At 38.5% G+C, this 72,089-nt stretch overlaps 1 protein-coding gene across 3 annotated transcripts; it reads left to right on the forward strand.

Moving 5' to 3' along the window:
• Positions 1 to 41,698: 41,698 nt before the first annotated feature.
• On the forward strand, positions 41,699 to 57,988 carry ARL14EP (ARF like GTPase 14 effector protein). Of its 3 annotated transcripts, XM_081240069.1 has the most exons (5): positions 47,460 to 47,913; positions 48,727 to 48,788; positions 54,047 to 54,522; positions 56,229 to 56,356; positions 57,746 to 57,988. In XM_081240069.1, the coding sequence occupies exons 3-5, from the start codon at positions 54,097 to 54,099 to the stop codon at positions 57,972 to 57,974; spliced, it is 783 nt and encodes a 260-aa protein (XP_081096195.1). In that variant the 5' UTR covers positions 47,460 to 47,913; positions 48,727 to 48,788; positions 54,047 to 54,096; the 3' UTR covers positions 57,975 to 57,988. The 3 variants fall into 3 exon arrangements, with proteins under 3 accessions (XP_081096193.1, XP_081096195.1, XP_081096194.1); XM_081240067.1 differs by lacking the exons at positions 47,460 to 47,913; positions 48,727 to 48,788 and adding an exon at positions 41,699 to 42,140; XM_081240068.1 differs by lacking the exon at positions 48,727 to 48,788.
• The last annotated feature ends 14,101 nt before the right edge of the window (positions 57,989 to 72,089 follow it).

The raw sequence follows: 72,089 nt of genomic DNA on the forward strand, positions 1-72,089 counted from the left end.
CAATTATCTTTTAAAAAGATTTCAATTAGAAAAAACAATTTTGATCTCTACCCTCTTATTTACTACTTCTGGCACCCTTCACTCCTTTTATCTACATACAAATTTTCATCTGTGACATTTTTCTTCAATGTTTTTTATATTTTATAGTACAGGTCTGTGGCAACAAATTTTCTCAGCTTTAGATTGGGGAAAAAAACAAACAAACAAAAAAAAACGTTTTCCCCTATTTTGGAAGAATAGTTTCACTAGTATAGAACTTAAGGTGGAATTTTTCTTTTAGCACTGTAGAGAAATCATTCCATTGTCTTCTACATTACTTGTGTGTGTGTGTGTGTGTGTAAAAGACCAGTTTTTCTTATCTTTGTTCCCCTGTACAGAATATATCTCCTCACACACACACCCCAACTGCTCCTAAGAAATTTCTTTTAATCATTTAATTTTAGTAATTTGATTATGATGTGCCTCTATGTGGTTTTCTTTGTGTCTAAACTGCTTGGGTTGGGGTTCCTTGAACTTCTTGGGACTGTTCAAATATGAACATTTTTCAGCTACTATTTCTTCAAGTATTTTCTTGCCCTCTATCCCTTTTTCTGGGACTCCAAATGAATTAATATTTTACACAGGTTACTGAGGTTCTGTTGATTTTTTTTCAGCCTTTATTCTTTTTGACTTTCAGTTTGGGTAGACCCTATTCATATATCTTAAAGTTCACTGATTCTTTTTATTTTGCAGTATCTAATCTGTTATTAATCTCATCCAATAAGTATATTAAGCATTGTATTATTCTGCTCCAAAAGCTCCATTTGGTTCTTTTCTATAGTTGAATATTATTGTCATGGTTTCCATTATATCCTTAAGAGTATTCATAATAGATGTTTTAAGGTTCTTTACTGCTTTAGTATCTTTTATTGGATGTTGGCCATTGTTAATTTTACATTCTTGATTGCTAGATTTTGTTTCAGCTTTTAAATAGCACTGGACATTTTTCTGCCAGGTGGTTAATCTGCTTGCCAATAAGGTTGATCTTTTCAAAACTTCTTTTTCAGCTTTGTTATGAAAAGTCTAGAGTAGCCTTTACATTATGGCTAGTTTTGCCACACTTCTAATGTATGACCTTTCTGGAGTCTCTATGGAAATGTCATAGGTGTTAAATGAGCACCCTCCAATCTAGCGGTCAGAATTTTAACATCTCCCAGAAATGTGTGAGCTATGGGAATTTTCAGCTAACAACTCCCCAACTATCTTTCCCCAGTCTCATTGGTTTCTACCCTATAAATTTCTGGATTTGTATTCAGCATCACACCGAAAGGACTCATAAGCAGATTTCTGGAGCTTTTTCTCTGCACAGCTCTCTCCTCTCCTGTACTCTGTCCTGCAAACTCCAGCTACCCCATCTCTTCTCCACACTGTGATCTCTGTCTCCTGAAATCAGGAGAATCATTTTGCTCATCCTGGGATCCCCATCCCTGTTCCTCTGGCAGAAAACCAAAGTGATTTTAGGATTCACCTTATTTGTTTCCTTTCTCAGGGATCAGAGTTCAGGAATGTCTCTTATCCACTGTTTAAAAAATAAATGTTGTTCCATAAATTTTGTCCAGTTTTCTAGGTGCTTAAAGTTGGAGAGCTAGGCTGGTCCCAATTACTCCATCAAGTCCAGAAGTCAAAATCCATCTCATTTTCTTTTTATATTACAAAACATACAGTTTCCAGCCATCAACAGCCACAAGAAAAACTTCTTAGGAAAGGTACATAAGAATTGTATCTCTAGCACATGAATATCAGGAACTGATGCTACAGAATCATGAGACAATTAATCTTTCAGAGAAAGTTCAGGAGAAGAACAGCTATTTTAGAGTTCTTTGCTGCCAGAAGGGAATCATAAACAATTGATTTTTTTTTTAAGCCTGTAACTATTTTTGGCTTAGGTCACTGAATCCAGGCCTTTTTTTTTTTTTTTTGTCAGTATTTTTTCTCCAGTTAGTATAGCAAGTATAGTCCACAGTTTGGCAGTTGGGATAAGCTACTGACAGGCACTGTCATTTGGTTTGCAACTTTGGTGATGACACACGGAAAAGTCCCTCATCTATGGTAAGCAGATGGGATACTCAAAGACAGAAAAACAGAGAAGACATAATGAACTGAAGATGAATTTATTACCTCATTGTTTTTGTCTTAGTGAAGAAATGTCATGGGAGGTGTTGGCAGAAGTCTGACAAGAGCTGAGGATAATCATTTCCCTTCTCTTGGCATAGGGTAGAGCAATTAGCTGCTCTTGGAAAACGGGAGTAAAGTTTCAGGAAAAGCAACAAAAATGATTAGGCCATGTAAAAAAAAAGAATCTGTGGGGGAAATGGCTTAAAACTGACATTGTTTATACCATGAAGAACACTAAGGTATCTTCACATATATTAGTTTCCATTTATGAAGCACATTAAAAACTCTTTCACCAAACACTGCCAGATTATCTGATTTTATCTTCATAATAACCTGTGAGCATAAGGTATTATTTCTATTTTATAGAGACATAGACTAAGAAGCAGAGTTTAAGGGATTTGACTCAAACCGCAGAGCCAGCTGATGGCAGAGACCAAAAAAAAAAACCAAAAAACGAACCTGTTCCAATCCATTCAACAAGGGCATTTTGGCTATCATTCTTTATCTCCATAAAGGATGCCACCAAGGAAACTAGCTTTAATAAGTGAAATCAAAAGCACAGCAACATCAAAAGACTCCAGAAAGAGTTTCCTGGCATTTTCTGGACTTCTGGGTAAAGACAGAAAACTGAATACACATACCTATTTTCACTACCTATCAAAAATCCATTGAAATAGTAAAGGGATTTTTTTTAAAGGCACAACCCACAAAAACATGGAGAACATGAGATGAAACAGAAACAAATTCTGAGAGAATATAAAACAGAAGGAAATAAATATATGACTTAGCAGACACAAGAAAACTGAATCCTTAGCTGGCAGCAATAAACTCTGGAAATTGGCAGTATCAGGTATCTTTGGAAATGTGGGTAAAGGGAGGACTTTTAAAAAGAAAATTATCTGAACGTCTAGTAGATCTCACATCCCCAGTCTACTCTGAATAGCCAGGAGACCAGCAAAGCTCTGCAGCAGCAAAAGATTGGAGGTCTTTTCTTTAAAGAATGTAAGACAGAGGTACCTCCCTTCTGGACTAATGTCACTGAAAATAGCTCAAGGGTCAGCTACTAAAAATAGCTTACTAAAAATAGAGGACATTGCTACCCCATTGGGCTCACAGAATGCTGTCAGCCAGCTATCACCCTCCAGGAAGGAGACTTTAGATTCTTCTCTGCAGAATCTCACCAGCTCTAGAGGATATAAACATGAGAGGTCTCCCATTCCACAGGACTAGGTGGAGCAACCTGCAAGGGAGCTCTCAGTTGACAGTCTGCACTCATGTTTTCACATTTTTCGTGAAAATTAACCTTTTAGTTCCCTCTGAAAACTGAGCAGAAAACCACAGATCAGCAAACATCTAGGGAAAACTTCCTCTAATATGTGTTTTTTCCAATGCCACTAAGCAATTGTCCAATTCTCAGTGGGCACTGATTGGGTATCCTACAATTTAACTCAATTCTAGCACTATCTACCTGGAAAGCATCAGATCCCACCTGTTAAGGACTCAGCCCCTCCCTTTCAGACTCCAATCACAAGTCCCAGTTGCCCCCTGTGCTTCTGACTAAATGGCTATAATCAGAGGTTCCCACAACCCACTCCTTGGGTTCGGTTATTTTGCTAAAGCCACCCACAGAACTCAGAGAAACATTTGCTTATGTTTACCTTCTTATTATAAAGGGTATTTTAAAGGATACAGATGAACAGGCAAATAAAGAGGTGGTACACAGGGTGAGGTCCAGAAGGCTCCCTAGAGCAGGAACTTCTGTCTCCATGGAACTGGGGTATACCACCCTCCTGGCATGTGGATGCAGTCACCAACCCAGAAACTCTCCAAATCTTTTTGTTCAAGATTTTAAAGCTTAATATGCATTCCCCATGCCACCCACTTCCCCTTCCCAGAGGCTGGTGGATGGGGCTGTAAGTTCCAACCCTCTAGTCACTTGGTCTTTCTGGTGACCAGCCTCAACCTTAGGCTGACTAGGGGCACCACCCTAAGTCACCTCAGTAAAGCTCAGGTGTAGGGACTTCCCTGGTGGTCCAGTGGTTAAGACTCCAAGTTCCCAATGCATGGGGCCCGGGTTCAATCCCTGATCAGGGAACTAGATCCCGCATGCTGCAACTAAGAGCCCACATGCCACAACTAGAAGATCCTGCATGCCACAACTAAGACCTGGCGCAGCCAAATAAATAAATAAATAAATAAATATTTAAAAACTAATAAAGCTCAGGTGTACTTAAAAGGGGCCCCTTATGAATGACAAATGACACTCCTATCACTCAGGAAATTCCAAGGTTTAAGGAACTCTCTGCCAGAAACCAGAGGAAAAGACCAAATGTATTTCTTATTATAACATACTTATAAACTAAAAGATGCAGGTGGAGGGAAGAATTGAGAGAGGAAAAAATGACAGAGAGACACTATGTAGAGAAGAATCACCCCACACATCACCAAAAAAAAAAGCAAAACAAAAACTATCAGACAATTTCCAATTTCAGATCACTGGAGACAAAGAGACCATCCCTCAAGCAACAAGAAAAGAAAAATGGGATTCAAAGTGACTTAATCTCAGTACTGCAAGCTAGATAACACTGGTGAAATCCTTTTAAAATTCTGAAGGAAAATTATTATCAAACTAGAATTCATTACCAAGCCAAACTACCATTTTTTATTAGTTATCTATTTTATACATATTAGTGTATACATGTCAATCCCAATCTCCCAATTCATCCCACCACTAACTGCCCCCCCCGCCACTTGCCCCACTTGCTGTCCATACATTTATTCCCTACATCTGTGTCTCCACTTCTGCCCTGCAAACTGTTTCATCTGTACCATTTTTCTAGATTCCACATGTATGCGTTAATGTATGATATTTGTTTTTCTCTTTCTTACTTCACTCTGTCTCTAGGTCCATCCATGTCTCTACAAATGACCCAATTTTTTCCTTTTTATGGCTGAGTAATATTCCATTGTATACATGTACCACATCTTCTTTATCCATTCATCTGTCTATGGGCATTTAGGTTGCTTCCATGACCTGGCTATTGTAAATAGTGCTGCTATGAACACTGGGGTGCATGTGTCTCTTTGAATTATGGTATTCTCTGGGTATATGCCCAGTAGTGGGATTGCTGGGTCATATGCTAATTCTATTTCTAGTTTTTTAAGGAACCTCCATACTGTTCTCCATAGAGACTGTATCAATTTACATTCCCACCAACAGTGCAAGAGGGTTCCCTTTTCTCCACACCCTCTCCAGCATCTGTTGTTTGTAGATCTTCTGATGATGGCCATTCTAATTGGTGTGAGGTGATACCTCATTGTAGTTCTGATTTGCATTTCTCCAACTACGAGTGATGTTGAACAGCCTTCCATGTGTCCTTCAGCCATCCCTATGTCTCCTTTGGAGAAATGTCCACTGAGGTCTCCCGCCCATTTTTTGATTGAGCTGTCTGCCTTCTCAATATTGAGCTGCACAAGCTGTTTATATATTTTGGAGATTAATCCTTCATCCGTTAATTCATTTGCAAATATTTTCTCCCATTCTCAGGGTCGTCTTTTCGTCTTGTTTATAGTTTCCTTTGCTATGAAAAAGCTTTTAAGTTTCATTAGGTCCCATTTGTTTATTTTTGTTTTTATTTCCATTACTCTAGGAGATGGGTCAAAAAAGATCCTGCTGTGATTTATGTCAGAGTGTTCTTCCTATATTTTCCTCCAAGAGTTCCATAGTGTCTGGTCTTACATTTAGGTCTTTAATCCATCCTGAGCCTACTTTTGTGTATGGTGCTAAGGAGTGTTCCAATCTCATTCCCCTACATGTAGCTGTCCAGCTTTCCCAGCACCATTTATTGAAGAGACTGTCTTTTCTCCACTGTATATCCTTGCCTCTTTTGTCATAGATTAGTTGACCATAGGTGCATGGGTTTGTCTCTGGGCTCTCCATCCTGTTCCACTGATCTATATTTCTGTTTTTGTGCCAGTAACATATTGTCTTGACCACTGCAGCCCTGTAGTATAGTCTGAAGTCAGGGAGTCTGATTCCTCCAGCTCCATTTTTTTCCCTCAAGTTTGCTTTGGCTGTTCAGGATCTTTTGTGTTTCCATACACATTTTAAGATTTTTTGGTCTAGTTCTGTAAAAAATGCCATTGGTAATTTGATAGGGATTATATTGAATCTGTAGATTGCTTTGGGTAGAATAGTCATTTTCACAATATTGATTCTTCCAATCCAAGAACATGGTTTATCTCTCCATCTGTTTGTGTCACCTTTGATTTCTTTCATCAGTGTCTTACAGTTTTCTGAGTACAGGTTTTTACCACCTTAGGTAGGTTTATTCCTAGGTATTTTATTCTTTTTGTTGCAGTGGTGAATGAGATTGTTTCCTCAATTTCTTTTTCTGATCTTTCATTGTTAGTGTATAGTGCATTAATTTTGTATCCTGTTACTTTACCAAAGTCATTGATTAGCTCTAGTAGTTCTCTGGTGGCATCTTTAGGATCCTCTATGTAAAATATCATGCATCTGCAAACAGTGAGTTTTACTTCTTCTTTTCCAATTTGTATTCCTTTTGTTTCTTTTTCTTCTCCAATTGCTGTGGCTAGGACTTCCAAAACTATGATGAATAGTGGCGAGAGTGGACATCCTTGTTCTGTTCCTGATCTTAGAGGAAATGCTTTCAGTTTTTCACCATTGAGAACGATGTTTGCTGTGGGTTTGTCATATATGGGCTTTATTATGTTGAGGTAGTTTCCCTCTATGCCCACTTTCTGGAGAGTTTTTATCATAAATGGGTGTTGAATTTTGTTGAAAGCTTTTTCTGCATCTATTGAGATGATTATATGGTTTTTATTCTTCAACTTGTTAATATGGTGTATCACATTGATTGATTTGTGTATATTGAAGAATCCTTACATCCTGGGATAAATCCCACTTGATCATAGTGTATGATCCTTTTAATGTGTTGTTGGATTCTGTTTGCTAGTATTTTGTTGAGGATTTTTGCATCTATATTCATTAGTGATATTGGTCTGTAATTTTCTTTTTTTGTAGTATCTTTGTCAGGTTTTGGTATCAGGGTGATGGTGGCCTCGTAGAATGAGTTTGGGAGTGCTCCTTCCTCTGCAATTTTTTGTAAAACTTTGAGAAGGATGGGTGTTAGCTCTTCTCTAAAACGTTTGGTAGAATTCACCTGTGAAGCCATCTGGTCCTGGACTTTAGTTTCTTGGGATATTTTTAATCAGAGTTTCAATTTCAATGCTTGTGATTGGTCTGTTCATATTTTCTATTTCTTCCTGGTTCAGTCTTGGAAGGTTATACCTTTCTAAGAATTTGTCCATTTCTTCCAGGTTGTCCATTTTATTGGCATAGAGTTGCTTGTAGTAGTCTCTTAGGATGCTTTGTTTTTCTGTGGTGTCTGTTGTAACTTCTTTTTCATTTCTAATTTTATTGATTTGAGTTCCTTCCCTCCTTTTCTTGATGAATCTGGCTAGAGGTTTATCAATTTTGTTTATCTTCTCAAAGAACAAGCTTTTAGCTTTATTGATCTTTCCTATTGTTTTCTTTGGTTCTATTTCATTTATTTCTGCTCTGATCTTTATGATTTCTTTCCTTCTACTAACTCTGGATTTTGTTTGTTCTTCTTTCTCTAGTTCCTTTAGGTGTAAGATTAGATTGTTTATTTGAGATTTTTCTTGTTTCTTGAGGTAGGACTGTATTGCTATAAACTTCCCTCTTAGAACTGCTTTTGCTGCATACCATAGGTTTTGGATCATCATGTTTTCATTGTCATTTTTCTCTAGGTATTTTTTTGATTTCCTCTCTGATTTCTTCAGTGAACTCTTGGTTATTTAGTAACGTATTGTTTAGCCTCCATGTGTTTGTGTTTTTTTCCCTGTCATTGATTTCTAATCTCATAACATTGTGGTCAGAAAAGATGCTTGACATGATTTCAATTTTCTTAAACTTACTGAGGCTTGATTTGTGACCCAAGATGTGATCTATCCTGGAGAATGTTCCATGTGCACTTGAGAAGAAAGTGTAATCTGCTGTTTTCGGATGGAATGTCCTATAAATATCAATTAAATCTACCTGGTCTTTTGTGTCATTTAAAGCTTGTGTTTCCTTATTAATTTTCTGTCTGGATGATCTGTCCACTGGTGTAAGTGAGGTGTTAAAGTCCCCCACTATTACTGTGTTACTGTCGATTTCTTCTTTTATAGCTGTTAGCAGTTGCCTTATGTATTGAGGTGCTCCTATGTTGGGCGCATATATATTTATAATTGTTACATCTTCCTCTTGGATTGATCCCTAGATCATTATGTAGTGTCCTTCCTTTTCTCTTGTAACATTCTTTATTTTAAAGCCTATTTTATCTGATATGAGAATTGGTACTCCAGCTTTCTTTTGATTTCCACTTGCATGGAATAACTTTTTCTATCTCCTCACTTTCAGTCTGTGTGCATCCCTAGGTCTGAAGTGGGTCTCTTGTAGACAGCATATATATGGGTCTTGTTTTTGTATCCATTCAGCGAGACTGTGTCTCTTCATTGAAGCATTTAGTCTATTCACATTTAAGGTAATTATCGATATGTATGTTCCTATTTCCATTTTCTTAATTGTTATGGGTTTGTTTTTATAGGTCCTTTTCTTCTCTTGTGTTTCCCACTTAGAGAAGTTCCTTTAGCATTTGTTGCAGAGCTGATTTGGTGGTGCTGAATTCTCTTAGCTTTTGCTTGTCTGTAAAGCTTTTGATTTCTCCATCAAATCTGAATGAGATCCTTGCCAGTTAAAGTAATCTTGGTTGTAGGTTCTTCCCTTCATCACTTTAAATATATCATGCCACTCCCTTCTGGCCTGTAGAGTTTCTGCTGAGAAACCAGCTGTTAACCTTATGGGAATTCCCTTAGTTATTTCTTGCTTTTCCCTTGTTGCTTTTAATAATTTTTCTTTGTCTTTAATTTTTGTCAATTTGATTACTACATGTCTTGGCATGTTTCTCCTTGGTTTATCCTGTCTGGGATTCTCTGCACTTCCTGGACTTGGGTGGTTATTTCCTTTCCCATGTTAGGGAAGTTTTCGATTATAATCTCTTCAAATATTTTCTCGAGTCCTTTCTCTCTCTCTTCTCCTTGTGGGATCCCTATAATGCGAATGTTGGTGTGTTTAATGTTGTCCCAGAGGTCTCTTAGGCTGTCTTCATTTCCTTTCATTCTTTTTTCTTTATTCTGTTCCGTGGCAGTGAATTCCACCATTCTGTCTTCCAGGTCACTTATCCGTTCTTCTGCCTCAGTTATTCTGCTATTGATTCCTTCTAATGCATTTTTCATTTCAGTTATTGTATTGTTCATCTCTGTTTGTTGTTTAATTCTTCTGGGTGTTTGTTCTTTAATTCTTCTAGGTCTTTGTTAAACATTTCTTGCATCTCCTCCATCTTTGCCTCCATTCTTTTTCCAAGGTCCTGGATCATCTTCATTATCATTATTCTGAATTCTTTTTTCTGGAAGGTTGCCTATCTCCACTTCATTTAGTTGTTTTTCTGGGGCTTTATCTTGTTCCTTCATCTGGTACATAGTCCTCTGCCTTTTCATTTTGTCTATCTTTCTCTGAATGACGTTTTTGTTATACAGGCTGTAGGACTGTAGTTCTTCTTGCTTCTGCTGCCTGCCCTCTGGTGGACCCAAACTACCATTTATAAATGAAGGAAAAAATAAATATATTTTCAAACATGAGAAATTTCCAAAAAATTATCTTCTATGAGAATTAAAAGGAAAGACAAGAAAAATCAGAAACAAGTTATACAATTCAAAGAAGAGGTAAAGAGCATCTCAGGATGATCATGAAAGAAGGCCCTGGGTGATCAAAGATACACCAGGCAGAGAAGGAATCAACAGATAGGTACAGATAAGAACAGTACAGGAGAGACTTCTTCTGGAAGACAAAATAGAAACCTGAATGTGAATGAATACATTCAAGGGCATTCTAGATAGTTGCCAAAGAGTCAGAGGTTGGATTAATAACAGGCAAGTTGAAAATTAAGCAAATAAACAAAAGATGAAAATATTAAAATCATGTAGTAAAGGAAAAGTAATCATATTTTTATGCATGGCTCAGCTGTGATTGGGGAATATTATCTTAATTTAGGAATAGTGAATATATTAAATGAAAATTTGATCATGACTGTATTGAGGAAGTACAGAAGATAAAGTTGCATGTGTATAGTGAGGCAGAGAGAGGAAAGAATTATAACCTAATCTTTCATAGACAGAAACCAATAGCTTGGAAAAATGAAAACATATCAATGAAATTATGTAATTTAGAGACACTCACAGGCCCTGGAGTAAATAGTAGGTTGTGTGTCTCCAGCTTTGCTGGGAAATATGGAGCCTACCCACTCCACATGATGTCAAAAAGGTAACACAGCACAGTTGTTGAAAAGCATTTTGAGAGGTGAGCAAACCTGGATTCTAGTCTTGGCTCCACCATCTATTAGCTGTGATACCATGGACAAGTTCCTTAACCACTTCAAGGTGTAGTTTCCTCATTTATGACATGGAAATAATGATAATAATAATATCTAAAACATTACTAGACACTTGGTTGGCACTCAAAATGTATTTGTTGAATGAATGTTAATAAAGAGATAATATATGTAATATTTTAGCCTGATATATAATAAAGTCTCAGTAAAAATTAGTTTTGTGTTTAGAGCTAGTCTGTTTATTAGCATGTTCTAAATTTAAGCCCTCTCCCTTCTCATCAAGTTAATAGGGGAGAATTGGTTATTACACTGACTTTATTCTTAGCAACTCTACAGGCATGTTTAACTCCTCTCTTTCTTGGCCAATCTCTCACAACAATTACTCTATTCTATTAACTCTACTTTTATACTATCTCCCACAATATCACCTTCCTCTTCTGACTCCCCTTATTTTCTCTTATTTATCTTCAGCAAGTTTCCTAAATGGTTTCATTGCCTCAAATCTCTTAGTCTTCAACTATATCTTCCACCCTGCTGCTAGAGATACCTTTCTAAAACATAAATCCAATCATGTAACTTCCACGCTCAGACTTTCTAGAGCTCCTCGTCACTTGTATATGAGAGCCAAGCTCACTAAGAGCTTGCCCACTAAGCCACTAAAAAATCTCATCCGGGCTTCCCTGGTGGCGCAGTGGTTGACAGTCCGCCTGCCGATGCAGGGGACACAGGTTCGTGCCCCGGTCCGGGAAGATCCCACATGCCGCGGAGCAGTTGGGCCCGTGAGCCATGGCCGCTGAGCCTGTGCGTCCGGAGCCTGTGCTCCGCAACGGGAGAGGCCACAACAGTGAGAGGCTCGCGTACCGCAAAAAAAAAAAAAAAAAAAAAAAAAAATCTCATCCAAATTCACCTAAATTTTGTCTCCTGAGAGTCTCCAACCCTCCTCTGCCCAACCAGCTTTCCTCCCCTGTATTGCCCAAGCATATGCTATTCCACAGCCCCTACATATGCTATGCTCTTTCTCACATCTGAGGCTTTGCACACACTGTTCTACCTGGAAAGCTTTCCCTTCTTCCCCTTTCCACTCAGCAAACGTGCTATAAATTAATTGCTTGTTGGTCTCCCCATCTATACTATAGGTTCCTTAAAGTTTGCAGTCTTAATTCCGGGTAGCCTGCCCAGCACCACACATATGGCCAGGCCCATATTAGTTGCTAAATAATTGCTTACTAACTAAAGGAAAGACATAGCCCTATATGAACAGTCACCCTCACTTTGGGGCTTTTGCCTACCAATAATTAAGGGAAGTTGATTATTCCATGTTACAAAATCATATTCCTTTTCCAAACAAAGGAATCAGATTTCCAGTTTCCCTTATTTACTGTCCAATACTCAAGGTGTTAAGTATGGAGAAATCTAATTTACTCACTGCTCTGTAAATGAAGAAGAGCTTCCACTGTACCTTAATTCTATCTCCTCTAAAAACAAAGTCAACTGGTACAAACATGCCTATTTTAACAAGCATAAAACTTGTATTTTAGGGGAGTATTTACTATCTTTTGTTTATTGGTTCTATTCCCACCCACCTCACTCCCTGGGAAGCCCAGGTTAACAACTAGTGTGTTTGCATTTTGCATATCTCTATATCTCTAAATATTGAGATAAGTAGGTACATACACATATGGCACACCTGTATGCTGATGCAACAGTCCTCTTTACATGCTTTTCTACATCTTGCTTTTCTCACTCAGTGGAATCTGTGGAAAGTCCTCTAAGTATAATATTAATTCATGTTGCATTGGCTACATAATTATCCATTGTCAACTCAGATTTTTATGAAAGCTTTATCACCCTCTCATCTAAGCTACCTTCTTGGCCTGGTCAGTTCAGGCTGCTATAACAGAATACCATAGACTAGGTGGTTTATAAACAACAGAAATTTATTTCTCATGGTTCTGGAGGCTAGCAGGTCTAAGATGAAGGTGTCAGCAGTTTTGGAGTCTGGTGAGAGTCTGCTTCCTATTTCATAGACAACAGTCTTTTTGCTTTGTCCTCACATGGTGGAAAGTATGGGGGAAGGGGCTCTCTGGGACCTCTTTTATAAGAGCACTAATCCATTCATGAGGGCTCTGCCCTCTTGACCTAATCACCTCCCAAAGGTCCCACTTCTAAATACCATCACGTTGGGGACTAGGTTTCAACTTATGAATTGGGGAGGGAAGGGGGGAGGGGCACAAACATTCAGTCTATAGCATGGCCAGTGAGAATGAAGCACAGAAAAACTTCCTTACCAACGAAATGAAATGAAATCTATAATTCAAAATGGTTGGCAATTTCAGATTTCTGTCAGAATTGAGAAAATATAAACAAACAAAATCATTGCTGAATATAATCAACTATGAAACTTAGGTCAATGATTTAAATATGTATGTTGCTAGACACATTTTTAAACAGTCTTAGGAATTTGCATTTGATTCATTTATATTCACTACAACAAAAACAGTACTGCAATTTATAAGGTACCTCCAGGCATTTCATTTGTTACACTGATCTACAGTAAATTGGCTTATGTCAGCATAATAAAGAATAGTCTTTGCTATATGCCATTAAAATAAATTAATCAAGGAATTTAAAATTGAGTTTTCACACCACAGTCTTATTTTGTTTTCCCACATTTCTAAAGTAATAGCATCTATCATCATTTAAAACCAATAATATGATTTGTGCTTTGCAGAAACTAACAACAAATTAAAACCAAACTTTTACATTAGTAGCAACAGAAACCTCCAACAGTTTGAGAAATGAGTATGATTTTTCCTTCACTATTACTATAGCACATGAAATCTGGGAGCAAATGGAGCCTAGTACCATCCTGTGATTCGTTTAAAGGCTGTAACACTTCAGGACAATGCAAATGGCTTCTCACATCAAAAAGACATTAAATCGCTCAGCAATTTAGTAGAAAAGGCATATAACAGCTCTCGAATTTTAAAATACAATTCTGTGAAAAATTATCCTGGGGTTGCAGGAGACCCTGAGGCTACTGTAATGTACCTCTTCATGTGTTCTGTAAGTGATGGTAGCCTTCCCCAGGCTCTCCAGGGTTGAGAAAGGCATCAGTCCTGTTGCTCAAAATATTTAAATTGAGTGATTAATCATGAGCTGTGTCATAGGCATACAAAGTGATGAAGATGGAAAAACTGAAAAAAAACGAGTAGCTTTGTGGAGGAAGTGTAACCAACCCTTGACTAATTCTGCTAATGGAAAAGAGTGTTGTGGATAACACAAACATAATTAAATGTCAAATGAAAACCAGCCTGAGTATGTCCCAAAAATATAAATTGAAATTTTAAGATATGAAACACATTTTCCTCCCATGGAACTGTTATCCATGGGAGTGGGTCCATAATTTAACCAAATACTATCCTCAAAAGAATAATGCTTTGCAGTGTTAAAGAAGTTAGAGTAACAATATTTGACAAAGGGAAATACAGTCCAGATACGTTCTTTCTAGAATAAGCATACTTTTCTATGTACTTACCCACTTCCCCATGCCTATCCCCTAGCCTTTAACATAGAGAGGCTAAAAAACACAAAGATGAAAACTTAATTGTTGGAAATTTTTTTAAAATCTGCTAGGGTTTACCATAGTCATTGAGAACAGATACTCTGATAAAACAGATTAAAATAATCCTGATTTACTAAAGCTTTTATAGGTATACAAACTGGTCTGCTCCCCCAGATACACTCACCAAGACAGGGAGAACAGCCCTCTATTCATCTGTCATTTCTATCCAGCCTTGCAGCATGGATGTTCATTCAGGCTTTCAACAAATAACATTCAGTGGGTATAATGGCCCAGGCAGACTGCTAGATACTGAGGATGGATTGATGAACAAAACAAATCTTGGTCACTGCCCTCATGGAGTAAAACACCCAGCAACTCTTAACACGTAATAAGTGTACAATAAATATATTTTTTTCCTCTCCCCTCAGCTTCTTTTAGCTTGTTTACTCTTCTGTTAAATAAGAAAAACAATATATACCTTAGAACATTACTAAGACTAAGAGTTCCAATGAGAGTTCCAAACATGCTCATTGATTTTGAAATCTCTCTGCCTGCTCAGCCCAGCTGCTAAAATATCAACTGATATTAAAAAGAGGGGGAATGGGGTGGAGCATAAGCATTTAGGGCAACATGCTAGCTGTCACTTCTGCTATAATGGGAAGTGTAAATAAGAACAGATATCAAATCTAGTATAAAATCCATGGGGGAAGAGATTTTTAGGAGTTTAACTGATGGTTGTCAATATTTAAGAACATTTAAGAAGTGAACTGAAAGGGCATCAGATTCCCAAGGAGATTGTTCTAAGTTTAGTGCCAACACAGTAGGAGATTCCAAAAAAGGTTGGGAAAATGTCAAATAAAAAACATACAAAATTAAAAATGATACTTGCTTACACCAAGTGAACTTTAGGAGTTGGGGAAGAAGGCAGGAAAATGCCTCGTCAACAAATGAGAATTATTCTTAAATATTTTTACTGGATCCCTTATTATTCACACTTACTGGTTGGTTTTATCACTATAAAAAAAAGAATCACAAGATTTTTGACAACCTACACACAAACATCCATGCCTCTAGAATTCCATCTGGAGAATTTTGCTATTTCTTGTTTGGGGCTATGGATATGGGAATCAATTTTCTCCAATTTCCACCACCTATCATTCTGAGCATACAAAGCAGTTATATTCTCAATGGTGTAGTACCCGGTAGACATAAACACATAGAGTTGTTATGTATATGAGTGAAAAAATACAGGTGAGAACAAGCAAAGGTTTCTTTAGACTCCTCTCTGTACAGATTAAAGTTTTATAGGTTAAAGATTGAATTGAATTCCCTGGCGGTCCAGTGGTTAGGACTCCGTGCTTTCACTGCTGAGGGTGCAGGTTCAATCGCTGGTGGGGGAACTAAGACCCTGCAAGCCACAAGGTGTGGCCAAAAAAAAAAAGATTGAATTAAAGTTCAACTGAAAAAAAAGAATATATACCAAAAGCCAGGAATACTCTAAAAAAGAAAATAAGAAAGGACAAGCTCGCCCGATAATTAGACATGGTACGGAGCTACAGTAATTAGTTTGTGACTGAAGAAGCAGCATGTGTATCAATAGAATGGAAGAGAGAATTCAAAAATTGATGTAAACCCATTTGATAAATGAGTATTCCAAATAAGTGGTCAAAAAGAATAGATTATTCAATAAATGATTTGAGACAACTACATGACCCATTAAGAAGAAAATTAGGGCTTCCCTGGTGGCAGAGTGGTTGAGAGTCCGCCTGCCGATGCAGGGGACACGGGTTTGTGCCCCGGTCCAGGAGAACCCCACATGCCACAGAGCGGCTGGGCCCGTGAGCCATGGCCCCTGAGCTGCACGTTCGGAGCCTGTGCTCTGCAACAGGAGAGGCCACAACAGTGAGAGGCCCGCGTACAGCAAAAAAAAAAAAAAAGAAAAAAAAAGAAAATTAAGCTAGATCCCTATCTGATATGTAGCAATTAAATAATTTCCAGAAATACCTAAGATTTAAACACTTAAAAATTTAAACCATGAGTGTTCTAAAAGAATCAATAAATGCATTCAAAATCTGATAATGGGAAAGGCCTTTCTAAGCAAGATATAATTCAGAAATCATGTGACTACATTAAAAATTAGTCATTAAAAATTATATTCAAGACTAGGGAGGATATTCGTGATACATACATGAAAGGAACAATTTCTTTAACATATAAGAGAAGTTATATGAATCAAGATTAAGATAATCTAATAAAAAGAAGCAAAGGATATGAACAAATAATTTATAGAAAAAAACAGTCAGTATGCATGGAAAAATTCATAATTCATAATTAAAGAAATGCAAACCAAAACAAGATAGTTCTGCCCACAAAATTGGCAATAATTTTTAAAGTTTAACAATGACCAAGGCTGACATTGTTGGTAGAAATGTAGATGTATACAACATTTTAAAGGCAATTTGACAATATCTTCCAAAATCTAAAGTATATGTACCCTTGACCTAGCAATTCATTGCAAGGAATTTATCTACAGCCACACTTGCAATACATATGATATAGAGTGTTTACTGCAGCCAAAAATGGAAACAACAAATCCTTTTAGTATTATAGTTCTTATGAAATAAAATATGACATCTATACTGTGGAATACCATACAGCCCATGATACAAGAGGGAAACCTATATTAGCTGATAATGGAAAGATGGCTAAGCCATATTGTTAAATTACAAAGCAAGTGAACAATAATGTGTAAAGTATGATACTTTTCTGTGAATAAAAACCAGAAATATTTCTATATGCTAGTGTATGCATAATTTCTTTTCTGGAAGGAATCACAAGAAAACTATTAATAGTTAGTACTTGTGGATGAGACACTGGGAATCATTTAGAATGTTTCCATACTGTTTGACTAGGCTTATTATGAGCAGGTCATACTTACGAGCAGGCCATACTTTATTTTCTATGTCACAGACATTACGGGCAATTTCCTAAAATATATTTCACCATATCCTTAAAAATAAACAATGTTATTCTACATTAAAAGTTGTAAGTCAGGGACTTCCCTGGTGGTCCAGTGGGTACGACTCCATGCTCCCAGTGCAGGGGGCCTGGGTTCGATCCCTGGTCAGGGAACTAGATCCCACATGCTGCAACTAAAAGATCCTGCGTGCCACAGCTAAGATCCGGTGCAGCCAAATAAATAAATAAAAAGAAATAATAAGAAAAAGAAAAAAAGAACATATATAAAAAAAAAAAAAAAAAAAAAAGGTGTAAGTCAGTTACAGTAAGTCCCCTATATACGAACCGTCAAGTTGTGAACTTTCAAAGATGCGAACGTATTATAAACCTATTACAATATACTAGTATATAGCCGATTGTGTTAGTTGGGTACCTAGGCTAACTCTGTTGGACTTATAAACAAATTGGACTTACAAATGCCCTCTCGGAACGAAACTCATTTGTATGTAGGGGACTTACTATATTTGGAACTCAGGATAAATCATCCACTTATCAAGATGAGGCTGAGAAATTTTCATCTAGTCACATGTGATGGCATGTTCTAGTTCCTATTTTCAGCTGACCATTGAAGAAAAAAGGGACATAGATAGCATTTCTGTTGATAAAGAAATTGGTTCTCTCTCCCTGTTAATTAAGATATCTGAAAACATAAGCACATACTTAAGAGTTTGCCTGTAGAATTTCCTTAATTAAAAAATCTATTGAGACCTAAGCAAGGCCTAACTGTAGAATCCAAAAAGGCCTCTGTACAAAGCAGGTGAGTGAGTTATGCTCAGGCTAAAAGACTGGCCCAGGCGACAGCAAGAGTCAATAACAGATATCTGAAGTTTAAGTGAGGAAAGTGCAGTTATTTACATTTCAGGCATTTGTTCAACAACAAATATTGGTTGAGCATCTACCACATACAGATACCACCAGGTCAGAAGCATTTAGTAAAACAGACTAAGTCTTGACCTCATTGATCTTATATTCTAACCAGAAGAAACAGTAAAGATAAATAAATACATAACTAATAAAACATCAAGTAAGAGCCCAAGAATAAAATTAAGCAGGATAAAGAGATCGAAAATGAAAGAGTGGTTATTAGGGAAGGCCTCCCTGATAATTGATGTTTAGGTAGATTCTTGAACTAATGAGGAATAAGCCAACATAGACTGAAGAAGAGAATTCTAATCTGAGGGAATGGCATGTTTAAAAACCCTGACATGGAAGTCAGATTTGTGTGTTCAAGGAACAGCAAGGAAGCCAGCATGATAGGACTGTGGTGGACAATGCAGAGTGTTGTAAATGAGACACAAGGTGGCATCAGGGAATAGGCCAGGGCCAGATCATGCAGGGTCTTCAAGGAAATAACTTAGAATTTTACTCCAAGCATCAGGAAAAGCCACTGGAGTATCTTGAGCAGGAAACTGATGTGATAAGATTTATTTTCTTAAAGGATTCCTCTGGCTGCTTTGAGAGGATAGACTTATGGAGTGTACTAGTCAGGGTTCTCCAGAGAAACAGAACCAATAGAAGAGAGAGAGAGAGAGAGAGAGGAGGGGGGGAGTGAGAGAGAGAGGAGGGGGTGAGTGAGAGAGAGACTAGAGAGATCAATTTATTATAAGGAATTTACTGACATGATTATGGAGGCTGAGAATTCTCAGATCTAAGTCAGCAAGCTGAATGGAGACCCAGCAGAACAGGTGGTACAGTTCCAGTTTAAGTCTGAAGGCTGTGAGAACGAGAAGAGCTGATGGTGTAAATTCTAATCCAAAAGCTGGCAGGCTCAAGACCCAAGAAGAGCCTATTTGTCAGTTCCAATCTGAAAGCAGGAAAAAAGGCAAATGTCCCAGCTCAAGACAGTCAGCAGAAGGAGTTCCCTCTTACTCACAGGAAGGTCTACTTTTTATTCTAGTCAGGCCTTTAACTAACTGGATAAGGACCACCCTCATTAGGGAGGGCAATCTGCTTTACTCAGTCTACCAATGCAAATGTTAATCTCATCCAAAACATCCTCACAGACACACCCAGAATGATGTTTGACTAAATATCCGGACATCCATGGCCCAATCAGGTTGACACATAAAATTAATCAACACACAGGCAAGAAGAAAAACGGGGAGACCCTGAGGAGGTTCTTGTCAGGCAAGAGATGATGATGGCTTGGACTTGGGTTGTAGCCATGGAAAGTGGCAGGATTAGAACATACTTGAAAGTAGAGCCAAAGGAAGCTGCTGATCAATTTCATACAGGGTATGAGAAGGAAGAATCAAGGATGACTCCAAAGTATTTGGCCTGAGCAAGCAGCTAAATGGAGATGTCATTTACCAAGATAATGACAACAACAGCATTAAAATAACTAATAGTTAACTCTTAAATGATTCTTAGTAGGTACCAGGCACTTTTCCAAATGCTTTAAATATATTGATTCACTTAATCCTCACATACATTATTTCATTTAATCCTCACTAATAAGGAAACTAAGGCACAGGAATTTTTAGCAACCTGTCTAAGGTTACACAGCTAGTCAATGAATATGTACTCACAACCCCTACTGCACTAAGAGCAGCTTTTCTTGTTTACTTTCCTTTTTTGGTGGGAAGAGGGTGACAATAAAGTAGAAATCAAGAATTTGGTTTAAGACACGTTAGAGTTAAGAACTCTATTAGATATCCAAGTAGAGATGTCAACGGTTTCATATAAAAGCCTGGAGATCAGAAAAGGGATTAGCACTGGAAATGTGAATTTGAAACTCATACGGGTGGTATTTCAACTAAGGGACTAAATTAAGTCAACAAAGGAATGAGCATAGACAGAATAAAAGAGGTATGAGGACTGACCCTGAGGAACCCCAACATTTAGAGGTCAAGAAGATGAGGACAATCCCACAAAAGCAAATGAAAGCCAACAGTCTTCCAAGTAGAAGGAAAACCATGAGAGTAGACTACCCTGGAAGCCACATGAAGTCTTTCAAGAAAGAGATCACGTGTACGGAAGCCACTAAGAGCTAAGAAGACTGACCACTGAATCTCGCAACCATGAGTTCTTGGGTGATGTTCCAGAAAGTTTCACTAAATTTTATTACATTTTGTATTTCTTGTTTATACATATCCTGTAAGCAGAAAAAATTATACATTTTTGGTTTGTTTTGTTTTTATTTTTAGATTCTAAGGAGAGGAGCTAGCTAACCACTCATGAAGTTCTGATAATAATATGTTGGTGAATGGAATAAGGTCCTCAGTTTTGATGGCCTCTATTTTATCAGTTCACACAGAAATGTTTAGGTTCTAGAGAACCAACTCTCCCTGAAAGTTACAAATTTACTGATAGAATCTGATTTGTTAATCAAAAAGCCAGTGTATCCATTTTTATTAGGAAATACACCATTCTAACACCATTGAAGGTTGAAGGAGCCAAATGGAAAGGAGGTAATAGTAAAATGAGCCCTCCCAGGGTGGTATTACTTTGAAGAATTTACCATAGTTCAGAATCTAATCTTTACTCTGCCAGATATTAAACTCTGGGAGCAGATTTGACATGAGAAGGCTGGCTCTCACTAATCACATTCAAAAGACTCAAATGAACTCAAAAGAAGTTCATCTGTAAGACAACTATAACTGAAAATTCAGGACGCAGATTAATATAGAAAACCAATCCATCATATAGTTGATTGACACAGATGGAATTTTTTTAAAATGTGCTTGCTACATGATTCATATTTTCAATGGCATATTTAATGAACATCCCTATTATAGTAGCCACACAGGTTGTCTTTGGACCAAATAATCCCCTCTCCTGGCAGAGTGAACATCTGCTATTTTAACTTATCCGACATCTCCTTCCCTTCCGATAACAGTGTGAGTTTCACTAGACAACTTCCTCCCCTCTGTCCACACCCTTGACTCATTTGCCCTGCCTTTCCTATCTCATTTGTATCTCAGAGAAATCTAATCATTGTTGAGGGGAAAGGGTTTTCTTTATAGGGTATTCCAGCTAAAAAATGAAGAAGAAATGATAGGATTATAATATCACTATTCTGCTCCTCTTAATGAAATAATGGAATTAGGCAAAGATCACAGAAAGAGAGACAACTAAATAGCATGTGTTTCCTATTAGCAGTACACAACACACTCTACAACATATTTTTGGCAAAAAAGGAAAAATTATCAGACCTGAATCTGATCACCTCTTCAGATTTAACTACAGTCTATGGGAAATATAGAGGTAGAGAAACATGTTTAATAACATTATAAGAACAAAAATCAGAAAAATCAGACTCCTCAGGGCAAAAAACAAACAAACCAGCATTTTCTTCAATAAATAAATTGCAACAAGAAAGAGAGAGATAAAGGAGAGGCCACCAATAGATTAAGAGATTTAGATGATATATCCACAGTAGTAGTTTACAAAAAGTATCCCATTCTTCACCCCATCCTATGCAATATAACTTTGTAGTGCTTTCCAATCTGACACTGACTTGGCAATATCACTTGCTTTGGCCAAAAGAATGAAGTGATGGTGTGCCACATTTAAGCCAAAACCTCAAGAAACTTTCCTGTTACTTCTTTGTTCTCTCACTCCTTTGCCATCACTATGAGAACGTGCTTGGGATAGCCTACTGGATGACAGACATGTGGATCTAGGTCAAATCATCCAAGACACCACATAGCCAACAGCCAGCCAAACCCAGATACACAAATAGCTCAGATAAGATCAGAATCTGCAAGCTGACCCCAGATACATTAGCCATAAATTCTTGTTTGTTTGTCCTGCAAAGTAGTGTGTGTTTTGCTAAAAGCAATACTGAACAATAGATAAGTGATACATTCACCAAATTGCAATATAAAGATCTTTGTATTCTGATTTGAACAAACTGTTAAATAAATGTGAGTCAATTGGGAAAGCTTAAACAGTGAATGGATATCTGTGGACATTATGGAAATATTCCTTTTTTTTTTCTGTGCTGACATTATGGAGCTCATTTTTTTGCAGCATGATAATGATATTGTAACTCTGTATTTTAAGAGTCTCTTAAAGATACATACTGAAATGATACGATGTCTTGGATTTGCTTCAAAATAATCTGTGGACCAGGGTGGTGATAAGGATGGGGAAATAGATAAGATTGATCATGAGCTCATATTCACTGAAGATGGATGATAGCTATATAGGGTTTAATTACACTCTTTACTTTTATATGGTTGGAATTTTCCATAATTGAGAAGACATGCATCGGGGAAAAAAAAAACAGGCTTGCACCCAAAGCAAACAACAAAAACAACACTATATCAGGAGGAAAAAAAAAATAGGTTAGTTGAGGGTTTCCCCTGGTGGCGCAGTGGTTGAGAGTCCGCCTGCCAATGCAGGGGACACGGGTTCATGCCCCGGTCCGGGAAGATCCCACATGCCGCAGAGTGGCTGGGCCTGTGAGCCATGGCCGCTGAGCCTGCACGTCCGGAGCCTGTGCTCCGCAACGGGAGAGGCCACAACAGTGAGAGGCCCGCGTACCGCAAAAAAAAAAAAAAAAAAAAAATAGGTTAGTTGAAATTCAACTGGCTACTATTAAACATGCCATTTATTCATTCAAAAACTAAGCATGTGCCTAGTATTTGTCATGCACTGGGGATATAAGAGTGAACAAAACAAGCAAAAGTACTTGCCATTGAGGAACTTACATTCTAATGAGGAAACAGACAATAAATAAGTACACAATATATCAGATAGTGATCAGAGCTATGGAGAAGATTCCTTCAAGTCTTTGCTCAAATCATATCTTCTCAATGAAACTTCCCCTGGGTAAAGGGTTAACAACACCCTTTACCTTTTCCTACAAATATGCCCTTGGGTTAATATTTTAGCACTGTTTCCCTAAAAATCTGATAAAGGTAGAAGAGCAGTTGTGTCACTAAGCAACAGTGCTTGTGGTAAAAACAACCCTGGATTGATAAGTAGCATCTGGATTGAAAGTTATATCTGTGAACTACAAATTCTCCGTTGGAATCTATAGCTTTGGAATCTGTGAAAAGTGACAATTCTTGTAACGAAACACGTCTCTTGCAGGAACATACTGGGGAAACAGGGTTTCTAAGCCAGGGTGCATATTGTACTTACCCAGCTGGACCACCTCTTTTCACACCTGAACTAAAACTTTGGTTGGGGTGCAAAAAAGACTGGCTCCTGGATGACTGCAGGGATTGCTGCAAAGACTACTCCCTGCTGTAGAGAAACATTTGCCCGCCCGGCTGGCATGCTATTTTTCCTGACCTCTATCCTTCTAAGTAAAGCTTAGTGCTAGTATGGCCTGTGGTAGTTCAATTGAACCGGAGAAGACTTCCCAGGTGGCAATCATGTTAGGAGCTAAAGAGAAAATGAGCTGGGAATCAACCATGAAGCAGACCAGCAGGAGTTTGGGAGAACTAGAAAGGTTCCAAATGAGATATCTGGGCATGTGGACAGTCCAGGAATGCAAGACTAGAGGTCAGAAGCTAAAGTCTGCAGGTACTAAAAGGGGCATCTGTAGCTTCATCTGCACAGCTACCCTCCCATTACTCACACACGTGTAGGATGCCTGCATTTGGCTTCCTGGCTTTTGGATGGATCCTGGGGAGCAAACTCAAACTCCCTACCACTGCTCTTGCACCTGTTGATGGCACTGATAACTGTCTGCACCTGGCTGGAGTGGGTGCCACAGCCAATCGGCAGCAATTCCTGGGAAGCCCATTCTGACAAAGCACAGTGGATGAGTCAGAGCCTTAAAGCAGCCAAAGCACTGCTGTGCCAAGGCAGCTCTGGCAAGTTAGTGGGAGCATGTGAGAAACTGCGTCTCTAGGCCCAGGATGAATAAAGCCTCGATTATTCAGGCTCCCTGTCTCTGCCTTGGCAATCAGGAAGTCTGGGTTTTCTAGATGGGGCAGCTAAAAGACGGTGGAGGTTCTATCAGCCTTGGTTCTTGAGTGACTTTGTAGAGCCCAGAATGCCCCTTCCGTCACCATTAACCTGCAATGAACATGTAACATAAGCTAGAAATAAAGCTTTTTGTATTGAGCCACTAAGGACTTGGGAGATAATTGTTGTTGTAGCATAATCTAACCAATGCTTACTAATACAAAGCCCCATGTTGGTTTTTTGGTTTTTTTCATGTCTCTTACATTTTCAGAGGCCCTGCATACAGTCCTCAGACACCATGCCAGCACTACCTAGTAAATGAAACAACCCTAAGCCTACTAGGGGACACAGGAGATCAAATGAGAAGTTAAAGTTTAATCAATGCAATTCACTCAACAAAGATTTATTGAGCTCATGCTACATGGAAAGAGGATGAGATAAACTTCCTCTGAGTCACGTGGGCTCCATGAGAGTGTGGTGGATACTGGAACAGATTCAGAGTTCTGAGTAGGAGAAAGACAGTGGCTGCTCCGTAAACAACCACTAGTATCTGCCTCAGGGCAGCAACTCCAAAATTGATGACTTCTTTCACCAATGGTCCCAAATAAAAAAAGGATAAGACACTTCTGATACTAAAGAAAAGATGATTTCTCTGGGAAGATAAACCGAGACATTGCTCTGTGTTGTTTTAGTCTGCAGGCTATTAAGGAAGGCCTAGGAGGATGGGTTCTTATAAGGAAAAAGAGTCCGTTCCATTAAAGAGAGAGGAAAGCACTTTCTCTTCAAGTGGGGTGTGGAGAAAGAAACGGGCTACCTGAGAGATGTCAGTGACCAGAAAAAAAAATAAAAGGAAGAATGCAAGAAAAAAAGCTCTCAAGGATTCTGAGCCAGGAAGATTCTCTATCTTTGGCTGTTAGTAATCCTATAGTTAAAATATTACCTTGTACAATGCTCCTGTGAGGTTGAGAGACTGGGGTTCAATCTCCTTTTTCTCTTGATATTTGTACTTTTTAAAATATAGTTTTCTGTATATTGCAACAGAAGCAAGCAATAATCACTTTTAAATTGATTTTATAGAGGTTAATTTAACTGCAGTAAAATTCATCAATTTTAGGTTTACAACTTGATGAGTTTTGAAGGCATAAAGTTGATCATTACTATCAAGATATGAAACATTTAACTTGCCCCCCCCCCGCAAATTCTCTGTTATTCCTTTGATATGTACTCTTTTTGAAATGTGGCCGTAAGAAAGTTTACCAACCTCAGTTCCATGAGTGGACTCTCAATAGATTGCGTCAAAGATGATAATCAGAGACCCCTTGCTAGTGATTGGTTCAGGAATGAGTATGAAAATCTAATTCTGGCTTAGGAGAGGATTGCTATAAACTTCTGGGAAAGCATGGTCACCCTCTTATGCTCCTGATGGAGTAAATAAATGATGCTAGACATTTCACCATGAACAAATAGAAAACTGGACAAACTTTATGAAAGAACTGTTTTCAGACTCTAGACAACAGGTAGTGCAGGATTGTGATCCATTATGTTTACCCAATTTCTGCCCAGAGGAACTGTCTAGGCTGCAAAGCAGGAAGGTATAAGCCATGCAGAGAAGGCTCATCTACAGAGCCAGGGAGACAGAGATTAGAGTTTGGGAGGCTAAGCAGCTGAGATTTCTGAGGCAGAATACCAGAGAAAAGAGAACTAAACAGAGAAAATGCCAGAAATCTGCATTAGGGTCCCAAGTCTTGGCTAAATTCTAAGAGGCCACACAGCTGCTGGTCAAAGAGCAACTATAATGAAAACAACAAAATCAGGTTGCTAAAAGCTGAATATCTTAGCACTTCTCTCATTAGTCATGCCATCCTACTATTTTTATTAATAATCCTACAGCACGGGGGCCTCTGTTTCCTTTACCCCATCACTTTCTACTCCCAACTCTGATGCACAGAGGAACTTCTCCCATAAAAATGCAATTATGATGGGACTTCTCCAGCGTTGCAGTGGTTAAGACTCTGCCTTCCAATGCAGCGGGTGCGGGTTCAACCCCTGGTCGGGGAACTAAGATCCCACATGCTGCATGGTGTGACCAAAAATATATATTAAAAAAAAGCAGGGCTTCCCTGGTGGCTCAGTGGTTGAGAGTCCGCTTGCCGATGCAGGGGACACGGGTTCGTGCCCCGGTCCGGGAAGATCCCACGTGCCACGGAGCGGCTGGGCACATGAGCCATGGCCGCTGAGCCTGCCTGTCCGGAGCCTGTGCTCCGCAGCGGGAGCGGCCACAACAGTGAGAGGCCCGCGTACGGCAACAAAAAAAAAAAAAAAAAAAAGCAACGGTGTGAGTGCTCTAAGGTTAACTTGTGATTCTAAAGAAAAAATTGTTTGCCTTATGGGTGGTCCATTTAAGAAAATAAGGGCTCACCATTGCCATCCAAAGATGGAGCCTGAAATAGGTGTTCACCAGAACCCAGCAGGGGGTTGGGAAAAGGGAGGGGATGGAGGCAATAAAAGGACAGAGGGCAACAGAATGAAAAAGAGGGTATTTCTTGGCGCCCATCTGATGATTGCTCTGTTTGGACTGAAAGGTAACCCAACGGCAACAGGAAAATGTTCTATATCATTCTCTGAACTATGAATATGTTTGTAATAAGCCATTCATAAAATCAGATTCTTTCTTGTAATACCTGGACTCACCCATTTCCAAATGTTTTTAGACAGAGTTACGGTCTAAAACAAACCCTCTGGTTCTCAATAAGATAGAATCGTTCCTCAACTATCACTTTGCTAACATCTGACTTAGGAACTACAAGGTATCCACAACCATAATTTAATTTCCAACATTCTATTTCAGATTAGAGTAAAACATCGCAAAGAATGGGATTAATATGCAGAGTACTGTAGAAGGAGGCTGGGGAGTAAGAAGACAAGCAATGGGGAGTTTAGAATCTGCACATAAGCAAGGAGCTAGGAAGAAAAGTTTTCAAGTCCTGTCTGCTTTTCAGTGCTGGGGTCATAGAATTTTCTTCCAACCCAGCAGGTAAAACAAAAGACAATGCCCAGCATCTCCTACTTGGCTCTGCTTGGTGCTCTAAGCTTAAAATAGCTACTATAGATAATGAATGCCATAGCATTGCTAATTTATTTAAATGAAAAGAGTCCTCATCTGTGATTTTCCCATCTATATCCACCTGTTAAACTGCCTGAAGCAGAGAACATGCTGGTGGTTACTAGACTATTACTTATACTCGTAGGTTTAGCTCATTAAAATGATTTTGGAGGCTCTCAGAACAATAAGCATGGCCTGTCACTATTTCTATTTTTATTTCTTTGAGATATCACCTAGAAAGGCTGGATTGGATTACAGCAAGTGACTACAGCTAAGTGTGAGGGGATGTGAAGAACAGAGTCTTCTTAAGCTTTTGCTACATTCTCAAGAATAGGTGGGAAATGACGCTAAGGAATTTAAAGTCAGTTAGACCTGGATTTGCCAAGGGGAATTTATTTAACCATTCTGAGCCCTGGTTCTCTTATCAGTAAAGTTGGACAATAATATATATGTTGCAGAATTACTGTTAATAATTAGAAGCAACAGGGACTTCCCTGGTGGTGCAGTGGTTAAGAATCCACCTTCCAATGCAGGGGACGCAGGTTTGGTCCCTGGTCAGGGAACTAGATCTCACATGCATGCTGCAACTGAGTTTGAATGCCACAACTAAGAAGCCCATGAGCCACATCTAAAGAGCCAGTGAGCCACAACTAAGCAGCCCATGAGCCACAACGAAGGAGCCCACCAGCTGCAACCAAGGAGCACACGTGCTGCAACTAAAGGAGCTGGCGAGCCACAACTAAGGAGCCCACCTTCAAGACCTGGCGCAACCAAAAATAAATTTAAAAAAATAATTAGAAGCAACATATATCTAATACACAAGACATCTGACAAGTGGTTGATCAATGGTACCTGTTATTATAGCTCTCTGAAGTTTGCCAAAAAATAAAATCCTCATTAAATCATGAGTTTTTCCAGTATATCCCCAATATTTCATTAAGGGCTTACAGATACAAGCACAGTAGCAGTTATATTGGTACCATAGAAAGACACATAACTATACAAAATAATGCTTATAATAAAGCGACTCTCCTGTCAATATAAGTAGAGTTGCATGAGGATTAACCATGAATGCAAGTGAAAGGGAAGGGATTCTATTTCCAGCTCTAATAGCATAACTTGTAGCAAACCAGTGAATTCTTGCATCAAGAAAAACTAGAAGGAACAAGTTAAAAGAAAAAAATCTCTCTTTGAAAGCATTGAGAGCTGCTGAGGCAACCAGGACTGAAGGGCCAAGATCCTAAAGAAAAGTGAAGAGAAAGAGGTAAGCCTGTAAGTTTCCCATTGGGGAATTTCTTAATTCTTAGTGCTGGCTAAAAGGCTAAGAATCTGAACAGAGTGTGTTCTTAAGAGGCAAAGCAGCTGAAAGAGTTTCTGGACAGAAAAGACAAAAAGTGGAGTCCAAAGACAACAGAGATGGGGGAGAGGCAAGCATGACACAGAGTCAGCTTTTTAAGATACACAAAGCAAGAGGGTAAGAATCTAAGGAAAATGCCAATGAAAGCATAGGGGAGTTTACAATGGCCTAACAGTGCCAAGGAAATAAAAGTAAAAGCATATGACCCAGCAAAAAGAAGGGGCCCGGGCTTCCCTGGTGGCGCAGTGGTTGAGAATCTGCCTGTCAATGAAGGGGACACAGGTTCGAGCCCTGCTCTGGGAAGATCCCACATGCCGCGGAGCAACTGGCCCCGTGAGCCACAAATACTGAGCCTGCGTGTCTGGAGCCCGTGCTCCACAACGAGAGGCCGTGATAGTGAGAGGCCTGCGCACCGCGATGAGGAGTGGCCCCCACTTGCCGCAACTAGAGAAAGCCCTCACACAGAAACGAAGAGCCAACACAGCCATAAATAAATAAATAAATAAATTTTTTAAAAAAGCAAAATTCCTTTAAAAAAAAGGTGGGGGGGCCCTAATAAACACCCACAGTCTCTCAGTTAAGACCCTTGGAGGGTTATGTCCACAAGACTGGGGGCAAATCAGTTGGATATTTGTCTTAATAAAAATTACAACACAGATGATTCACAGCAACACAGTTGTTGATCACATTAAAGTGATCTGACCCACCCTCCCCCCAACCCTAGCTTCCTGCCAGAAAACAGGGTGAGCCCTTTCTGAGGGAAGATAAAATCAGGAACTGACGCAATTTTTTCATATACAATGTCCATCATTTAATGAAATATGACAAGGCATACCAAGAAATAAGAAAAAGAGAAAACCCAGATATAAAGAGACCTTCAGATTATCTAGATCACTACTGTCCAGTAGAACTTTCTGCAATGATGGAAATGTTCCATATGTGTGACATCCAATACAGTAGTGGCTGCACATATGTGACTGTTGAGTACCTGACATGAAAACTGAATTTATTTTATTTTAAATAATTTACATTCTTATTTGAATTTAAATAGCCACAAGTACCTAATGATCCCCGTATTGGGTAGCACAGCTTTAAATAGGATGCATACTTTTCATGCTGATAAAGGGAAGAGATAATAAAAAACATTTGATTAATCCAACAAAGGAGGGAAAAAGGATAATAGAACAAACAAGACAAAAAGGAAAGAGACAGTATAATGGTTAATACATATCCCATTATATCAGTAATTATATTAATTACAGAAACAATATATACTGCAATAGAAAAACAAAGATTGTCAGACTGAAAAAAAACACCACACATTCAATTATGGAGATTTCGTCATATACTGCCTCTCCTTCACACTCTCTTCTTCTTCTCTAGAATGCTCATCATATTAGACATATGCTCACTCGTTCAGTCTATCCTCTATGTCTTCACCTTTTTTCCTATTTTTCATGTCTTTACTTATCTTTGCTGCATTTTGATTAATTTTCTCAACTCTTTCTTCCAATTCAGTAATTCTCATTTTTCCTGTGACATATCTACTGTTTAACCCTTCTATTGAGTTTTTAATTTCAATGATTACATTTTTAAGGGTTTTTTCAACTGTTTTTCAAATTCATATATTCTATTCTAATATCACAATATCTTACTCTTTCCTTTTGGTTTTTACTCCTTTGATCACTTTAATAATATTAAGCATGGTTACTCTACAGTATGTTTCAGATTGTTGTATTTTATCAAGTTCTTAAAGTCCTAATATTCCTCTTCATCATGTCTAATTATTCTCTCTCATGAATTATTTTCCTCTATGATTTACACATTTTAATCACTAACTCTTCATGGGAGTTCTTTACTGCCCTGGACTGCTAGAAGTGTTGCTACAGAGAGTTTTGCTTTTGCTGGACACTCTAGGATTTCATTGGTATGAAAGATTAGTGTTCACATTAAAATCCTAGGAAGACTGTCAAATGAGACTTAACATCTACATATAGAAAAAGCTTAGAGCTTTCATTTCTCAGGTGAATTTCCTTTATTTTTTGGTTTTAGTGTTTAGCTTTTCTAATTCCCCTTTCATTGAGACAGCAATCCCAAGGTCCTACCTTTATGCAGGGACCTAAGTTATAACTTTCTGCCTCACACAAGTCAAAGACTGCCTTCTGCCCTACAGCCTCTAGCTTCTAGGGGCTATATGCAGTCAATAGCATCCTTTGTACAACTATCCTTCAACTACATCTGATCCAGTAAAAACCAAACTTTGTATCAATGTGATGGTCTTGCATTCACTCCTCAGTCAACTAGAAAGCTGAGCACTGAGAAAAATATCTCAAAACCATACTAATTGTTACCCTTACCAAATATGATCTCTCACCTTGGCTGAACCCTCATTCAGAGTTTCAACTTTACTCATCTCTGACCAGCTTGCTCTCCCAAACTGCGCAATGACTATCATATAATGGGCCCTCCATATCTGAGGGTTCCGTGTCCTCAGTTGGTTGAATCCGAGGATGTGGAACCCACAGTAGGGAGGGCTGACTGTACTACACCATTTTATATAAGGGACTTGAGCATCTGCGGATTTTGGTATCTGTGGGGGTCCTGTGACCAATCCCCCACTGAGGAAGTACTACACTTTCTTCTAAAGCTCCTACTCAAAGCAGATAATCTGGCTTCCTGTAACATCAATAGAATCAGACCCATCAAGCAGGATGTCTCTCAGTATTCTGCTTCCAGGCAGACATTCACATACATCACCACCTACTTTCCTTTAAGCTCAGAAGTTTGGTGTCCCAACTCCTATCCTAGGTACGCTCCTCCATCTCTGAGCTCTCTCTCATTTCCTCCCTCTTTTGTGAGACCTTTTCACCAATATTCTCTCCTGTATCTTCAATCTCTCAACTGACTTCTTTCTCACACCTGACAAACATACTCAATTGTCCCTCTCTCCCTAAAAGACTAAAATAAAAAGAAATAAATAAAAATAGGGTCTTTTCTCCCAGAACCCACACCTAATGTCTGGCCTCTTTCTTCTTCTCACTGAAAACACTTGAAAGATTATTTATTCTTCTTGGCTGTACTTTCCAATCATTTTTCTACTACATGTAATCTGGCTTCTGCCTAACCACTTTATTGATATTGTTCTTATTTAGGTCATCAATAAATTCCTGGTTGGCAAACCTAATGGACAGTTTTCAATATATATTTTACAGGACCTCTCCACTGCACATGACATCATTCCCTCCTCCCTATTTCCTCCTTCCCAAATTCCCTATTTCCTTTTTCTCCCATGGCACTGAACTCTCTGCCAATCACTTCTGTGGTCCTGTGTAATATTTCGCAAGGTGCTCTCCTTCACCCAGTACTCACCTTATGCAACGTACTTTCCTTGCTAGACCTCACTTAATATCTTGATTTTATTGACAACTTAATAACCAATGAATCCAGTGCTTCAACAAAGGCATTTTCACACCCATACACATAACTTGTAGACAGACGTTGTCTTGTGGTCAACCCACAGGCCTCATCCTCTCTATGTCCCAAATCAAATTTGTCATCTCCTTTGGTAGAAGTACTCCTGCTCTATGTTCTCTTCTTCAATTGAAGACACCATCATTCACCTATGACAGAAACCTGGGAGTCATTCTTGACTCCCCCGTCTTCCTTACCCTTCACATCTATGTGCAGTAGTATAGCATGGTGACCGAGAGATTAGCACTGAACAGGTCCTGCTCCTGATTTATTAACTATACTGGGCAAGTTATTAGATGGCAATTTCATAAGTTCAACCTAGTACTTAGTTCTCTTTAAGCTTATTTTCCCCCATCTACAAAAATGGAAAAGGTATGGTACACATTACAAAGAGGATCAGCATTAAGATTAAAGAAGGTAATACATGCAAAGCACTCAGCCTCTTGCTTCATACATAATAAATGCTCAATAAATGTAGCTAGTTTTATCAAACCCATCAAGCCCTATCTACTTCCAAGAGATATCTTGAAGTTATCTCCTCACTATTACCTCCTCACTATTTACTCATTCACTCATTAATTAGCAAATTATTATTGAACAGTCACATGTTCCACGTACTAAGTTAGGCCTTGGGAATTCATGATGAACAAAGTAGACATTGCCCCTGCTTTAGTGGTACTTCCAAAATGGTGGGGTGGATAGACTGTTACACAGCTATTACATGAAGTCATAAAAAGTCATGACCCTAGGGTTTGTTCTGGTTGGTGAGAGTACATTCTCCAGGTCCCATCCCCTTTCCCTAGGGTCCTGGGTGAGGAAACACATGACAAGCCCAGAGATGAGAGAACTGTTGAAGAAACTCCTTCCAGAGCGATCTACCTAGACCACAAATCTGACTACGTCACCCACTGTGTAAACCTTTCTATGGTTCTTCATTGCCTTCAAGGTAAAGTTAGACTCCTTAAAATGACAGATAACCTACCTCATCTCTTAAAATGAGAGAAAGAGTGCTAAGATATATTTCAATAATACTGAATTATTTATATTTCTGTATACATGCCATTTTTTTTTATGTTTTTATACCTTTGCTCCCAAGGCCCCTGAAACATCCTTCACCCTCTCTCTGCTTTGGTAACTCTTTATACAAGCTGGGATTCTTATGGAAAGAAGAAAAGGAAAGCAAGCCAACTCGAACTAGCTTGAGAAAAAAAGAGAAATTCATTATAAGAATACTGGGGTGTCTCATGAAACAGGACAGGGAAGTGGCTGCACAGCTATCATAGGTAACAACAGAACCAGAAGCTTGTATGCTGGGAGCATGCATTCTCTCCACAGCTTGTCTCTGCTTCTCCCTGTGAGTTGTCAACGTAACTCAGATTGTTGTTGTTTTTCCTCTACCACAAGGCAGAAAACAAGGCAGTTGACAGTTCTCAAGCTTCATTAGGACCCGTGTTGAAAAATTCTAGGGAGGGACACTGATTGGCCCAGCACATTTCAGGTGTCCATTTGTGGACAAAAACTTGTGGGCTAGGGACACAATGTAACAGTGAACTGAATGGCTGTTCTTGCCTTAACCACGTGGATGGGGGAGGAAAGCACCTAGAAAAGCTGAGGAGAGAGAACAGGACAGATTAAGGAACACAATGAGTAGAGTACATTCCTACTCATCCTTTATGACAGCTCAGGTGGTCCTCCTCCAGGGACACTCCAGACCCCCTTTATTGGGTTGAATGTCTATATTCTATGCACCCTTACTGCCCCATATGTATGCCTAATTGTCTAATACTACCATTAAAATATTCAATGATCTGCTTCTGTGTCAGTCTCTCATGAACTCCTTGAGGACAAGTGTGTATCATATTCAGTTTGATTCTTCAAACTCTGAGGATACAAAAGCAAAGCAATAATGAATGTGTAAATTTATTAAATATTTCTGGAAAAATGAGTAGGTGATTACTCGAACTGACACACGAATTTTATTTATGAAACTCTAGCTATAAAAAGTCATCATTTCAAACTTTCTCTGAAGTCACTACACATGTATCCTCTTACACAGCAAACTCCAGTGACTAATAATTCCAAACCTTATTAATTATCTTTCCTGAAGTAATTATTAGAAGTGAGAGAATCTATATAATGGATTTGATTATACATATTTAAAATCACTTAATTAACCCAATATTCTGAAGAAAAGCACCAAAAATCTCCTACTATGCTTAAGAACTTTCCAATCCCAGCTCATGTGACAGTCAATAAAGTTAAATAAAAACGCCAATTCATTGACAGAGGCATTCTCTGTTCTCCTTAAAAGTACAGGAAAGAGTAGCTCACCACGGTCAAGGCATTTATCAAATATGTACAAAAAATGAACAAAAGGTAAAACAGAGTGAGAAGAATCTTGGTGAAAACTGGCAAAACAATGTTCTGCTCTCCCTCTGCTGGCTCCTAGGTAGTATTGCTCTTCAAAGGCCTGCCCAAAGGCCCAAATGAGGGTTCTCTCATGGAAGCCCCAAAATATTTAGAATTGTTCACACTGTTCATCTAAATAAGCCCCCCTCAAGCCAAAGCATCCCCCCAAAGCCATCAGTATCTTTTCTCCCTATAATTAATAACAGCTAATAATCTGAAAAAATAGATATATACATGTGTGTATAACAGAATCACTTTGCTGTATACCTGAAACTAACACAACATTGTAAATTAGCCACACTTCAAAAAAAAAATAAAATGGAATTATAAAAACAAACAAAAAATAATGGCTGATACAGAAAAGACAAAATAAGTAGACTAACGGCTGACACCTAATTTTTCAAGAGAGTAATTCAAAAGAACGGAGAGATATGTAATATTATATTTTCTGGTTTTCTAAGAATATGATCCTTACTCATAGATCAAGAGGCAACCTGATAGAGTGGGGAAAACCTGCATTTTGAGTTAGAAGACCTGGGTATGATTCTTGAGCTTTCCCGATTATCTACTGGTTGTGTAACCTTTCCTACTTGTCACTTTTATATTGGTCGCATAACATTACCGTTTCTGGAACTGAGTTTCAACCACTAAATGAAGATGCTAGGCAACAGAACTGTTGGATCCTTTTCTTGTTCTAATATTTTCTGATTTGAAGCTCTGTTGAATTACAAAATTTTAATGGTTTCTGCTTTTTCTTGACACCATTTGAGTCGTTCTCAGACATAAGCAAAATGGTTGAAACCTTTCCTGTCATCATCGGCTTCTTTCCTGGATGCAGTCCCAAACACACTGTGGACACCCAGATGAATGTTGACTGACATATCAATGGTTCTGAGGGCAATGAAGAGCCCCGGGGCTTTACTTCGGGCCGAATTCTCTCCTGCTTTTACGTCTAGAACTCTGAACAGCAGCTGTGAACAGATCTGTATCTCCTTGCCCACGCCACCCTGACAACTGTCTGAAACCTTTGCTTCAAACGGGAAAAATGAGAAACAGCTAAAAATGTACTTTCAATCTGTTCTACTGTCCAGTCATTAGTTAAATTCCCTATACCACATTTCTTTAAATCAACTGACTCTTTGATATTGTTGCAAGGAAGGAGGGCACAAAGTGTTGAGAGGGAAGTCAGGAGGTACAGTTTCAAACAACTCCACTTCTCAGGTTAATATCCATCTTTCAAGACTAAAATACAACATGTCGTGAACGAGAGCACATGTGTGAGCTGCTCACGCCAGTGCTTCCATGTATAATTGGCAGTCTATAAATAGTAGCAAACATAATTTTAGCTACCAGTTATTGAGAGCTTAGTTGTGGCAGGTATATATGTATATATATACATTACATACTTAAGGAGATCATATATATATATATATATATATATATATATATATATAGTTGTGCTATTGTGATCTGCAATAAGAAATTTTTATGTGGTTTTGGTCCCTTTTCCTGGCACAGAGCTCCCAAGATCCTTAGAACTCCCTAATTGATAAGAGTAGTAAACAAGCTCCTAACCCCTACACCAGAGTTTTGTTAATGAGGGGACTAAGGGAAAGCCCCAAAGGCTAGTGGCTGGTTGCCAGGGGAACCAACTAGGTGAGTAGAGGGTTGGAACTATAGGCCTCATCCCACCTCTGGGAGGGGAATGGGGCTGGAGGTTGAGTTCAATCACCACTGGTTAATGATTTAATTAGTTATGCTTAATGAAGCCTCCAAAAAAACCCCAAAAAGACTGGGTTGAGAGAGCTTCCCAGGTTGGTGAACACAGGTAAGCTTCTGGGAGAGTGGTGTGCCCCAGAAAGGGCATACAAGGCTCTGCACCTATTCTCACCTGCCTTGTCTTATGTATCACCATCTGGCTATTCCTGAGTTATATCCTTTTCTAATGAAGCAGTAGTCTAGTAAGTAAAATATTTTCCTGAGTTCTGTGAGCTGCTCTGGCAAATTAATGGAGCCAGGGGATCATGGAAACCTCAGATTTATAGCCAGGGGGTCAGAAGCACAGGTAACAACCTGGAATTATGATTGGTGTCTGAAGTAGGGAGGGGGCAGTCTTGTGGGACTGAACCCTTAACCTGTGGGATCTCACACTATCACCAGGGAGATAGTGTAAGAATTGAGTTAAATTGTAGCTGGTGTCGTGGAATTGTTTGGTGTGTGGAAAATCCACACATCTGGTGTCAGAAGTAAAGGAGTATATAGTATAAAGAAAAACACACAGGAGGAGGTGTGGTATGTGTGTATATATATAAACTGTAAAAGATTCATAAAAAGAAACCTCAATTGAATGGAGTTGGGAGACCAGAAGGGGGCGCTCTCACACCCTGAGATGGTAGCAGAGCCCCCCCAATAGGAAGAAGACAGACTCAGCCAATGAAAAGCCATGGACTCTTTGTTTACTACAGCCCTCCCAACCTCCTTTCCTCTCTATAAAATCATTTCCTCCCCTTGCTGTGCACAGACTTGCACGTGGCTCCCATGGTTGCAGAGCCTGAATTGCAATTCTCTGCTGATCCCAAAGAAACCCATCTTTGCTGGAGAAATATCTGGCAGTCTATTTGTTTCAACAATACCATAGAGGTATATACAGACATAGATAATACCACAGAGGTATATGTGTATACACAGAGGTTTGAACTGCGTGGGTCCACTTAACAACGGATTTTTTTTTTTCAATAGTAAATACTACAGGACTCCAAGGTTCATTGAATCCATGGATGCAGAGCCATGAATCAGAAGGGACAACTATATATACTGTTAAAAGTAAAACTACAGGCCCAAAATGACATCACTTGCGGTAAAGTCCATAATGTCAAACCTAGATTTAATACCTAATCTAACTGCATCTGAACATTCTGCACAAATGTAATCTCAATCAACCAGTTTGGAATTTTCCGGTCAGCACCTTTGAGGTAATCTGTCAAATGGGCCCTCTTCATCCCCCCAACCCCCATCCCGGAAGAAGAGGCAATCTGCATAATAAAACCTCTGCCATTCCTTTCCCTCCCTCCCCCCACTCCCCAAAAGGTGTCCCTTTCTTTCATTTGCTAATAGCTCCCTTGCCCCACCCCTCTTCCTACAACAATCTTCCAGTTTGTACCACGCCTTGGGATGCCCTTCTAGTTGTTAGAAGACATGCTGCCCAATTCATAAACCCTTGAATAAAGCCAACTAGATCTTCAAATTTGCCAGGTTGAATTTTGTTTGACTAGCATATACCTAAACTCTCAATGACTGGAAGCTATAATAATTCTTGCTAGTATATATACTTGTCAAAGAACAAAATTCAACCGAGTCCATTTTAAAGATTTTATTTTTGGGAATTCCCTGGTGGTCCAGTGGTTAGGACTCTGTGCTTCCACTGCTGGGGGCCCAGGTTCAATCCCTAGTCAGGGAACTAAGATCCCGCAAGATGCACAGTGCGGCCAAAAAATAAAGATTGTATTGTCTTTATTCAGCGATTCATGTACAGATTAGCAGATTAAGAGAAGTTTTGAGGAACTGTACAGAATGAAAGGCTTTTACAGGTAAAAGGGAGCAAGAACAGGGAAGTCATACTAGGCATTTGCTGACTGATTAAAGTGAGGGTATTTTCCTTATATGGAGCAAAGGGAAGTCTAGGAGCCTGGTTAGGTAACGTCCTGAGCAGGCAAGCACTGATTGGTTTACCTTGGCCTTCCCTATTCTGGGAGAGCCAAGAATAGAAATTTTGTTAAGTTTTGGTTTGCTGACAAGGGACTTACTTAGCATGAGCGGTTCCATCTTGGGCCAAAACTGGTTACTTTAATATATTATTATTATACATATACACACAAACATGTATACGTATATATGTTTGCTACATACATACACACACACATACATGCATATATTTATTCCCCACAATAACCCTATAAGGCAGATGATATTATCCCTATTTTACAGATGAGGAGTTGAAGCTTAAGTTATTAAAGTAACTTCCATAGGTTATGCCAGCATAAGTGGCTGATCCAGGATTTGAACCAGGCATATAATTCCAGAGCCCACTTAGCGTTGTTTTGTGCGCCAAGTGGTGCAGTGAAGTAACTTAGTGTTAGAAAACAATTACTTATGCAACCTCCAGAGTAACTAAAACGAAAAACCAACAGTAACAACTGATAAACCCAAGTGCTGGTGAACATGTTTAGGAGTATAAATTGGAGCTGAATGTAGTGTAAATTGATGCAACCACTTTGGAAAACTCTTTGGCAGTATCTACTCACACTGAACATACCCACTGCCTATTATCTAACAATTCCACTATTCACTAAATATCCACTACATACGTTCACACAAAGTGTGGAATACACGTGCACTAAAAGACAGAATGCGCACAGCATCATTATTTGTAAAAGCCACAAATGAAATCAACCCAATGTCTATCAACAGTGAAATGGATAAAATAACAGGTTCTCGCCTTCATGTAATAGAAATACCATTCAGTAATGACAAAAAAAAACCTACTGCTACACCCAGCAGGGGTGGATATAATGTTGTGTCATGGAAGCCAGACACGAAAGAGTATATTCAGTACAATTTCAAATTCCAAAAACAGGCAAAAATAGTCTATGGTAAAAGTAGTTAGAATGGTGGTTACCTTTGGCAACAGGTGACAATAACTGGGGGCAGGGAGGGCAACTTAAAAGAACCTTCTGGGATAGTGGAATTTCTTGACCTGGGTAGTGGTTATATGGATATAAAAATTCATCAGAAGTACTTGTGTACTTCTGTGTGACATATTAAAATTCAATATGAAAGCTTACCAAAAAAGCTTACAAAGAAGAGGAGGAGGAGGAAAGCAATTACTAAGAATTACTAAGAATTACTAAGAAAGCAATTACTAAGAATCCATCCTTGTTCATTTCCCATAACCCCTTTCAGAGCGCCAGGCCATCTCATCTGAAACTTGGGACCCATTTCATGTTAATACTTCATGTTTTTCCTAGTTTGTGGTTCTTGTGCAATCACCTTCTTCCTCACATACATATCTAATCAGTTACGAAATCCAACTAAATCTGCTTGCTTAAGTTCTATACTCTCTTGCTTTCTTAATTCCCTTAGTTCAGGGTTTCTCAATCTTGGCACTACTGCAATTTTGAACCAGGTAGTTCTTTGTTGTGAGGGGTTCTCTTGTGCACTGTAGGATGTTTAGCAGTTTCCCTGTCCTCACCCCACTAGATTATCAGTAGCACCCTCTAGCTGGAATAACCAAAAATGTCTCCAGTCATTACCAAATGTCTTGAGGGCAAGGGAATCACATCTCACTCCACAGAGCCACTGTCTCAGTTGATCGAAGACCTCATTATTAATCACCTGCAATAGGGCAAGAGATTCTACCTGGTCCTCCTGGGCAGGACTGTACCTCTTCCCTATTCTTCACACTCCGTACAGTTTTACAGTTTTCTCCAGGATAAAATCTAGTATCTCTAATATGGCCAAAAAAAAAAAAAAAAAGGTATTATCTTTCCTCTACTTACCTCTCCAGCTTCCTACCTCAGCTATACTGAATTCCTTGCAGTTCCCTGAAGGATGGATGAAAGTCAGAAGTGTTAGTCAGAAGTGTTAAGTACACTAGCAGCTTAGAAGATAAATGCAAAACTCCTAGGATGTTTTATATATAGAAAATGAGTAAGCATGTACTTTGTGAAACACAGACAGAACTGTGTTAAATATACATAGTAAGTTAGTAAACTATAAGGCATATCAAAGTTAAAATAAATCAAAAATATGATGGAACGGAGCATCATTTAGAGTCAAAAAGGAATGGAAAAACTAAGATATGAATAATTATGCCATCTCTGGGATGACAACTACGTCACCCCTAAATCAGCCATCCATACGTGACACCTAGTATAGTCTCTTACATGCTCTACCCAAGAAAAACAAGTAAAACCCGTGTCTGTTCATCAGGCTAATTAGTAAGCTCTGGTTGTGACCAAGCACATTTCCCTGCATCCATCCAACAGAGCAGGTGTGTGCCATTGGCCCAAAGCACTTTCACCTGTGGGCCTCCTTGCTGTAACCTCAACGCTAGTCCTCATAAGCATAAGATCAGTGGAAAAGGCTGATGTGGCAGATAACACATGAACACTGTATAACTCATGACTCAGCTGATGTTGCCCTTCCACTTGCTTGCACCTTAGCCTAAGTGTGTCAGCTTGCCCCAACTCTTTCCCCTTACTTTTCACTAGATATTTAAATTGATTCAGTAAACCATGTTATTCAAGCATCTTAATTTGTCCTGTGAGCCTTCTGTTTCACTACCTCTAAGATAGATTGCCTAACAGTTTACTTGGAGGCCACCATTGCATCAAGCAGTTTTCCATAGACAATTCAATTCAGGCATTAATCTCCTCCCAGAATTTCCCTGCTTTAGCACCTCTCATTTTATCCTGTCCATATCCTTGCGTTTCTGATGGCATTTATCACAACACACTGTGATTAACTATTTATTCCTCTCTCTCATTAGCCTGAGCTCTTTGAAAGCAGGTATAAATTTCATTCTTCTTCTCCCATGATAACTTAGCAAAGTGCCAATCACAAAGTAACTAGTAAAAGAACTACTGAATGTCACCTCCTGTGGACGCAGTTGAGGGGATTACCCATTGTTCTTGCCTTGCTCCCATTTCTAAGATGGGTGTAAATTAGGGAGCGGCAAAACCCTGACTAGGTTCAAAGCAGCATGGAGGTGTTAGGAAGGACCATTAGAGAGGTTCCCTGCAAAAAACAACTTACAGTAGGTGTGTATAGTGTTGCCAGCAAGCTTGGGCTTTGGTGGATCTTATTTCCCTGTCTCACACTTTTCACCTGGCTAGTTAAAACAACAACAGTGGGGCGGGGTGGGGGAGGGGGTCCTCCTACCCCCACCTGAAAATGGCTGCAGGCTCAGACGCTTCGGTCTAAGGGATCTAGGGCCCTCAATGATTGTAGGTGAATAAAATCTGTTTTAGAAATTAATCAGCTCCTAAATTGGCCCAGACAATAGGATTACAAGAAAGATACTGTGTGTGTGTGTTTCCCTTCTGAAAATTTGCAAGCATCTTCCTGGTGCTTACACTCTACTCAAAGTAATAAACATAGCTATTCTTATAATTTATAATAAAGGAGATGCATTTGGGAATATATTTCGCTTGTGTGAAAGAAATCAAAATGTGAGACCCTAAATAAAGGGTCTCTTCTGAAGGTCTTTTTAACTCATTCACTTCTCCTTCAGGGGTTAGGAGGGTTGGGGTGCAAGAATGTGGCATCACGCACAGGCGTAGAGATTCGCGAACACAACCCAAGTTAGCCAAACTTGCATCTTGTAAAAGGTGGCCCCAGACACCGCCCAATTCCCTAACGTCCAACAGAAGAAAAAAATAAAAATAAAAAATCCAGACAGCCTCTGAAGCAAACATTGCCTCACCTTGATTCATTCGCCAATTCACGCCGCCCCGCCCTTTCCGCCCCGGAGGCTGTGGGCCAAGCTCCGTCCCCTCTAGGCTTCTCCCAGCCCTCTCTTTATGGTAGCGCTGAGACTCTCTAGCCTGGCTCGCCGCCCTCTCGCTGGTAGCGCCGGGAAGAGCCGAGAAGCCGGCGGATGAGGCCCAGCTGAGACGTTGCGGGTGTGGCCCGGACCCCGGCGATTGAGAGCTCCCGCTAAAGGTGGGAAGGGCTGGGGGAGGCTTTGGGGAGGAACGGGGGCGTGGAGACCGATCCCTGGGTGGGAGGAGGGCGCGGGCCAGGTGATGGAGGTCCCCAGGAGGGGAGGGGGAGCAGGTCGGACACGTGAGGGGGATTTTCAGCTGCTAGCTGAGGCCTCCGCCAGCCTACCACCCTGCAGCGTTCCCCACTTCCTCCGGTTCAGCTGCGGCCCCTTGTGTCAAGGCCCAGCACGGTTTCTACCACCGCATCTGTTGACCCCGCGGGTCGTCGCCTCTCTTAGGGAGACCTGGAGCCCTGCTAATTTTGGCTTAGGCTTGTCTTATTTAGAGGAGAGCTTTGCGGCCTAGAGCCCCATCCACAGCTTATATCTCTGCTATTTGGGTTTTATTTTTTAAATCGGAGCCCTCCCAGCCCTAGCTGTTTGGTTGAGGCCGGATGCCGAATAAATAGTCTTCTTTCTTCCATTCCCGTACCGTGAACATGGTAGAGGCGCACATGATGTATCTGGTGGCTTGCAATATTCTCATACAGCCGTGAAGTAGGGGCGTTATGCATATGAGCACAGGGTTGAGGTGGGGATAATTGAAGGATCCTGAGCACCTAGTCACATTGATTTGGGCAGATTCAGCCTTCTTTGTGTGAGATTCTGGCAGTTTAGGAACATGTATTCATTCGAAAGATGTTATCTACTAAGTGCCAATATTGTGCTAGTTAGAGAAGCTACAGCTGTAACAGGACCCTGGTGATTCCTTGCCCTCACGGAGCTTAATACCTAATAGGAAAAACTAACAAAGAAGAAAGCCTGTGATGAGTGCTATGAAAAGGGACGTCCCTGAAGTTCCTTACTCTTTTGCCTTGAGTGATAGAGAAAAAACACCATATAGCTCCTGTCTTCCAACAGCTGAAAAGTAATAGAGTAAAAGTTTCAAACACAGAGGAAGAAGGACCTATAACAATAGTATTTGGGTAAGGCACAGCAGAAAGGTGAAGACGCTGGCACTGTCATGAAGGATTAGTTAGCATTGCCTGGCTTTCCAAGCAAAGAGACAATATGAAGACATAAAATATAAAAGAACTTTGCTAGTAGACTATTTTGACCTGGAGTATGTGACGTTTGAACAAGTAATGCCATGCTAAAGAGTCCAGACTTTGTTTTCTAGGAAGAGGTGGAAGTGTTTTCAACAGAATAGCTTACAGTTCAGTGTCACAATCATTTACCCAACTGTTTGACAGTTTTAAGTATAGTATTAAGTACTGTTTGACAATGTTGACCACATCCAGAATTCAGGTAGAATAAAGAGAGCTTTGCTCATTCATCTTAGTCTGGAAACAATCTTTCAGTTGTTGAAATCAAGGGATTCTGTTCTCTTTGACGGTTTAGGACCATAGGAATGGAGAGAAATCACAAATGGTGTTTGGAGACCTGAAGGGTTTGCTGAATTGTGCCAAATGTGAGCAGTAGGCAGTATATAGATGGGTCTTATTGTTTTAATCCATTCATCCAGCCTATGTCTTTTGATTGGAGCATTTAGTCTATTTACATTTAAAGTGATTATTGATAGGTATGTACTTATTGCCATTTTGTTGATCGTTCCTGGTTGTTTTTGTGGTTCTTCTCTGTTCTTTTCTTCTCGGTCTCTCCCCTCATGTTTTGATGATTTTTTTTTCAGTGTTATGTTTGCTTCCTTTCTCTTTGTTTTTTGTGTATCTATTATAGGTTTGTGGTTACTATGAGATTCATGTATGTTGACATATATATATATATATATATCAGTTTATTTTAAACTAATTCTTGCATAAGTTTGAATGCTCTAAAAGCACATTTTACTCTCCCCCCCATGTTTTATGTTTTTGATGTCATATTTTACATCTTTTTATTTTGTGTATCTCTTAAATACTTAATTGTAGTTATAGTTGATTTTACTACCTTTGTTTTTTAACTTTCATACCTGTTTTTAAGCAGCTGATGCACTGCCTTGACTATAAATTTGCCTGCACCAGTGCAGTTTTATTTTCATATATTTCCTTATTTCTTGTTATGGCCTCTTCTACTCAAAGAAGATCTTTAACATTTCTTGTAAGACTGGTTTAGTGATGATGAACTTCTTTAGTTTTTGCTTGTCTGGGAAACTCTTTATCTCTCCTTCAATTCTGAATGATAACTTTGCCAGGTAGAGTAATCTTGGTTGCAGGTTTTTTCCTTTCTGCACTTTAAATATATCATGCAAAGTGTCTGCTAAAAAACTGGCTGATAGTCTTTCGAGGGTTCTTTTATGAGGGTTCTTTTGTATGTGATTAGTTGTTTTTCTCTTTCTGTCTTTGAAATTCTCTATCTTTGACTTTTGCTGATTTAATTAGAGTTTGTCTTGGTGTGTCTTTAGGTTTATGTTGTTTGGAACTCTCTGTGCTTCTTGAACCTGGATATCTGTTTCTTTCCCCAGGTTAGGGAAGTTTTCAGCCATTACTTCTTCAGATATGTTTTCTTTTTCTCTTCCCCTATAATGCAAATGTTAGTATGCTTGATGTTGTCTCTGAGGTCCCTTAAACTTTTTAAAATTTTTTGCTTTTTGCTTTTCTGCTTGGATGACTTCCACTATTCTGTCTTCTAGATTGCTGACCCAGTATATTTTTCATTTCAGTTATTGTATTCTTCATCTCTGTTTAGTTCTTTCATATCCTAACTCTTAAGTTCTCAGTGTGTTCCTCCATTTTTCTCCCAAGTTGGTTAAGCATCTTTATGACCATTACTTTGAATCCTTTATCAGGTAAATTACTTATCTCTATTTCCTTAGGGTTTTTTCCTGGACTTTTATCTTGTTCTTTTTTCTTTTTTTTTGGAACATATTTCTCTGTCTCCTTTTGTTTAACTCTGTTTTTGTATTAATTAGGTGAAACATCTACCTCTCCAAGTCTGGAAGGCATGGCTTTGTGTAGGATTGTCTTCTGTATGGACCGTGTGTGCCAGGCAGCTTTGTCAGGCTGGTTGGACCTGGAGCAGGTGTGGGCCAGTGTGTCCTGGAGCATGTTCACATTGGAACCACCGTAGTGGGGTGACTGGAGCTGGAGCAGGCATGAGTGGAGCAGGGGAGGGATGTGGTCCCAGGGCTTTCCGTGCTCAGACCACCTTGGCAGGACAACTGGAGCTGGGGGGTGGGGTGGGCCTGGGGCATGCTGGGGCAGCCTTGGCAGGTCAGTAAGAGTACCTGGACCATGATTCTGTCCACACTATTAAGGTGTAAGGGGAGCACACAAAAAATGGCACTTTCTGGCACCTTGGGCCTCGGAGACAGTTTCAGCAGCTCTCTGCCCATTTGGCAGACACTTGAGGGTTAGTAAATGGATTTCCTTCATCTAGAGCATAGGTGCCCTTTAAGCAGTTGCTTCTTTGCTCTGCTGTAGTGTGCGCAAGTCTGCGTACAGGCCCCTCAGTGATATCCCTCCCTCCTGAAGGTCCTCGTCAGGGTTGGGGTTCCCATTGATACCATGCCTCCATCTCTTTTACCCATCCCCTGTGTCATCCTTCTATCACTTGTTCTGCAGCCCTCAGTTCTTCTTTGGCAGAAATTGATCTGTATGTAGGTACAAATTCAGGGTATCCGTGGGAAGAGATGAGTTCAGGGTCTTCCTACACTACCATCTTTGACTGGAACCTCCCAAATATTTTATTTTAAATAATACAATGGACCATATTTTTGTTTTACGTTCACTTTATCTTTCTTATGGGGCCTGGGTCTTCTTGAGGTTTAAGACTATCCCACTTGGCCATTTAACCCTTCTGTTAGTACCCATTCAAGTGTCCTGTAGGTAGTTAGTATTTGAAGATAATGGGCACAAAAAGTTACCAGTTGCCAGAGGCATGATTTGTGTGTGCGTGTGTGTGTGTGTGTGCGTGTGTGCGCGTGCGTGCGCGGGCAGGCACATGCCTAGGACTGAAACTGCTGATTTGCAAAGTAGGGGTGAAGTTTTTTTTTTTTTTTTAATTAAATAAAAGGTAAATGGGGAAATGCCTTACAAATTTTGTAAGACCCCTATACTGAAAAAACAAGACATTTTTCCTGAAAGGGAAAGACTCTTAAAAATTGACCTAAAAATTCAGTCTTTTTTTTTTCGTTAAATTTCCTCTTAATGCTCTTTTTCCCACTAACTTGAAGAGTGGTAACCAAGCACCACTATCTCCCTCTGCTTTTGTTTTGTTAGTGGAAGTGATGGTTATGGTTCTGCTTTGACTAACTCCTATAGGAGGCCTGTGATCATGACCTAGAACTTGTGTTATTAGGGAAACTTGGCTACTATCGTGGCCTTGTATGAGGTCACTCAGCTTCTTCAGTGCATCCAACCTACGCACCTTAGAGTTGGGTAATGAATAGCAAGAGATAGTGTTTAAAACTTATTCCATGGAATCTATAAAAAACAAATAATTTTAAAATATAATGTTTAAAAATGAACTCATAGATAAAGAGAACGGATGGGTAATTGCCATTGTCGGGGGTTAGGGTGGGCAAAATGGGTGAAAAGGGGGTCAAAAGGTACAAACTTCCAGTTGTAAATAAGTAATGGGGATGTAATATCCAACATGATAACTAGTTAATAATACTGTACTGCATATTTGAGAGTTGCTGAGGGAGTAAATCTTAAAAGTTCACATCACAGAAAAGAAACATTTGTAACTGTGGTGACAGTTGTTAACTAGACTTATTGTGGTGGTCATTTTGCAATATATACAAATATTATATCATTACATTGTATACCTGAAACTAATACAATGTTATGTCAGGTAATACCTCAATTTTTAAAAAAAGCTTATTCCCTAACTTGTCAGTGTTCAGATATATGAGGAGCAAAAATGCTTGTGTTTACTACCTAAGGTATAGAAGAAGGGGTCTAATAAATCTATATTTATTTCATTCTCTCTCGACTCTTCTGGGAGTGCTATAAAAATATTGGAAGTTAATCTTAGAATCACAAAACATACTCTATTTAGGTACTGAAGGAAAGTATTGGCAATTCTAAGGCAAGAGAAAATTGAAAATGCAGAACTTTTAAAAGCAAGTGTCAAATAATAAAATCCAGAGTTAGTAAGGAGAGACTTTATTGAAAGGGTTATTGCAAGAGGGGAAAAGGGATTATAGCAGTGGAGAGAATTCTCTGACCAAAAGATTTACCAGCTTCTCAAGGGATGAGTAAACAAAGATAAAACAGAACTGCTTGGTCTGATTGTAGATCCCAGATTGTTTTGCCCTGAGGCCAGCCTGTTTTCTGGAGGGGTCCTTTGATGGCTCTGGCTGAGGGTAGGCCAAAGTTCAGGGACCTAGGGGAAGGAGAAAAACTTAAAATATGGTTAACAAGCATTTTGTTCCAATTGATTATTTTCAACAAGCAGTTCAGCTAATTATTCATAAATTTATAAATGAGACAATGGGAATTTGGAGGTCCTTTGTCCTGGTCATAGGTAAACAAGGGGATGTTCTTTTTTTTTTTTTTTTTTGCGGTATGTGGGCCTCTCACTGTTGTGGCCTCTCCTGTTGCGAAGCACAGGCTCCGGACGCGCAGGCTCAGCAGCCATGACCCACGGGCCCAGCCGCTCCCCGGCACGTGAGATCCTCCCAGACCGGGGCATGAACCCGTGTCCCCTGCATCGGCAGGCGGACTCCCAACCACTGCGCCACCAGGGAAGCCCAAGGGGATGTTCTTGAGTCTTATGGAAGCCATATGGAGAGGAGTAGGAAGGTTTCTTTAACCGTGGCTATTCAAGAACCAGGAGCACAGGTCTCAGGTAAAATTTGACTTGTTAAAAAGGCATTTTACTATTTGAAGTGGAAAATAATTAAGTGTACAAATAAAATTCATTGAAACATTTATCCAGGAAGGCCTTAGGATACTCACTGACATTCAGGAATTAAAAAATCCTCCATCACTATGTGTAGTTTGAAAGCACTTAAAGACCAGTCTTATTTGTATCATTGAAATTTTCCTAAGGCGGTGGGGGGAGTGGAAAACAAATCTAAATTACTCAGGTCTAAATGAACACATTTGGGGCTTTTTGTTTGTTACATGGTTTTCATCTTAACCTATAAGAAGCTGGATTTTTTTTTCATTCCATCAAAGTGACTTGGCTGGAGCAAATTAATTTTTTCCTATGTTTAAAATATAATTTTCCACAAAAAAGGGAGAAGGAAGTAAAATCATGACTGTCACACAGATATAAAATTAGCAACACGTGGTTTTTGTTTACCGTATTAATGAGGGGACTAGTAAGATGTTATATAATCAGTTCAAATGACAATCAAAAGAACAGACACATTTATTGATCAGGAATATTGAAATAAATGAGCAAATAGAGGCAAAACTGTCTTCTTCCACAATGGGCCAGGGGCGTCAATTGTACCTCTACCAGACAAAATTTACAAGAATATAGACAAGAGTTGTTTTGCATTGCTGTTAATTTTGTACAGTTGTCAGCTGTAAAATAGCTCAAAGGCAATGAAAGACTCAGAGCTCTCATGTAATGGGAATGTGAAAACCCTGAAGGTTGTACTCTTCAACAGTGCAGTTTTCCACTGAAGCAGGTATTTCTTTCTATACCTAGTTTATGAAATTTACAACTCCCCCCCTCAAATAATCTTCCCTAAGTGTCGGACTTCCTGGAAGGTAAGTACGTGTGTGTGTGTGTGTGTGTTTCTTATTCTTTTTTGATAGACTCTATAAATATAGAAGATGCTTGGTTAATGTTTTTAATTGAATTATCTAAAGCAGTGCATCTCAAACTGTACTGTGCTTACATATCACCTGGGTATTTCCTTTTTAAATGCAATTCTGATTCAGTGAGTGGGGGGCTTTCCTGAGATTTCTCTTTTCTGTTCAATAATAAGTTCCCAGCTGATGCTAGTACTGTTCAATAGTTCATGGACAGTAAATAGTAATGTATTTCTGACAATTGAGGAAGATATTAGATAATCATTACTGGAGAACATGGCACCATTACTGCAGGTGAAGGGAGCAACATGAAGCTACTAGACTGTCACTTGAAGAAAAAAAAAAAAAAACTAATTGTGGGCCACATTGCCAGAGCACAGGCCAAAATGAGCAAAAGAAACAGTTGCTCGGAAACAGATCCAAAAAACTCTATAGCAGAACTTTAGCTTCAGAGAAGAGAACAGAAATGAGGACACTGGGAGATGCAACAGGGGAGGAGCAACCAGAGGGGTGTAAGTTTTAGAAAGCAGGCAGTAACCACCGAAGATCACTGCCTGAATTTTTGTGTTCCTTGAGCTAACCTGACTTTTTTTTTTTTAAAGCAATGCTTGAACGTAAAACTGCTTTGACACAGGTGTGTACACTTTTACCGTGACAGTTTCACTCAAGTTAGTGGTATCAATATGCCATTGAGCTTTAAGCAATGTGTAAAATATATTTCGTACTGCAACTAGTGATTTGTCTTCTGTCAGATGGGGCACTTTAATTTTTAACTGAGCAGGTCCTGTAATTTGTTCATAAGTAGTTCAGTTTTCTTTTAGCAGCAAATAAGAGGTGGAAGATAATGTGAAGCTGACATCAAAGAGATCTCTATTTACTGGAATATGCAAAAAAAAAAAAAGGCATGGTAAATGAGGCCACCAGATTTAGCACATAAAAATACAGGATGCCCAATTAAATTTGAATTTCAGACAAACAACAAATTACTTTTTAGCAATATTTGGGATATAATTAAAATTATTTATGCATTATCAAAAATTCAAATTTAACTGAGCATCCTGTATTTTATCTGGCAACTCCAATAGTAAATAATTCTACCCTAACAGTGATACCTGAGAGATGGCTTTTTAGAAAATAGTGTAACTGTGCAGCAATTTAATTCCTTCAAGTGTTCCTCCATTATGCACTCAAAAGTACACCAAGATTTCAAAATGGTTAGAAGCCATTGTTTACCCAGAAGGGGATGTTTTCAAAGTCTGATAGGGTCATGGCTAACTTGAAGGAAAAACAAATTCCGGTCTATGCTCTCCAACTAAGAGTCTAGATTCTTAGTGGTTTAAGGTTAATAAAAGAATTTATGCAATTGTGGAAGATGTCCAAGCAAATACTTATCAGAAAAATTAATTTAGTAGGAGTTAATCATATTTCCAAATTTCCAAGAGCGTCAGATCACTTAGAAATAAGGATTCAACCTCACTAGTATAACTTGAGTCTACTGATAAACTCTTGTGAATGACGTCGTAATTTAGCCAAGATTAAAGGAAAATAAAGGAATAGAAGCCCCTAGTAGCAAAAAAAAAAACTCCCTAATGGGCAAAAATGTTTTATTGCCATGGACAGATAGAATTTCTAAAATAAAATTTCCAAGTCACAAGATGCTTTTCCTATCAAATATGATCAGGGTATAGCCCAACTTCTTGAATGCTAAGAAATAGTTTTACGTTCAAAAAATCACATTATATATTAGTGGCTACAAATTGGTGATAGTTACCTACAAAGATAAAGAATCTGTGGCATTAATAAGACATTAAGCATTAGCAGTCTCCATAATGTGCTGTGGGGATAGTTGATCAAATGTCCTTCCTGTTGACTGTTAAGGAAGGTCAGAGCCAGATTTGTGACACTATCTGCTGAAATTTAATACAGCATAGTTTGGTGGTGGTATTTTGTAACCATATCTCTGGCTTCTTCTTTTCCATTCCTTAATTTATCTTAACCCACTTCTCTGTTAAAAAAAAAAACAAATAGGGGCTTCCCTGGTGGCGCAGTGGTTGAGAGTCCGCCTGCCGATGCAGGGGCCATGGGTTTGTGCCCCGGTCCGGGAAGATCCTACATGCCGCGGAGAGGCTGGGCCCGTGAGCCATGGCCGCTGAGCCTGCACGTCCGGAGCCTGTGCTCTGCAACGGGAGAGGCCACAACAGTGAAAGGCCCGCGTACCGCAAAAAAATAATAATAATAATAATTAGATTTATACAAGCAGTTTCATCTGATGTGATTGGGACCTATACTTGGTAATTAAATTTTAAAAGTTGGTTAAAATATAATTTAAAATATACTCTGTTTTAATCAGCTTTTAAAATTTTAAGTTAAAATGTTCAAACACTTTAAATTCTGGGGTTTTTTGGGAGGGATGGCAGTGGGGACCGTGTCTGGCCAGCCCTCATGTCCAGGTATTTCAGGTAACACTGCATTTCCCAACCAGGGCCAGACCAGGGTGAGGCAAGAGAGGCACCTGTGGTGCAAATCTGGGGGGGTGCCCGCCTTCGGGTACGCACCAATGTCTTCTCCCAGGCTCAGCCCACTCTTGACCTCTACTCATCCCCCATAAATTCTGTTTTTTAATTTTTTTAATTTTGTATTTTAACTTAAGACATAGAAATGTATATTTACTCACCATTTTTTATTACATGAAACTAGTCTTTTCTTTATATATGGCTTTACTGATTACAGTTTCTCTCTGCAGAAAACATATCAGAAAGTATCTAAGCTTCCTAACCCTTTTTTTAATGTGGAACAAAGCTTATAAAAACACTTGAAAGATTTCTGGATCCTTTACTTTTTTTTTTTTTTTTTTTTTTTGCGGTACGTGGGCCTCTCACTGTTGTGGCCTCTCCCGTCGCGGAGCACAGGCTCCGGACACGCAGGCTCAGCGGCCATGGCTCACGGGCCCAGCCGCTCCGCGGCATGTGGGATCTTCCCGGACCGGGGCACGAACCCGTGTCCCCTGCATCGGCAGGCGGACTCTCAACCACTGCGCCACCAGGGAAGCCCTGGATCCTTTACTTTTTCAGTACCCCGCCACTGCCCGGATTTCAGTGGTTCACATCTATTTTCAACAACAGTTTTTTCCTAGCGACTTGTATTTGTTAAAACTTGTCTTACGAATTCAACTAAATTTTTGTATTTGCTTTGAAAAATATTTAGTTATGAAAATTTTCAAACAGAGCACAGAAAATAATGAAAAACTTGTGTAGGTACCACTAAGCCTTTTCTTCTATAAATCTCTCTTAAAAGAAAAAAAAAAAGTCCTTCCTCTTTAGAAGTATATATACCACAGACTTGGTATCTATTATTCTTAATGTATATTTTAGCATGTATTCAAGTTCTTATCCAGGAACAATGCATACTATTGTATATGTAAAATTTTACGTGATATACTATATGTCCTTTTGCAGCTTTTTCACTTATGATTATCTTTGAAATTTATTCAAATTGACTCATTTAATTCATGCAGTTTATTTTTAACTGTCCTGTAGCAGTCCCTGTTGAGTAACCTACAATTTCTCACCCTTTACCATTGGGTTATTTCCAATTTTTCACTGTCAAAAGCAATGAATGCTGAAAGACTTTGTATTATGCGCAAAGTCCTTATGCTCACATGGGACATAAATTTCTCTGGCACAGACACCTAGAGCTGAAAATGCAAGGCCCTGGGATGTGGACTTCTTGAGTTTTGCAAGAAATTACCAAAAACTCTAAAGCAGTTGCAGCAGTTTACATTCCTACAAGGTATAAGGAGCATATAAGAATTGGCCACATTTTTGCCTTCACTATGTTACCAGATTTTTTAAATCTTGCCAAACAAATGTTTGAGAAGTGGTATTTCATTTGCATTCTCCTGATAACTATGAGGTTAAACACCTGCATTTGTTGGCTGTTTTGTTCTCTTCCTCTGTGAATTGCCTGTGTATATTTGTTTCATTTACTAATGGGTGGTCATTTTCTAATTGATTTGTAGAAGTCAGGGGTTTTTTTGTATATTTGGAATAATAATCCCAACAACACCTATCCAGTGTGGCTTCTTTTCCCTTCCTTAGAGTTATATAGAAATGTTTAATTTGGACATAAAATCAAACGTGTCCATCTTTTTCTTTGGTATGTCCTTTCTTGTTTGAGAAATTCTTCTCTACCCCAGTGTCACAAAGTCTTCTATGTTTTCTTATAAACATTTTTACAGTTTTTCTTTTCAAGTTTTATTTTATAATAACATCTGGAATTGATTTTTGTTTGTGACAAAAATATTTTAGTCTGTCTTTTTCCATATGGTTAGCCGGTTGTCCAAGCATCTTTAATTAAATCTTTCTCCCATTAATGTGTTATACCTATTGATTTATAATACCACATGTCATACACCAAGCCCTCATCTTTTCATGGATCTATTTGTCTGTAGTATACTGATACCACACACTTTTAATTATAATAGCTTTATAGTAAATAAATTTTTTGTTTTGTTTTCCTTCAAAATTATCTTGGCTTTCTTGAACCTTTACTCTTCCATATAGACCAGCTTGCTAAATTCCAGGGAGTGGGGGAGTTGTGGAATACCTGGGGAAATTTTGATTGGAATCATATTGAATTTATAGATAAATTCCTAGAAAATTGACATATTTACTATAGTCACACTTGCCATGATTAATTTCTACATTTATTTAAGGTGTCATTCGTCTTTCTGTTTGATCGTCTTCTCCATAAAAGTCTTACATATCTTTTGTAAGATTTATGTATCTTGTGAGATATCTTTGTAATGTTTTTGTTTCCAGCATGCTTGCTGAATTATCTTACTGGTTCTAATAGTTTGTCTATTGAACCTCTTGTATTTTCCATTTAGATATTCATATCTTTGAGTAATATTTCTTATTTCTTCCTCTTCAATCTTTATATTGCATACCTTTTAATACCTTTTAATATGGTGTTGAATGGAAACTGTGATATAAGTATTCTTGTGTAGTTCTAACTTTACAGAGAATGCTTCTAATGTTTTATAATTAAATATAATAATGTTTTTGTAGGATCTTGGTAAATGTCTTTCTATTCCTTGCTTGCTAAGAGTTTTCTTTCTATTATGCAGATATTGAATTTTATCAAATGCTTTTTCAGTTTCCCAGATAAAACTTTTGCAGCACAAATCTGACTCTCTTTAATGTTTTCTCTAGGGTGATTTGCTAGACAAAAATCAAAACGAGGAAATTTGTTAGAATCAAAAATGATGGATCCATGTTCAGTTGGAGTCCAGCTTCGTTCCACAAATGAGTGTCATAAAACCTACTATACTCGTCATACAGGTTTCAAGACTTTGCAAGAATTGTCATCAAATGACATGCTTTTACTTCAACTTAGAACTGGAATGACACTTTCTGGGAACAATACAATTTGCTTCCATCACGTAAAAATTTACATCGACAGATTTGAGGATTTGCAGAAGTCATGTTGTGACCCATTTAACATACACAAAAAACTAGCCAAAAAAAATTTACATGTAATTGATTTAGATGATGCCACTTTTCTGAGTGCAAAATTTGGAAGACAGCTTGTACCTGGTTGGAAACTTTGTCCAAAATGTACACAGATAATCAATGGAAGTGTGGATGTTGATTCTGAAGACCGGCAGAGAAGAAAACCTGATTCAGATGTATGTATAGTCATTTTTTCTCTGTTACTTCTACAATGTGGGGTTATAATTATAAGGAAATCACATTTATATCACTATTACAGTTGAGCCTTGAACAACACAGGTTTGAACTGTGCAGGTCCACTTATATGTGGATTTTTTTCAGTCAGTACAGAACTATACAATCTGTGGTTGGTTGAATCCAAAGTTGCAGAGGGCCAACTGTGCGACCTGAACATCCTAGCATTTTGGTATCCACAGTGGATCTTGGAACCAATCCCCCTCAGATACCAAGGGAAGACTGTACACTAACTAGCAGGCAGTGAATATAAAGTTGGGGAGGTGAAAATAAATGGTGTTTCTAAATATTTGTGTAAACCCAGATTGTTTGGTAAAGAAAGTTGGCTTAGGAAAAGAATAACATAATATTTCCAAGACTTTCAAGCCATAGCTCCTAGTGCTAAGACATTCTGGCACAGCCAGGACTTAACCATCCTAGCTCCTTTTCTGATACCAAAGTGACTCAGTAGGATATGCCAGCCAGCAAGGGTCTGAAATGTAGCAGGATGAAGTCCCCTTTTTTTTTGAAGGACTTGAAAACTGCTGCTTTAAAAGCAACTTCGGAAGTGACTTGAAATAATTGTTTCTTATTTCAGCCTTTCTTTCTACTTTGGCACTATCCTATTCTTGTTTGGGATTTTAAGATGCTTGTGAATTTCCTTTGCTTCTAGCTCTCAATTCTTACTTGGTATGGTCAAGACTAATTTTAGGACTCCCTACTGTCAAAAAGCATACATTTTTACATTGTAAGCATTAATTATTTTATAACTCTCTTCCTTAGTCACATGTTACCTTTAAATTATTTAACCATATCAGAACAACTTAAGATTTCATAAAGCTGTCTCTGGTGCAGAACAAGGACTGGTACGTCAAAGGAGCACTTCTCAGATTTTCTATTTATAAGCAATTTATAATTCTTTCTGCTGGCATATTTTTCTCAATTTTCTCCTTTCCTTATATTAATAAACCAAATTAAAATTTTAAATTCCATGTAGTGCTTTTCCTTCATTATCCCCTCAAAGGCATATCTACAGGACCCAATGTATCTTGCAGTTTATACTAGGTACTTGCTGCTGTCACTTTAGATGTCTTCTCCACTTCATTTATCTATTGGTCATGTGGAATGTATCACATAAACCTTTCTTCCCCCCAGATAATGAAATTAAACCCTTAACCGTCAAAATTTTGTTTTACCAATTTTTAAAAAGGATTATAATACCGTTACAGAACTTGAAACTTTATTACTCCTCAGATTTAAAAATGTATGTAATCGAACCTTTTCCTAAGGACTCAAGATCACTACTAGGAGCCTGTGCTGTGTGCTGTGGGTTATACAGCAGTTTTTCTGCCTTCTCTCCCATGTTGGCAGCAGCCATTGCCATTTTCACTGTGCCTGTCCTCCTCTCCTCCTAATATGCCAGAGACTAAAATTAGATAATGAAAATATCATAAATAAGTTAACCAGTAAACTTTGAATATGGTCCCGGACCATGGGCCACATAAATTTTGTTGCACTTGGGCACTAAAACCCTTTTTTTCCCCTTTTTTGTGAGTTCCAGACTGTTTTCCAGGCTAAGGAATAATCTAGATGAACATTAAGTGAGATATTAATCTATATCTGGTCTGATATTAAGATTTGAGTTGATAATTTGTTTACCTTTATTCAGGGAAGAACTGCTAAAGCTCTGAGGTCATTACAATTTGCAAACCCAGGAAAGCAAACTGAATTTGCTCCAGAAACTGGTAAAAGAGAAAAAAGAAGGCTTACAAAAAATGCAGCTGCTGGCTCAGACAGGTAGGCTATGTGTTACTTAAGGTATATGTTAACTTGCTTCACATCTGTATTGTTTTCCTGTCTTGCTCTTAAGTTTTGAGTGTTTCTGGTTAGATATTTTAAATTCGATAATCTGGAATTACTAAGAACCTCCAAGGGCCTCATAGAAAATTAAGGCATCCCCTTCCACTCTAAAAATTTATTTCTAAGAAAGTATCAATGAAGTGAACAAGACAACATTTTTGGCACAATAGTTAAAGTAATTTAAACTTATTATACTTCTCTTTTTTTGTTTTTGGCTGCGTCGGGTCTTCTTTTCAGTGCGCGGGCTTTCTCTAGTTGCGGCGAGCGGGGGCTACTCTTCGTTGTGGTGTGCGGGTTTCTCATTGCAGTGGCTTCTCGTTGCGGAGCACTGGCTCTAGGCGCATGGGCTTCCATAGTTGTGGCATGTGGACTCAGTAGCTGTGGCTCGCGGGCTCTAGAGCACAGGCTCAGTAGTTGTGGTGCATGGGCTTAGTTGCTCTGTGGCATGTGAGATCTTCCGGGACCAGGGCTCAAACCCGTGTCCCTTGTATTGGCAGGCGGATTCTTAACCACTGCGCCACCAGGGAAACCCTGTACTTCTTATAGCTAAAATAATCCACTTGTTTGAAAGCACTAATATATAATCAGTATGTCTCTGCTCTATAGGTGGCAGCTAAAAAATAAATTTTATGAGAATACAAGGTTACTTTTTATTTTTTACATGTCTAAAATAGAAAGTTACAGTACAGTCAATAGGATGAACAAGAAAACTAAATGGTTTAGAATATGACTTTTTAAACTGAGCATTTCTAAAATGCAAATTGACAAAGGAATGTTAGTGTAATCATTCCAAATTATTTTCTACATAGGCCATTTATTCCATCTGTGAAGGTTTTCCATTGAATCATGTAAGTGTTTTTAGGCCAGATTTGCTAGAGTCCATTAAAGAACAAGAAACAGATTAATTGCAATATAAAAAACAATTGGATAGTATATTGTGATAAAAATCTGTGTTCACAAAGCAGTAGCTAGATTGGTTGCTAATAAAATGTACCACTATTATCTAGCCTTTTTTTTTTTTTTTTTGGTAAGGAAGGGGTAAATAGTTTTAACAATTATATTATTGTTTTTAGACATAGTTCTTGTCCATTCCTTTGGATATGTTTCAACACTTTACAGTGAGGTCTCTTCTTCTCACAAGGAGCTCATTAGCTATTAATTGTAGAGTAGCTTTGAGTTAGGTAAGCCATGTATCAATTTGGCGGGGTTTCATCCCTAATTCAAAACATTTTATCTCCTTAAGTTTTTTTCATTAACTGTTTTCAACTAAATATTGAGCAATAATATATTTGTGAGATGTGACACACCTTGTGTTTTGTATTACAGACAAGTGATCCCAGCGAAGAGTAAGGTCTATGATAGCCAGGGTCTCCTGATTTTCAGTGGAATGGACCTGTGTGACTGCCTCGATGAAGACTGCTTAGGATGTTTCTATGCTTGTCCTGCCTGCGGTTCTACCAAGTGTGGTGCCGAATGCCGCTGTGATCGCAAGTGGCTATATGAGCAAATTGAAATCGAAGGAGGAGAAATAATTCATAATAAACATGCTGGATAATTTGTGGTATCAAATTACGGGATCTTTAAAGTTCCTTTCTCTATTTCTAAAATTCTAAGGTACCTTTTAAAGTTGATTGCCAAGTGACAGACATGCACTCAGTGTGCACTAATGTTGCTTTTAGGGTGCTTTAAGATAAATTATTTGATGTAAAGTTTGATGGACTGTTTATTACTCAGCAGTCAGCTTCAAGCCTGTCTGGGTCCATGTAAACAAGCAGTGTATAGACAGTCCTTAATTTGCACAATTCCCAGGTCCACAAATTTCAATGACAGTGATTTAGTTAAATAAGCCAGTTCCCTAACAGCACAGTTCAAATTTCAGTCACCATGGTATATTAATTGTGAGTATTTACATGAAGTACAAACTTCCTTGCCAGCTCTTAAGTCCACAAATCACTATGCAAGTAACAGACGTGCTTCAAGATCAGTGATCAGTCACGTTACTTCTCTCAAATTTTGCAAGTGATTGGTCACTGCACATCTGTTACTCAGTTTGCTCAGACAGCAAAGCACAGAGTCGTGTTGACTCCTGCCCCCCATGTGACATTTTACAAAGTGGATAATCAGAATTGGCCAACAAAGATGAAAGTGCAGTGAAGAAATGATAATGCTAGAAGTGTGACTTGAATTGAACATACATAGAGTTGTAGAAGAAATCACTGATCATGGGAATGTTGACACTGCTGCTATTCTAGAGCCTCTAGATATGCAACTAGAGGAACTTAGTGAAGGCAAACTTATCATCATAAATGAGAAAAGGAGGAACATGTCCCAGAGGAAGTGATGGTAACAAACTTCACATTAAAGGAAATTACAGAGGTATTTCACAACATTGAAAGCACAAACGATAAAATGGTGGAAGCTAATCTAAACTTAAAGGAGTCTGTCAACTTGCAGTGGTATAGGAAAGATGCTTACCCAGTACCATAAATTACTTGACAAAAAGGCAAGTACTGTTACTCCTGATTAGTTTTTTACAATGAAATAACGCTTTAATTTTCAGTGTTTCTAATATAAATTACAGTGTACTAAGTAAATACTTTTTTACAACTTTTTCATTTTCTTTTACGTTTATAACTGACACTTTTTAATATTTTGACAGATTTTTTTCAAGGTCACAGAACAATAATAATTTTCCCCATTAATTATTAAGATTACTTTGATTGCCATTTTTATGGTCCCACACTACCGCCCATGCAAGGCAAGGACTACCTATAGGTGAGAATAGTACCTACTTCAGGAAAAGTTAATTTTGATACAGCTAAGTAATTGAACTATTTTGGAAATAATCTACATAACTAAGTACTATAATACATCATTGCTTCTCTCCACTTATTCTTTTTTTTTTTTTGCGGCACATGGGCCTCTCACTGCTGTGGCCTCTCCCGTTGCGGAGCACAGGCTCCAGACGCGCAGGCTCAGCGGCCATGGCTCACGGGCCCAGCCGCTCCGCACAGTGGTTGAGAGCCCGCCTGCCGATGCAGGGGACACGGGTTCGTGCCCCGGTCCGGGAGGATCCCACGTGCCGCGGAGCGGCTGGGCCCGTGAGCCATGGCCGCTGAGCCTGCGCGTCTGGAGCCTGTGCTCCGCAACGGGAGAGGCCACAGCAGTGAGAGGCCCATGTGCCGCAAAATAAATAAATAAATAAATAAAAAAGTTTTAATACTGTAAACCTTTCATTGCTTAGACTGTGTTCTTGGTGAAAATTTGTGCTTGGTGGCAAAAATCTTTCTATGTATAGAATATGGATATACATACAATATATAAGCAGATATGCATTATATCTGTGGTATTTCAATTTAATAGGGTGTCGACTAGGATTAAAAGGGCTAAAAACAGCTCCTTAATGGAGTAATAATGAAACAAGGTAGAGAAACACTGGTTGAGACAGAGTATAAATTATTTGGAAATTGATTGAATCTTGATGTTGGAATGTGTATGGGTACCCTTTGGAGGGTGGGGGTGAGTGGTAACTTCTCTGCTCTTTTTTTCAAGACAGCTATCCATCAGTCTGTCTAAAATTTTTTATTGTCTAGGACACGGCCTCTAAACTAGCTTTTTGTTTTCCTTAAGTATAGTACTTTAATCAAATGAGCTTTTAGCAACTTGAAATACTTTTAGCTGTTGAAAATAGATTTATACAGCCAATTTGATGAATTGACCAGAAGAGGTTTATTTTTACTCCTGTATACTTTGGTATCTGTTTAAAATGACTGGTTTTACTTTGATGGAGTGCCATTTTCAACCATGAATTAAAATGTCATTTTTAAGTTAGAAGGGTTTACCGACCCAATTATTAGAAATAGTTTATCAATTCCTTGACTGATATGTTTCAACAGAGCACTGACAAAAAGAATATTTTGGCTTTCTATACTTAAATCAGATGCTAGATTCTTTTTTTTTCCTGAATTAAGGAAATATTTTGTCACAGAAGAGACGAACACAGGCTCCTAATTTTATCTGAACTTCTAGGTTATTAGACCTTCTTAGTTGAGTTACTGCCATCATTTTTTTTGCTTCTAAATATGACTTAGTGTATTGCTTAAGCTCTTCATAGGGACAAGTTAAAATCTTAGCTTTTTTGTTTGTTTAAAACAGGGACATATTTTCAACAAAATAAATCACTTTAAAATTCAAATTGTTATATTTCAACATTCCTTAGTAGAAGAACATTTCTCTTATTTTTCAAAGATGATAAGTTTTTTAAGGGAAACTTTCTTGAACAATTTTGCAAATATTTGTTCATTATGCCTATTTAGGAAACCACACTTTTAGTGAGCATGCAAAATGTTTACAGAGAAAGGTATATCTGATTTGGAGTAGGCTATAATAAAAGCTGTGTTTCAGAAAAACTACATCACAAGTCCACTTACTGTTTTAATATAGAATACAATGAAATTGTCTAGATCCTTTTTGTACTTTGTGTAAGTATGATTCAAAGTGGCTAAATTATTTTAGAATGCTATTAATCTAAAAGCAAAAATAAAAGTTGTATGAAATGTGTAGCTTTGGTTATAGGTGGGTCCTGGTTGAAAAGTTAACATAAGACCACAAACGTTGGTCTTCCACAGTGTTGGTCACAAATGTTAGAGTAAAAAATGCATGTATGTATTTGAATAAAATGAGTGGCATCCCAGTGATCTTTTTCCCATTTGTCTTTTACAAGTATAAGAAAATAGCTACTTATCTTTGGAATATTATATATGAGATTCTTCTATTTTTTAAAATATTATGTCTATTTCTAGATAACAAGCTGCCCTACAACCTGACAGTCTATTCTAAAACTGCTTTCCTGGCGTGGATTCAACTAAGTAATTTTTAACAGATGTATTTTGAAACATGCATACATATATATACATACAGAGAATGATTTATTCAGAGAATATAACTTATAGTAAGTTCCAGCATGGTTCTTAACTTTATGGAGGTCAGAGACCCCTGTGAGAAGCTGATGAAAACTATGAACTCCCCAGAAAAATGCATTTGAGTACTCATAAATATTCCACGTTCAGAACCACTGAACATGTATTGAAGTACCTGGGTAATAGGCATTTTCTGTAAACCATTTGATGTTTTTTTTTTTTTTTAAGTGAGGATGGCTGTCTAAAGTGTAGTTTGGTTTTTTATGTAATGTAGGTGGGTTTTGTTAAGCGAAATCAGAACGGTTCAGTTCGTTGAAAGAGCTCTTGCTACCCTGAAAAGGCTAAATCTCACTGTGGCCCACCGCTCCCACCTCCAGAAAGGTAATTACATGTCGAGTAGCAATATAGAAAACTGACGTGTCTTACATGGACTGAGCTTTTGTAATTAGAGATTTTCTTGCATTATGGTTATGCTGTTAGAAATAGCTTAGCATCCTTATACAAATTCATGCGACACTGCTTTAGTTTTTGCTGACATCTGCTGGTATTTTCATGAAAATAAACTCTGCTGCTGCTACTTAATGGTTAATCTCTTTGCTTATAAGTTAAACTATGAACACTGGTAATTACATTGAAGTGGGATATTTTTTAAAATTCTCAAAGTAGAATGGCTTCTCTTTTTAGCATTCTTAGGTCTTGCCCAGCAGCGGTCAACAAATTTTTAAGAATATGAGTGAGGATATGAAAATATGCATGGACGCTTCTGGGTTTTTTATTCTTATAAAGTTGGAGAGGCTGTGAAAAATAATGCTTTTACCTGTTTTTTAAAAATCATCAAATACTTCATTGAACACTTAGTTTAAAAAGTGTAATAGATTTCTGTAGAGTATATACCCCAATTTGTAGATTATCTGTAACAGCATAGTTAAGAGGATTGACTAATCTTACCAGAAGATAAAGGAGATTTATCAAATAAAACAGATCATTAACTCAGTTGGGTTAGTAATTCTCCATCTTTAAATTCAATTTGAAAGTATTTAATTACAGCCCTATTAAGTGGCACAATTAAAATTTATTAATTTTTCCCCCTTGAAATGAGGGAATAATTTCTTTGTCAAATAATGATTAGAAACTTCCGTTTTCCCATTTTTTTATCACTACAAGCAAACAGATGTTTTATTAAAAAGTTGCTGTAATCTTCCTAGACTATGGTTTTAAAATAAGTGGACTTACTAAAAATAAAATGTTTGCAAACATTGCTGAAATAGCCAAAACCTTCCAGTACTCCCAATTTCTAACAACTAATATATACATGAAAACACGAAGTTTTGGGCTCATGATTTTCCTTGTAAACAGGCTGGATGATACTTTCTTTACTCAGTTATTTTCAGAGGCACGTTTTGAGGTAAGGGCACATTTTACTTTAAAGAAAGTAAAACCAGGCCTTGACGCAGAGTTATGGGATGTTTGCCTTATCGAGAGAACTTATCTAAAACCAAGATTGAAGAGTTTGGCCTTTAAAAGAAGACCTGAAACAATTCATATTGTAAATACTAGCTCTGTAATTATCCCTTAGTTATCAACATCCAATCAGTTATATTGACCAATTTGATAAATACAAATTAAATTTTGGTTTCAGTTATCTTATATTCTAGTAGCCCGAATGTATGATTTGGGCTTCAGGGTAGTATTGCAGTTACTTTACAAATTAAATTTGTTATTTGGCGGCATAAGATAAAGTTACGAATACTGGCAGTACTGGTACCATGTAAGTGGGTTCTACAAGGTTCTGGGTAAAGTACAAATTTAATTTTGGCATTAAGAGAGGTAAAATGTTCAGGGATGTTCAGTGAATTGTGGTATCCTTAAGGTTTTTAAGTAACAATCTCATGCCTTCCCCAAAGGTTATGTAGCCTTTTGATGTGGATTGGACTTTGCTTGTTTTTCAGCTCAGCTTAGTATAGTGAGATCAGATCAGTTATTAAAAGAGAGTCTGCAAACACAGAAAACAAACTTATGGTTACCGAAGCGGGAGAGGGTAAATTTGCAGTATGGGATTAACAGATACACAGCACTATATATGAAATAGGCAAAGAACAACACTGGGAACTATATTCAATATCTTGTAATAACCTATAATGGAAAAGAATCTGAAAGAATATATATGTATAAATGAATCACTTTGCTGTACACCTGAAACTAATACAATACTGTAAGTCAACTGTAGTTCAATTAAAAAGTCACCCCACACCATGCAAGGGAATTTTAAATTTGTATAATTCATAGTAATTCAATCACAAATTATTTGTTGTTTTAATGTCTTTTTTCCTATTACCCACAATTCAGAATTCCCTTGCACAAAAAAAAAAATAGATTGGCCTAGAGGGCCAATCTGAAGTGATTTGGAGAAAACTATCACATGAGCTTTTTTTTTTTCTTTTTGTTACATGAGATTTTTTTTTAAATACCGATAAGCTTCTAGTCACTTATGGCTTAGGGAATGAGACTATGGAAAGAGAATCTCTGCATAAGATACAGACCCTACAATCTGGTGCATGCAAATAAGATTCATTTTTTTCCAAAATATTATGGCTCATGGCATTCCTAAATTAGGCCTCAAGAAGGCTCCTATAGGAAATATTTAAAGGGAAACATTTCCAAAGTTTTTCAGTTAAAAGTTTCCAACTCATCCTCAAAATGTATAGCTGAACAAATGTTTAATTTCTCTTTGATATCTTTTTGTGTCAAAGAACTACACATAGATTTTAGGGTCAGAGACCAACTAAACAGCCCTAACAGACCAAGCCTCCCACTGTGTGACATACCCACAACCCATGTTAGGGGGCTCAGACCTTTTAAGGGAAATGGCCTTAGGAGATTCTTAACATCCTGCATTTTGTTTTCCCCTGCTGCCAACTATTGGGCTTGGAGAGAGATCTGACCCAAGGAAAGCCAGTCTTCATATTGGACAGCAGAGCTTATAAACTGGGCAAATGTTAAGGAAACACTGCCCAAATGGTGAAAGTGATTAACTGAGCCAATCATTCTCTCAGGAGTTTAAACAGAAGATAAAGGAGAAAAGTTCAGTTTGTATAAGGAGAGGTGAAATGACAGAATAGCTAAGACACTATAATGGAACACAAGGGTTCTATACCTACACACTATACCTTCAACAACTGGTGAAGCTGTCACTGAATCACCAGAGCTGCTGTCAGATCAGTACATCTGTTGTATCTCGAAAATACCCAATCTCAGTGCAGCTTGGCCACACACAGTCAACACCCCTCTTATTTTCATATGTATCCGTGCAACAAACACCATTACTTAAGAAATCCTTAATGAGGAGATAGCTCTTTCACCCAAAGAGTCTTACTAATTACGTCTGCCCTTCTCGTTAAGAGAGTGGAGGTGTAATGTTATGCTGTGTTAGCATTGTATCGTTGGAGAACTCTAGACCAGTGGTGCTCAAATTTGAACATGCATCAGAATCACTTGGAGGGCTTGTTAAACCACAGACTACAGGGCCAGGGTTAAACTCAGGGTTTCTGATTGAGTAGGTCTGGAGTAGGGGCAGAGAATGCATTTCTAGCAAGTTTGCAGGTGAGGCTGAAGTCGCTAGTCTGGAAACCATGCTTGAAGAATGACTGCTCTATCAAAAAATACTTTTACCTCGGCCTCACCTGCAGATATTTGATTCAATTGGTCTGAGTTTGGCCTGTGCATTGGGAGTCCAGCCCTTCTGGCTCAGTGTGAGAATTGCTCAGAACTCAAGTAGGCTGATGTTATGTGTCAACTTGGCTAGGCGATGGTATCCAGTTTTTGGTCAAATATTATATACTCTAGCTGTTGTTGTGCAGGTATTTCACAGTAGTTGAGGCACGCAGGCTCTAGGGCGCAGGCTCAGTAGTTGTGGCGCACGGGCTTAGTTGCTCTGCAGCATGTGGGATCTTCCCAGACCAGGGATCGAACCCATGTCCCCTGCAATTGGCAGGTGGATTCTTAACCACTGTGCCACCAGGGAAGTCCCGAGCCAGTTCCTTAAAATACATCTTTCTCTCTGTATATGTATATGCACATCCTCTTGCTTCCGTATCTCTGGAGAACCCTGGCCCCTGACTAATACAATAGCCTAATTAGTCTCCATTCCAAATTGGTATCCAGAAAGGTCCTGGCTCTAAATCAAAGAGTATAAACCTTTCACTAATTTTTTTTTTCTCTATCTCTCCTTAGAAGAGTCAACGAATATATAGCTCAGTCATTTTTGACTCCTTTCTTCTGTTCATATTATTAAATCCATTTGGTTCCCCCTCGGAACATTCTTGAATCTGCTTTGGGTTTTTTCTTCATTTTTATTTTGTCTCTACCACTCCAGTTAAAGCTCAAGTGTTTTGCATGCCCAGTATCAATTCCCCCTTTCGGTGTGGTTAGACTGAAATTTGCCTTTGAGGCATCACCCTTATACTCAGCCCATGTAGTTCAGGTGGAATAGACCTCACATTCTGGTTCCAGGAGTGGGTACATCACCAGCTCCAGCCTTTGAGAGTGCAGCATCTCTGTAGACTTAGTGTTTTAAGGGTGGATAATGTGGTTAGCAAGGCCAGTCAAAGCCAATAAACATCAGCTTTGCTGGGACTAGAAAAAAAGAAGGTTTTTCTATGAGGGCTGCTCAGCTTGTAGATTTAAGACTGGACCTATTGGTGGCTAATTGGGATACCACCTAAGAAGAATCTGCCTTAGAATGAAAACGACATGGTTAAAAGTAGAAACCAATGATCAAAACACACAGACAGGATTTGAGTCCCTGGATCCAGTTATGTCGGAAGTCAACCCAGGAATTTTCGGTTACACGAGGCAATCATTTTGTCTTTTTTCCTATGACTGGACATTAAGTGAATACAAGGTGGTGGCCAGATGGAGAGTTAGCTCTTTTCATCTGAGGATAAAGACCACCAGAGCTCAAGGGTAAAATGGCCTGTTTAAAACTCATGCTCTTGGAACATATGTATATATTTCAAGGGAGGAGAGCAAGCAGCTGTAACCTGCAGCCACATCTTTATTCCTACTCCAAATTCTTGCAGAATCTTCTCACTCTATAGTTCTTATGGACTCAACCTCCTTTAGAAGACAAATGTAGCATAGACTGTGGTAATTTGCCACTAGAGTCTGAAATTCTAGAATAAAAATAAGAGACCTATAATTAAGATATCAGTGTTTGGTATTTTTGTTGGTATTACTTGCTTTTAAGGCACTTAGAGTGTTTGAAAATTACACTGAAGCATTCCCTCTGTAATCCTATGTTCCATAGTTGGAACTCAGTCCTAAGTTAAATGATCAAAAATTTTTAATAGCTGGGTCTGAATTAATTAACTTTTCAGGAAATTAAAGGTAGATCATTGCCTCAAATTTGTGATTTATAATACACTGCTAGCAAAGTTAGGTTTAAGTATTAACAGCTCCAGTTCTTCTTCCCTTCTGCCCTTACAGGCCATTGAATTCTCCGTGGTTGAAGGCAGAATGTGAGGCAGTGGTTCCACCAGACAAAAGAGAACTAACTCAGTATAGTTTAACATCATCTATATGTCACTTCCAATGATAATAGTGCCAGAAAATTAAATGTATAGTGACTTTCTTTTATTTATTTATTTATTTATTTATTTATTTATTTTTATTTGTTTATTTTTGGCTGCACTGGGTCTCCGTTGCTGTACGCGGGCTTTCTCTAGTTGCGGCGAGCAGGGGCTACTCTTCGTTGCAGTGCGCGGGCTTCTCATTGCGGTGTCTTCTCTTGTTGCAGAGCACGGGCTCTAGGCACACGGGCTTCAGTAGTTGGGGCACGCAGGCTCAATAGTTATGGCTCGCGGGCTCTAGAGTGCAGGCTCAGTAGTTGTGGCACACGGGCTTAGTTGCTCCATGGCATGTGGGATCTTCCGGGACCACGGGTCCAACCCATGTCCCCTGCATTGGCAGGCAGATTCTTAACCACTGTGCCACCAGGGAAGCCCTGTATAGTGACTTTCTGATATTTGATAGTATTTTAGATAACTGGATATTCTTAATCATTTATGGTAGGAATATTTAGATGCTTTCCTCTTTTTTTACATTCTACTATTTTGATGTATTTTTAACTTTTTTTTTAGTTTTGAAATTAGGTAAAACAAAGTATAGATTATCTTTGCCATGAATTTCATAGGTTCACATATTTCTGAGGTTTCTGTTCCAAAACATCTTTGTATGGATATCCTTGATTTCCTTGAAAAAGTATACAGCTCTAAAATTTGGATAATTTAGAGAAATATTTGGTTTGTTAAATCTTTGCTGTTAGCCAAAGCTTTGGTAAAAATAAAGACACTTCAAAAAAAGAAACTGGTTTTATACTTCCACATTGTTGGCTTTTGTGCTTCAAAACTTAAAATAGCTTATTCTGTACAATTAATAACTGGGGCAGACCTAATCATAAAATATGAGCTCATACGTAAGAGTCTAATTCTTAGCAATGAGCTACCTCTGTTAGGTATTATTTCATCTTTACACCTGGCCTACTTAACTGCTTTTTTTTTCAACTATACAATACAGTGTTATTAACAATAGTCACCATGTTTTACGTTAGATCCTCAGACCTTATTCATCTTATAGCTGAAAGTTTGTACCCTTTTACCAACCTCTCCCTATTTCCTTCCCCCCTACCCCCCAGCCCCTGGCAACCACTTTTCCACTTTCTGTTTGACTTTTTTTTTTTTTAGTTCCACATTTAAGTGATACCATGCAGTATTTGTTTTTCTCTATCTGGCTTATTTCACTTAAGCTGCTACTTTTATAATTATGATGAAAAAACTGAGGCTTAAAGAATTTAATAACTTTCCTAAAGTCACATAGCTTATAAATGGAAGAGAGGGAATCAAATGCAGTCTATTTGACACCAAAGTGCGAATGCCAACCTATATTCACTATATTCTTTCTCCTTTCATCTTATGTATGTGAAGTCCTTCCTAGCCAGGATGCATTGGAGCTATTTGATTCTGATAGTTTAAGTATTATTATAGTTATTATTATAGTTAGGTATTATTATAGGTTATTTAAGGTGTATACTGAAATTAAAGATTTTACCTACTTCTATCCCCAGCACTCAGCCACCTCCATAAAAAATGGATAGAAAATTATTGCCTGGTCAGTCCCAAAATGTCTTTCTGCTTCAATTCTGAGGAGTCACTTTGAAGAGTAAGATATACACCTGATAAGTGATAACAACAGCTTTTCATTGTGTAGTTGGGCACATAACTGAATTGTACTTTTGTTCCAACTTTTAAAAACCCTTTGTATCCATCTCCGTTGTATGATGCCCATATGTCCAGAAGAGGGCGATGTTTTACTACAAACTTGCAGTGAAACGTCCACTTGCTTTGGATAAGGTCTTTATTTAGAAACAATTTCTTTTTTTTTTTTTTTTTTTTAAAGTAAAGTTTATTTATTTATTTTTTTAAATTAGTTTCTGTTTTATAACAAAGTGAATCAGTCATACATATACATCTGTTCCCACATCCCTTCCCTCATGCATCTCCCTCCCTCCCACCCTCCCCATCCCACGAAACAATTTCTTAAAGTAGAGTTGAAGTGCCATTTGCTTAAGTGGTTTGGGAGAAAAAATGTTTCTTCTAAATATTACATGGAGAGGAGAAAAATTTCCACCTCATCTTTATATAAATTGTTCTTTCAACTGGAAATCAAACATTCTATTGAAATATGGATTGCAGTGGAACATTCCAGACCTAGACAATATTTAAATTATAAGTATTTATAATCCAGAGAAAAGAACATGGGCTCTGGTGTCAGACAAACTTGTTTGAATGCTGTCTCTACTACTTCCTGGCTTTGTGACTTCAGACAGGTTATTTGGTTTCTAGAAGCCTCAGTTTCCTTGCATGTGAAATGTGAATAGTGGTAAGTACCTGATAGAGATATTGTGAGGATTAAATGTTCCAGGTTAATACAGATGCATAATAAATGGCAATTTCATATTCAATAGAAATAGAAGTGCCTGATAAAATTCAGGAGGCCCCAGTAATTTGAATTTTAGATAAGCAACAAATAATTTTTTTGTGTTATGCCTCATGCAATATTTGGAACATACTTACAGCTACGGCATAAAATATGCTAAAGGTATCTGTTTATCTGAAATTCAAATTTAACTGAGTGTCCTATGTTCTTATTTGTTAAATTTGGCAATCTGAAACAGGAAACTCTGACACAAAGGGGAAAACGTAAAATAAAAATGGCTGGAGACTTTGGTCCAAGACTTTTAGAACTCTATTAGTAAGTCACTTGACATTTCTAGTATCTAGGAAAATTAATATAGGCAATATTCTAAATTTTTGAATAAGTAGCTAATCTGAGCAAAGTTACATGAATTTTTTTTAAGATGAGCCTTAGTCATTTCCATTCTCCACTGCATTAAATATAGGCACATACTACACATTCAATAAATCTTGTTGAGTAAAATATTTTAAAATATAAAAAAGTTAGACTTTAGGGAAGAAATCACAAAGCCAGAGATAAAACTGGTAATGTAGTCTAATAGCTGTGTTTCTACCTTCTTCCCTTCCTTTTCTTCTCCCTGCCCCCAATGAAAGAAGTCAGCTCCCTCCTTTCTTCTCTGACTGAGGAAGTGAGTTTGGCCATTTAAGAATAGGTTTGGGGAATGAAGGAAGGGAAAAAGAAATAAAAGGAAGTGTTTTGTTCACTGTCCTCTGTTTTCTCTTTAATGGGTAGGAAGTCTGCTGCAGAAGAAGGAAGGCAAAGGCCTAGGGGTTGCAGGAAGTGCAGTGCCCAGAGCCTGGGCCCCACCAGGTGATGTCCATGGGTGCCAAGGCAGGGCCAAGGTGAGCTGGCCCTGTGGCAGCCTGTAGTGAGCTCTCAGAGGGACAGGACAGCAACCCCAGGTGTGCTCTCCCTGCTCTCTCCACTCTTCTCCTCCCTGCTTCCCCTGGGAAATCCGCACCAGGCTGAGCCAAGAGCAGCACCAAAGGGGAGTAGTTGTAGGTCCAGCCACTTTGCCTGTTATTAGCCTTTGGTCTGGGCCCTCACACCCCAGCACCCAGGAAGTACGATGTATCAGCTCCATTGACCTACGGAGGGCATCATGACTAAACAACCAGAAAATGTAAATGATGACACTTGTCAGAGGGAAATCACCTCTAAATGACAAACATGGCTGCCCCTGGGGCCTAAAAATAGAGATTTTGTACAAGTGTCTTTGGCACATAACAGCAAAATTTGTGGACTAATTTTCCAATAAGGAGAAAACAGTTGAACAACTAATGGTATAATATTTATGTATCAATATAGTGCAACCAAATAAGTTTTTTGCAGAATTTTTAATGATTTGGGGCAATACTCATGACATAGTGTTAATTATTTTTTTTTTAAGGAAGGATACAAAACAAGATAAACAGTACAATTTCAAATTTGTTACAAAGCAGAAAAGCAGAAAAACAGAATGAAAGAGACTCCAAAATGTTAATAGAACTTATCTTTGATTTATGTCATTTTTAAATTTTTTCTATCATATGTTGTACAATTTTCAGATTTCCTATATTAAACACTATTACTCTTATAATAATGGTAATATAGCATTACAAAAAGGTAGTGGAAGTCGTTGAGGCTAATGATTTGTAACCCATCCTTGTTACATAGAAGATATAGCATCTAGCTCATGGCTTTTATGGTCAAAGTTGAAGGACTTTGGGCAAGTCTCTTGACAACTCTGACCCTCCATTTTTGCATCCTTAAAATGGAAATAATTGAATGAGGTGGGGGTGACTTTGTGCAGTTGCTGTGATGATTGAGTGAGATGATGTATGTAAAACTTTGCTTAGCTTAGCCCAGTCCTTGGTAAAGAGGAAGCATTCCATCAACTATAATAATTATTATTAGGAAGTAGAATAGATGAGTAGTTACCTAATTCTAGCCCTGGCTTCTTTAAGCTTTCCTTCCTTCTTTCCTCCCTCCCTCCCTCCCTCCTTCACTCCCTCCCTTCTTTCCTTCCTTCTTTCTTTTCTTCTCCCTTCCTCCCCTCTTTTCTTGCTGCCTTCCTTTAGGCAAAAAAATAGTTGATATTGACTATCTCGTAAGATTTGACTTTGCTTCTTGTTTCACCCCATCTCAAAAATTTGGAGCAAGGAAATGGACCCCAGACCCTACTGGCAAATGGATTCCCAATGATAAAAAGACAAAGGAAGGAAAGTGTGATTCTTTGGGATTGGGAGAAAAGGACAGCCCACTTGACTCTCAGGGACAGAGTGATTCTGAGCCTGTGTCTGTGCACCAAGGAGGGATGGGCCAGCACATGGTCTTTGGGTTCTGGTACATCACAGAGAGGCCCAAAGAAGAGCACAGGTACCAGATCTGGGCAGGAGTGAGGATCTCTCGGTTGGGCCGTCCAACTCAACCCTTGCCACTGAGATGTGAAGGCAAGAGGAAAGGAAATGGAGCCACAGTGTCAGGGATTTAGGTAAATGTTTCATTTGAAACTTTTAAATTGTGTTCTAGGCAGCCAGAAACTCCAGAGGTAAAAATAACATTAGCAGAATCCCCTCAGAATAAAACTGGAAATGAAGAGCCCCTGTGAATATCTATGCAACGGCCACCTGAACAAGTTCTGACCATGGCTGGGTTTACCAAGTGTACTTAACCCTCATGTTGCCCTCACAGTTTCCAACCATATGGCCCAAAGCTCTAACTTTTTTTTTTGGCTGCAC

The sequence above is a fragment of the Mesoplodon bidens genome (genome assembly GCF_964165515.1).
Source record: "Mesoplodon bidens genome assembly, chromosome: 7".
Classification (NCBI taxonomy): domain Eukaryota; kingdom Metazoa; phylum Chordata; class Mammalia; order Artiodactyla; family Ziphiidae; genus Mesoplodon; species Mesoplodon bidens.

What these genes read in the sequence shown, in the direction of transcription:
- ARL14EP (XM_081240067.1), top strand. Translation starts at nt 54,097, where the DNA reads ATGATGGATCCATGTTCAGTTGGAGTCCAGCTTCGTTCCACAAATGAG. An exon ending in GAAGAAAACCTGATTCAGAT is followed by an intron (nt 54,523 to 56,228) that starts GTATGTATAGTC and finishes ACCTTTATTCAG; the next exon opens with GGAAGAACTGCTAAAGCTCT. An exon ending in GCAGCTGCTGGCTCAGACAG is followed by an intron (nt 56,357 to 57,745) that starts GTAGGCTATGTG and finishes TTTGTATTACAG; the next exon opens with ACAAGTGATCCCAGCGAAGA.